Source organism: Abramis brama, assembly GCF_963993115.1.
Source record: "Abramis brama genome assembly, chromosome: 1".
NCBI lineage: Eukaryota > Metazoa > Chordata > Actinopteri > Cypriniformes > Leuciscidae > Abramis > Abramis brama.
The window spans coordinates 66,755,218-66,827,306 of record NC_139963.1 but is presented as its reverse complement, the minus strand read 5'-3'; the positions used below and the strand labels follow the sequence as shown (position 1 = coordinate 66,827,306).

General features: G+C 40.2%; 2 protein-coding genes across 3 annotated transcripts; one reads left to right on the top strand and one right to left on the bottom strand.

The window, feature by feature from the left end:
• Positions 1–18,903: 18,903 nt before the first annotated feature.
• On the top strand, positions 18,904–39,501 carry LOC311079008 (uncharacterized protein). The gene is made up of 4 exons (XM_084108127.1): positions 18,904–19,043; positions 36,587–36,662; positions 36,751–36,859; positions 37,193–39,501. The coding sequence occupies exon 4, from the start codon at positions 37,370–37,372 to the stop codon at positions 38,027–38,029; it is 660 nt and encodes a 219-aa protein (XP_083964253.1). The 5' UTR covers positions 18,904–19,043; positions 36,587–36,662; positions 36,751–36,859; positions 37,193–37,369; the 3' UTR covers positions 38,030–39,501.
• A 5,987-nt stretch (positions 39,502–45,488) lies between these two features.
• LOC311078975 (uncharacterized protein) lies at positions 45,489–60,912 on the bottom strand. Of its 2 annotated transcripts, none has more exons than XM_084108063.1 (3): positions 60,808–60,912; positions 59,404–59,687; positions 45,489–49,943 (listed from the first exon to the last, which is right to left on the bottom strand). In XM_084108063.1, exons 2-3 carry the CDS (start codon positions 59,459–59,461, stop codon positions 49,072–49,074), a joined length of 930 nt encoding a protein of 309 aa, XP_083964189.1. In that variant the 5' UTR covers positions 59,462–59,687; positions 60,808–60,912; the 3' UTR covers positions 45,489–49,071. The 2 variants fall into 2 exon arrangements, with proteins under 2 accessions (XP_083964189.1, XP_083964190.1); XM_084108064.1 differs by having other exon boundaries at positions 60,789–60,902.
• Between the last annotated feature and the right edge of the window lie 11,177 nt (positions 60,913–72,089).

Genomic DNA, 72,089 nt, shown 5'->3' with positions numbered 1-72,089 from the left:
ACAAATCTCAATTGCAATGTTTTTTTTTTCAATGGGAGAAATATTTTTTTTTTATAAATATTTTCTATCAATGAAAAGCTGGTTCAAACTCGTGCTGTGAGGACTATGTCACTCACTGAGTAAGGGAAAAAGAGAAAGAGGTTAAAACCAATTTCACTAAAACAAGAAAGAAAATTCTTAAGTGGGAGAAAATATTATTTTTCTCGTAAATGCTTCCTATCGGTGAGAATCTGTTTCCAGAAAGGTAAACAATATTATTGTTTATGTTTACAAGGAAAAATAATACAATAATAATGCTGATACCTTTTTCCGAGTTTTACAGGATTGACACCACACACCGTCAGTTGGACCGCTTACAGCTGGGATGCTATGAAGGCGACGGTTGCTCAACACTTGTCTCTGTTAATTGATCTTGGACAAGATGTTAAATTGTAAATTGTGTTTACAAAGACAGAGAGAGTATGGAGAACAAGAGAGAGTTTGATTACAAATCAAATACCTAATAATTGTTTTCTTTGGAAAAATTATCTTTCTCTTTCTTTAGACTCGATTGATGGTTCTTCCAGGTTTGTTTCCTACAAATGTGAAGGATGGGAAAGCAGGACAGAACAGGAAGGATGTAAGAAGGAAAGGAGGGAAGGAGATTGGATCCACAAATGGCTCTGGAGCCTTTGTCGAACTACAAGTATAGAATTGATAGTTGCCAACAACTAAACATTCAAAAATAAAACTTTGTAAGAGAGGGTTATCTCTGATTTATTTGAAACTTGTAGTGAGATGCCAATGTCTCCTATTGAGGCTCAGGTGTTTCACTCCCAAGCTAGGAATCAAAAGAAAGGAAAAGATAATAAAGATGAAAGAAAGTAATAATGTGATGGACAAAATAAGAAAAAGGGAAATTAAATACAGAGGTAAATAAGTAAAATAGAATGGTTAAGGTTATAACCACAACTTGAAAAGGAGGATATACCGCAATAATAAATGAGCAAGCATGAGTCTAACAATATTTGTAATAGGGAAATGTTGGTTGAATAAGTTTACTTAACTTTCAAAGTTTAAGACTTATTCACCTGAAGTGATTAAATCTAAAAGAGAAATTTAGAAATTATGAGAATTATGAAATTAGATTTATTAAAAATGAATCGAGAAATCGTTAGAAATTACCTGTTTAGAAAAATAAAACTTCAATCTTGATTTAATATTTCCTTTTTTAAATCAAATTAGAATTTGGCAATTAATAATCATAAACCAGTATTTTCTTTTAGTAAAATGCAGGTAAATGAAATTAATAATTGTGAACCGAAATTTCCTTTTCACAGAAAAATATGGGTAAAGTATGAGACAGGTAAAATAGGAAAGAAGAAAAGACCAACAGGTGTAACAGTCGAGGTGTTTAAATGGTTAAATCACTTTAACGTTGTTCAAACAGACACGGTATTTAACCACTGATGTTAATATTAATGATAACCGTAAATAATGCTTAAGGCTTTAGCATAGGTTAGGCCTCAATGTAAACAACTACTTAGCTTAGCTCTAGCTTAGCTTAGCTTAGCCACAAATGGGTTTTGTTTCAGTTTGTTTACACTGTGGCGTTGGTCAGAGTTCACCCGGAAGCGTTGGTTAAGACTTCCGTGTCACGATTGTAACTATGGCGACAAACAAACTCTAGTGGGCAAACAGTGAATTGCAGTTTGTAAACAGTAATGCATGTTACATGAAATGTCGGCGCATTTCAAACTGTACAAATGGGACACCACTCGTAGCTGTTTTTACGACGTGGGGCTTCACTCAGTTGGTTAGGAGTGAGATTAACTTTAAAGGACAGCTTTGTGCTGTAATAGATGGAACAATATCTCGGTGGATCGTCTCTGTGCAATTTTATCTGAGCACACGAAAACAACAGGGTTTTTAACTGTTGGTTGAGTTTCAACGTCAAGCTTTACTTGAACACAACTTTAAATAATTCCTATTCAACTACACTCGGACATACGCAGTGTTTACACGAGAATTAATTGAACAGACACAGATAAGCTTATAGTTTATCACGGGAATTGCCGTGGGACACGCACGGACAACCTGAGAAATAAAGACTAATCTGTGAGGAGAATATTCGTCCTTGCAGTGGAACACGCACTGAGTGACAATCAGATAAATAGGGACTAAGTTAACGTTAGACGAGGAACACGCTCGTCCGTCCTTTACATGGTTATTTTACTTACTGCAGTTTTAATTTCATTCAGCTCTCTGACTGATACAAACACACATTACAGATTTGAAAGACGCTGGAACACGCAGACGTCAGTAAACTATAATCAAAGTATTTCAGAGATTGAGGGACACGCTCAATCCTTACCTTATCATTGTGTGAGATTTTATATCTTGGGTTATTTTACTGCAGTTTAAAATAAAATAACACGGGAAGGAAGGCAGACTAGACTAGAGTAGACGGCTCGAGTAGCAGGCAGCATTCAAACAGAGCGCGCGGCGCATACGTCATACACACAGACTCGGAGGTTCGGATCCCTCATCCGCATACTATAAAAAGATAATTACTTCGTATATGCTTACAATTTTAGGTTAAACTGCCCGCATTCTCCACCAATATAATGTTGGATATTATATAATTTGTAGTGATTACAATTTAGCTCAAAGGAATTATTAATTAATTTATAGGGAATTCAAAAGAGTCACTTATTACAACCGAGCAAATGACTCGTTCGCGGTTCATTTGAACTGGCTGTAACTATCAACTCTGCATCGGATATAAATATCCGAACTATAGTGAAACACTATATAGTTAGCAAGGTAACTTAGATCAGAAGTTTAAGACATTAAATTTGTAAGCACAATAACACAAGTAATATTTCTCTTTAAAATACAAACAAGACTTTATTGATTATTCTAACACATAACTAATATCTAACACAGACACACACACATTCATACGCGTTGCAGAAAGAAAGAGAGTAAGGAAAGATTAAGTTTTAAGAGTGAGTTTAAGAGTGAGATGATGTAATCCCAAGTTTCTATGCACTTATAAAACACAGCGTGAATGAACCATCAATCATTAGTTTAACCCTTTTATCGTTTCCTAGGTTATTAAATCTGTATCAAATACACCAGTTCAGTTTAAGAGTCTGGAGGCAGTACTTGCTTGTCTTTGCTTTTGGGGATTCCCTTTTTGTTGCGTGAAAGGGGTTTTCCCGGTCCGTTCGTTGGCTGGTCTCCGCGTGCCTGATATCTGGGTCACGTGGTCAGTCACGTGGCGTGCTGGCGGAATGAAAGTCTTCGTTTGAAGCTGGCTTTGCAGAAGAAACGTGGCTCGAAATCTTGTCGCAAAACTTAACTTAGAACCGAGACTCACAACGGAAAAGAAAGGAAACTAAGAAAAGAAAGGAAATTGAGAGGAGTAGATGATGACTTGAATGAAGCTGTTTAACCCATGTTCTCCAGATCTTGATTTGGGTTGTTTCGTCTGCGCGTTTACATGGTTCCTAGTCTGAGAGCGAGAGCAGAGCTTTGTTTCTGTCTAAGATTTTTAAACCCAAAGTTTGTCCTACCTCCTGAAGAGATTGGACCAATTAGAAACTGTCTTTATTTAGGCGGTGGCGTTCCCTTCACTTCTTATCATAAGTCAAGCTTATCTGTGCTCTCCTTACTAGCAGAGAGAACAGAGGCTACAGTAAGACATTATTACTATTATAAGAATACAAACATTTTACACAGATTTCAATCAAGTCATCTTTTGAATCATGAGCATACGATCATATAGATATGAAACACAACACACTTTCATTCAAACATCTAGGCTAACAGTTATAACAATTACATGAATTGTATGGCATCTAAGCATATCAGATGCACCCATCTATTGTAGGAACAATATAGAATCATGTCGTTGCATGATGCTTGATCTATAAGTCCATTGAAAATTGTTCTTGAATGATTTTATGTATGTTATAGGTAAAATCTCAGTTCTGTGGTTTGAAACGATTTTACACCCTGAAGTCTATCAGAGGTCCTTAAGGAGGAGGGAGTCTGGAATGTTGTGGGCTCGAGCAGCTTCCGCTGTTATCTTGATCGGGCTGAATTGTTCCATCTCTGAGCCAATCATTATTTTCTAAGCTATCTCACGTTGACCAGTTCTTCCTTTAGTTGGGCTCATCTTCTTTGAAGCTTGCATAGCCATAAAGTTCTTAGCTGGGGGTTTTCGTTGGTCAGTGGAGACTGGCTGGCTGGAGCCTTCTTTTATGGCTCTGGGGTTGGTGATTTGGTGTCTGGAATGTTCAGTTCTGTGAGAAATTATGTTTGAACAATTCACCTGGAAGATTCATTTGTGTTTGTTTCGCACTCAATCCTACAACACCTTCCCGGAAAGGCGACCAGGAGGCATCCGGAAAAGATGCCTGAGCCACCACAGCTGGTCCCTCTCGATGTGGAGGAGCAGCGGCTCTACAGGTGTCCACAGGTGTAGAGAATCTGCTCCTAATAAGACACAAAATACACTTCCAACCACAAGAGGGCAGACAGACATTAGGAAACAGCAACCAGTCAAACTACATGCACATTTAACAATGACCATCTGATGCGGTTTTGGCAGGTCATTGAACCATCACTGAAATTCATGGTTCGGGTAACCAGAACAGGAATTGCAAATGTTGAATCTGAAAAGCAAAGTACTTCCATGGTGGTAGGCCTGTGCTATTATGACCAAACTCTCCGGCTACAGAAGGTATGCATCCAATCATATTGTAATGACCCAGCAGTCAGCGCTAGCAACTAGGTGCATTATGGGAAATTGTGCGTTGGGAGTTGATTTATGCGTTATTAAAGCAAGATAGTTGGGTATTTGTGTTAGTAAAGTTATGTGTTTATGTTAGTGGTGGGCCGTGCGTTAACGCGAGACTCTTATCGCGCGATAAAAAAAATATCGCCGTTAATCTATTCTCCAAATTGGGTTGGGAGCTGGCTCAAGCTACACAAGCTATGATGACGCAATCTACCCGCGGCCGCGAGGAACACCCGGCTGCAACGCATCATATTCGTCGTCATCTTAAGTAAACACGGCTGAAAGTGAAAGCTGGTGTAAAAGATCGGTGCAACATCCATTATTTGGACTTGGTTCGGATTTAAGCCGTCCGACGTAGACTGTGTGGTGTAACAGTTCGGTAAGTAAACACACGAATAATCCGTTCTACCACCTCAAATTCAAAACGAAACATATCACTGAATACCAGCGCGCGTATTATTCCCAATATATCTTAGTGAGTGGTGTAGCACATAATCTCTTTTTATTAAAAGCGCCCGATTTTAAGAATCGTTGTTGTGTTTCTTTTTAACTGAAAAGACATCAGTTAGACAATATTCTCATTTTAAATTTGGGGTTTCATAAGCTCCAAGCCATAATAAACATTAGACCTAAAAGTCTCTGCAGCTAGTGTACTTAAATTTTATTTATCTGCAAAATTATGTTGTATACTTACAGTTTTGCACAATATATGTTCTCAAAACTACATACACCCTTTCAAAAAAAAAAAAACAACAACAAAAAAAAAAAAAAAAAAAAAAAAAAACATTTAGCAGTTGTTTAGCAGGGTCTGTGTAACCTGTTCTGAAATGGTTTTATTATAATATATATATCGTTAACGCAAGAGGCTGCAATGTATATCACAATATGGATTTTAGGCCATATCGCCCATCCCTAATTGATAGCCTATAGTAGTTGATAATAACATAGGCCTACCTAATGTTGCCTACGTACGGTAACAGTACAGTAGTAACCTTTTACAGTCTATGAGTAGAACAGCTTTCTCAAGCAGTTTGTGATGCATTTTGGAAACAGGAGATGAGCCCCTGGTCTAATGCGCCACCTGGCTTGAGAAACCCGTTCTCAAAGACTTACTTTTATAGTCATTATTTGGGTAGCACACATATTCTGTATGCCTTCGGCAGAATTCAAATGAGCCATTTTAATCTAGATTAATCTAGATTAATTTCAAAATTAATCTAGATTAATCTAGATTAAAAAAATTAATCTATGCCCACCTCTAGTTTATGTTCAAGTTAGTTAGGGTGTTCTTGGATGTGTAAGGGAGGGACTTGGCGATGGGGCCTTGTCTGTGTTCTTATTCTGTGGAATAAAAAGGAGAAAGAACACAGTACTGCCTCCTGCTGGTTTGTTCTATGCTCGTATATCGTGATAGCAATTAGCCTATTAAAAGTGCATTAGCATAGCTTAGCTCCGGTTAGTCCACACATTTTACTGAATAACTGCTAGTTATTACATTGGTGTCAGAAGTGGGATTTAGGCTGTTTAGAAGACGCCATCATGGAGCGAAGTATTCTACATCATCAGCACCCCTTTGCTAAAGGACAGCGCCTACTCGGACATCACTAGCATCTACTGCAAGGCTGAATGGTCTTAAATGGTCTGGGGCGGCCAACACTGGTGCCGAAATCAACAACGATTTGATGTTCTCAAAAGCACACTGGCAGACACTCGACCATTGAAATGGTGTTCTCAGGCTTAACAAGTCGGTAAGAGGAAACACTACAGTCGCAAAATTTTTACAGAACATGCAATTGTAACCCACCATTCCTAAAAAGCATCGTAATTGTTTCCGGTCAGCTGGTGGCGTGAAATCACAAATGGCCCTAACCTTTACAGCAACTGGACGAACTGGTCCACTTCCAATAACCTTCCCCAAGTAAACTAAGGTGGTGGAGGTTACGGCCCTTGCTACGAAAAGGACTGTTGTCAGGAACAGCTGGTTCTCTTCCGGAGGACTGGACCCCCACCAATACCGAACTCCTCACCATCACGGGTGAAAGGACAGTAATGCCTGGAAAGAAGCTGTTGTCTGTGGTGGTGGGGATGAGCCATGAGTTCTGGCTTGCTGATATTAGAGATTTGTTGGCCCTCTGGGGAGCAGGTGTTGACGTGCCGGGGGGCCGCCCTATGCCTAGGTAACGAGACCGTGCTACTCCGATGGTGCCGGAGCCGTCATGGAGAATCTCCGGCCCACAACCGCCACACGAGAGCTGCAGACACGGGGGGAGCCCCAGGGGAGTATTGCAGCTCAGACCAGTGCATCTCAGCCACTACCACTGCACACTCCATCCGTATCAGCATGCTAACGCTGACGCCCTCTCCAGACGTCCATGCTTCGCTGACGAATGTCGGTACTGCAGTCGGCAGGAAGAATGAGATCTGGGGCCATCGTCGGCAGCAAGGCCGGGTGACAGTGGTGGAGATGGGGAGCCGTTCACCACCGAGCAGCTGAGGCAACAGCAGGCGAATGATCGAGTAGTGGTGAAGGTGAAGGGCTGGTTAGAGGCCCAAACACGTCCGGACTGGCCAGTCGTGTCCTCCCAGGGACCCGAGATCAAGACGCTTCATTATCTGTGGGGCAGCCAGGAGCTCCACGGAGGCATGATCTACAGGCGGTGGCAGGCGGCGGGGGGGAAATCGACCATCACCAACTCCTGGTTCCCCCCGCTCTGCGGCCTGAGGTCCTCCGTTGGGTTCATGGGGCAGCTAGAGCAGGCCATTTTGGGAACTCCAAGATGGTGCGGCGACTGCGGCTGCGGTTCTACTGGCCGGGATGTCGGCAGGATAAAGAGCTGTACGTCTATTGCTGCGATATTTGCACGGCACAGAAAGGACCCAGCCAACGCTGTCATGCACCGTTGCAGCAGTACCTAGTCGGAGCTCCTATGGATAGGATCGGGGTGGACATCTTGGGTCTGTTTCCCATCACAGAGGCTGGCAACCGTTTTGTCCTGGTCACGATGGACTATTTTACGAAGTGGCCAGAGGCATATGCGGTGCCAGATCAGAGTGCTTCCACGACGGCGCAGCAACTAGTGGATGAGATGTTATGCTCCTGTCTGCCTCGCTGCCTGCTGTGAGTGTGTTTGTTTGCTTCGGTGCTGTAAGCTCCGTCTATTTCTTTGTTTTGAACCATCATTTACTATCATTCTATCATTGTTTATACTACTACATTTTACCCAACATCTCAGATTAACCTGACATCACTAGCTTCTGTTATTAGTACTACTAGCACAACACGCTAGTAATTCGCTAGCCTGTCAACGCGCCACCCGTGCGCTCAGCTATTTTTATTTATTTTTCTCTCGCGCGTCCGCGCCTTTGAGTTCATAAAAGCTCAGGTGAGTAAGAATCAGTCAACAAACACGGTGAGTAATGTCTTGTCCTGTTATTGTCACCTGCACTTCATGTCACATGTTTAGTATAGCCTTCTCTGTCGGCAATATAGGATTTATATGTGATAAATGTAAGGAGACAGTTAGGTTGACAGAGAAGATTTCAGAATTAGAAACACGCATCCAAAATTTAATTGAGGATAGTAAGAGTGCTAGTGCTTTAGATGTTTTGGATGCGCATAGCATAGTGACCACTTTACATGAGTCGGTTCCGGCTGAAGTAGAGCCTGTGCAGCCGGGCAAATGGGTGACAGTGAGGGATCGCTCTAGTCGCGGATCTAAAAACCACTCTTCCGTTCCGATTACCATAGCAAATCGATTTGCCCCGCTCAGTGAAACACCCACTGAGAATGATTGTGCCTTAGTTATTGGCGATTCTATTACACGGAACGTGAAAATAGAGACACCAACCACCTTAGTCACATGTTTGCCGGGAGCCAGAGCGCCTGACATCAAAGCAAATTTAAAAGTGCTGGCTAATGCTAATCGTAAATTCTCTAAGATCATTATTCATGTCGGCACTAATGATGTTCGACTCCGCCAGTCGGAGATCACCAAAATTAATATTAAAGAGGTGTGTGAACTTGCAAGTACGATGTCAAGCACTGTAATTTGCTCTGGCCCTCTTCCTGTTTGCAGGAGTGATGAGATAGTTAGTAGATTGTGTTCTCTTAACGGTTGGCTGTCTAAGTGGTGTCCGCTTAATAATATAGAATTCATAGACAATTGGAAAAGTTTTTGGGGCAAACCTGACCTGTTGAAAAGAGATGGTATTCATCCCTCCTGGGATGGTGCTGCTCTTCTCTCTAGTAATATGGCACATAGTCTTAGAGCTCAAACATGACAATCTGGGGCTCAGGTCAGGAAGCAGACAGACTGGCTAAACCGACCGTCTGCTAGCGGCTCGCGTCACCAAGGTCAGATAAATCACATCACATAGAGCCTCTTTCACCTAGCAATCATCATTTAGAGACTGTGTCTGTTCCCCGAACTTGGAAATCCAAAAAACGTTTAAACCCATCTAAGGTTAAAAATATAATTGATGTTCAACAAATAAAAAACAGCTATAATACAGATGAGCAAATGCTAAAGCTTGGGTTGCTGAATATTCGATCGCTTACTTCAAAAGCACTCGTTGTTAATGATATGATTTCAGATAATAACCTAGATGTGCTGTGTTTGACAGAAACCTGGCTAAAACCAAACGATTACATTACTTTAAATGAATCAACCCCGCAAGATTACTGTTATAAACATGAGCCTCGTCTGAAACGCAAAGGGGGTGGAGTTGCTGTAATTTATAGTAATAGTTTCAAAACCACTAAGAAATCAAGTTTTAAATATAATTATTTTGAAGCATTGGTGCTTAATGTAAAAATATATAGTGTAAACGATAAATCACGTTTGAGATTTGTGCTGGCTACTGTATACAGGCCACCAGGGCACCATAAAGATTTTATCAAAGAATTTGCGGACTTTCTATCAGAATTAATATTGACTGCAGATAAAGTACTAATTGTTGGTGATTTTAATATACACATCGATAATGAAAAAGATGCATTGGGATTGGCATTTAAAGACATTGTAAATTCAATTGGAGTTAGACAACACGTGTCAGGACCTACTCATCGTCGTAATCATACTCTAGATCTAATATTATCACACGGAATAGATGTTGATGCCGTTGAAATTCTGCAGCAGAGCGATGACATCTCAGATCATTATCTAGTCTCGTGTAATTGCATTTAGCCAAGGCTGCAAAGCCGACGGCGTGTTTCAAATATGTGAGACCTATCACTTCTGCTACTAAAGATTGCTTTATTAATAATCTTCCTGATCAGTTTCATCATCTCAGCATCCCAGATAGCTTAGAAGAACTAGATATTACAACAGAAATGTTTAACTCTCTCTTTTCCAGCACTTTAGACACAGTTGCTCCGTTGCGCTTAAAGAAGATTAAAGAAAATAGTCCAACGCCGTGGTACAACGAGCACACTCGGGCCCTTAAGAGAGCAGCCAGAAAAATGGAGCGCAACTGGAAGAAAACAAAACTAGAGGTTTTTCGCATTTCATGGAAGGAGAGCTCAATTACTTACAGAGAGGCTTTAAAAGCTGCTAGATCTGCTTATTTTTCAACCCTATTAGAAGAAAATTAAACATAATCCTAGGTATTTATTTGAAACGGTGGCTAAACTAACGAAAAATAAAGCTTCAAGCCCAGAAGTTTTCAAGCAACACAGCAGTAATGACTTTATGAACTTCTTCACTTATAAGATTGATAATATCAGGGACAAAATTATAACTATGCAACCGTCTACTACAGTATCGCATCAGGCAGTGCATTGTAGTCTCCCTGAGGAAACATTTGATTCATTCGTTGCTATAGGAGAGGAAGAATTTACTAAACTCATTAAATCATCTAAATCAACAACATGTATGTTAGACCCTATACCAACTAAGCTACTGAAAGAGATGCTTCCAGAGGTCCTAGATCCTCTTCTTAATATCATTAATTCATCTTTGTCTCTAGGATCCGTACCAAAAACCTTTAAGCTGGCTATGATTAAACCGCTTCTTAAAAAAACGCAACTTGATCCTACAGAATTAGTCAATTACAGGCCGATCTCGAATCTACCTTTTCTGTCAAAGATATTAGAAAAGGCAGTATCTTCACAACTGTGTTCCTTTCTAGAAAGAAATGATATCTGCGAGGATTTCCAGTCAGGATTTAGACCATACCATAGTACCGAGACAGCTCTCGTTAGAGTCACAAATGATTTGCTCTTATCATCCGATCGTGGTTGTATCTCTCTATTAGTGTTACTCGATCTTAGTGCTGCATTTGACACCATCGACCACAACGTTCTTTTAAATAGATTAGAACATTATGTTGGCATTACGGGAAATGCACTAGCATGGTTTAAATCATACTTATCTGACCGTTATCAGTTTTTAGCAGTAAATGATGAGATGTCTCATCGATCACAAGTTCAGTATGGCGTACCACAAGGCTCAGTACTAGGACCGCTGCTGTTCACTCTGTACATGCTACCCTTAGGAGATATCAAAAACGTAATAATCTAGAATACTGTCTAACACTCGATGGCTGCTCTGTTAAGTCTTCGTCGTCGGTTAGGAACCTGGGTGTGCTCTTTGATACCAATCTTTCATTTGAAAGTCACGTGTCTAGTATCTGTAAAACTGCATTTTTCCATCTTAAAAATACATCTAAATTACGCCATATGCTCTCATTGACAAATGCGGAACAATTAGTTCATGCGTTCATGACCTCAAGGCTAGATTATTGTAATGCCCTACTGGGTGGTTGCCCTGCACGCTTAATAAACAAACTACAGCTGAACTACAGCAAAACGCAGCAGCTCGAGTTCTTACCAGAACCAGGAAGTATGACCATATTAGCCCGGTTCTGTCAAAACTGCATTGGCTCCCTATTAAACATCGCATAAATTTTAAAATATTGCTGATCACTTACAAAGCACTAAATGGTTTAGCTCCGCAGTACTTGAGCGAGCTCTTAACGCATTATAGTCCGTCACGTCTATTGCGATCTCAAAATTCCGGCCAGTTACTAATACCTAGAATATCAAAATCGACTGCTGGCGGTAGATCCTTTTCCTATTTAGCACCAAAACTCTGGAACAGTCTTCCTACCATTGTCCGGGAAGCAGACACACTCTGTCAGTTCAAAGCTAGACTAAAACACATCTCTTTGACCCAGCTTTCACATAATACATTATAGACTTCTATAATTTAATGTTAGGCTGCATAGATTAGGTCAGCCGGAACGGGGAACACTTCCCATAAATCCGGATGTACTCGTTACATCATGAGAAGAATGGCATCTATGCTAATTTTAGTGTCTGTGTTTATCCCGAGGTTTTCCTGCAGCCTGCCGGATCCAGGCCGTATCCAGATCTGACGAAGGACCTTCACCTGGACCCGATGACAACGCAGTGCTGAAGTGCCAACTAGTCTCTCCCTATGGAGGATCCCTCTACCACTATACAGATAAGGCGTTGTCGGGAAAATTCGTTTCGCGTTCCTACCCCAAAGCAACAAAATAAAATAAAATTCTTTATCAAAATTTATAAGGAAAGACAAGTACTTTGTTTAGGCTTGGCTTGTAGGGAATTCCAAACCTGCGTATATTCAAACGCACATAACTATAGAACCCATTCTAAATGTGCATGTGAACGCCATCAGTGTTTCTCACAGGTTCGCGTTTAAAGTCTGTGTAGAGGGAATGGTGTCGTCTTAGCGGCCCCTAATTTAATAACAAATGATCGTTGCGACGGAAGCAAATCAATCAAAACTAACTTTAGATGGAAAATAACTTAACTCTGCTATAAAGCCAAAACAATCTCTGTTACCTTAAATTATACGCTTATCTCTGTAAAGCTGCTTTGAAACAACCTACATTGTTAAAAGCGCTATATAAATGAAGATGACTTGACTTGACTTTACCCGATTCGGGGTGCCAGCATCTGCCCCTGGTCCTGTGGGCACATAGAACAGAGTGTGGGTGTTCTTGTGGGGACACTAACCCTCTTGGGCATTGTAATGACCAAGCAGTCAGCGCTAGCAGCTGGGTGCATTATGGGAAATTGTGTGTCGGGAGTTGATTTATGCGTTATTAAAGCAAGATGGTTGGGTTTTTGTGTTAGTAAAGTTATGCGTGTTTATGTTCAAGTTAGTTCGGGTGTTCTTGGTTCATTTACTGCCTTATGTAAAAATGTGTCTCTCACCGTCATGGAGAGAGATGTGTGAGGGAGGGACATGGGGATGGGACCTTGTCTGTGTTGCTATTCTGAGTTTGTAATAAAAAGGAGAAAGAACACAGTACTGCCCCCTGCTGGTTTGTTCTACGCAACTCGCAGAGTGTCCTGGTCGTGTGGTGTATGGGACACGTGTGCTCGCATGTTGTGATAGCAATTAGCCTATTAAAAGTACATTAGCATAGCTTAGCTCCGGTTAGTCCTCACATTTTACTGAATAACTGCTAGTTATTACAATATATTTGATCAATACATGGTTAGACTTTTACTTTCTGATGCATTGAACACTAGCACTTTTAGAATTGAATGCAGAGTAAATGCAGAAAGATTGGAAATAAATTCCACACCATCAGATGTCTGTTGTTGTGACTGCACTGTACACCTACTACCAGTATTGACAATTATACATATAATTGTGTTGTGATCTGTCAGTCCTTACAGGCAATAGATGAACTGTTCCTCTTCCTGAACTACCTTGCCCTCGGTCCTTGGAACCGATAGGCTATGTTGTTTTCAGTTGATGAATGAATGGAACATTGTAGCGCGAATCCCATCCTATAAATCGCAATAATCTTTGTGCTTTGTTACTATTGATATGAAACAAAGTCTCAGATTTCAAATTACGTCCATTTTCTTACGAAATTCAATAACATAAATAGCATTTTGGCGCTGTGGCGTGAGATCGATCTGGCACAGCTCAAGAGAAGCACATGATCTTCTCTTCCGCATTAACCCTCTGAGGTCGGCAGACGCGCGGGCGCGTTTTGCTGGATTTTCTCCACACTGTAGCACTATAAACTTAAATTACTCCGTCATTTTGCTAAATATATGCTCCATATTACATATTATAATTTTTAATGTTCTTCAATATTTAATGTATGTTTGAATAAATCTGGCAAGTTTTTATAACAGCCACCATTTAAATGTTTATATTTCATTTAACTTTATTATTGTAAAAATAAATGTGTAATTTCAGTGTTCGTATACAAATCAGTTAATTTTTACTTTCAATATAGTAGGCTAATGAAGCCTAGTGGGCTACAACTGACTCCCATAGTTTACAGCATTAGTTCACAATCAATGAAGCGAATCGAATTACAAGCTTGTGAATAAAAATTGAATCGAATTGAGAAATGTGTGCCAATACCCAGTTCTAACTTGAACAATGTAAAAATGAACAGCATTTTATATATTTCTTATTAAAAAAAGATTTTTATTTTTATATACAGTATAATTGTGCTTCAAATAAAAAAAAATATTTACCTTCACTTTATTCTTGTTTAAAATCATTTACATACTATATATGAATGTATATGGACCGTGATAAAAAGGTACAGTGCCCTCCACAATTATTGAACCCCCTGGTAAATATGATCAAAATTGGCTGTAAAAAATAAATCTGCATCGATTATCCTTGTGATCTTTCATTCAAAAAATGTGCAAAATTCTAACCTTTCATTGAAGTAAAAGAATTGAAAGTGGGGGGAAAATCACATTATGAAATAAATGTTTTTCTCCAAAACACGTTGGCCACAATTATTGAAACCCTTTTATTAAATACTTTTTGCAATCTCCTTTTGCCAAGATAACAGCTCTGAGTCTTCTCCTATAATGCCTGATGAGTTTGGAGAATAACTGACAAGAGATCAGAGACCATTCCTCCATACAGAATCTCTCCAGATCCTTCAGATTCCCAGATCCATGTTGGTGCTTCTTCTCTTCAGTTCAGCCCACTCATCAGGTCAGGGGACTGGGACGGTCATGGCAGAAGCTTCATTTTGTGCTCCACAACAAATTTTTGTTTTGATTTTGATGTTTGTTTTGGATCGTTGTCCTGATGGAAGATCCAACCATGGCCCATTATAAGATTTCTAGCAGAAGGCGTCAGGTTTTGATTTTTTATCTGTTGATATTTGATAGAATCCACAATGCCATGTATCTGAACAAGAAGTCCAGGACCTCCAGCAGAAAAATATGCCCACAACATTAAAGATCCAAAGGTATATTAAATTGTACACATGGGGTACTCTTTATCCTTGTGTTCACCAAACCCATCTAGTGTGTTTGCTGCCAAAAAGCTCTGTTTTAGTCTCATCTGACCACAGAACCCTGTGTTGTTTGAAGATCCAGTCGTGTCTGACAATTAAATTTGCTGGAATTTGTTTTTGGATGAGCGAGGAGTTTTTTTTTTAAACCCTCCCAAACAACATGTGGGGATGTAGGGGTTGTTTGATAATTTTTTTTTTTTAAGCTTTCTGACCCCAAGACTCAAATAATCTCTGCAATTCTCCATCTGTGATCCTTGGAGAGTCTTTGGCCACTCAAACTTTCATACTCGCCGTGCATTAAGACAGTATAGACACACGTCCTTTTCCTGGCAGATTCATAACATCTTTAGTTGGTTATAACTTCTTAATTATTGCCCTGATGGTCAAAATGGGGATTTTCAATTCTTTAGCTATTGTCTTACAGCCACTTTCTATTTTGTGATGCTCAACAATCTTTTGCTGCACATCAGAACTATATTCTTGGGTTTTATTTATTGTGATGGATGATTAAGGGGATTTGGCCTTTGTGTTTCCTCATATTTAAACTCCTGTGAAACACAAAGTCATAGCTGGACAGTTTCATGTTCCTAGTCCCCCTGGTGTACTAAAAAAGGTAAATATTAATGGGAATATACTTCAGAGATATTTTACTCGTAAAAAATTCTAGGGGTTTCAATAATTGTGGCCAACATGTTTTGGAGAAAAACATTTATTTCATAATGTGATTTCCCCCCACTTTCAATTCTTTTACTTCAATGAAAGGTTAGAATTTTGCACATTTTTTGAATGAAAGATCACAAGGATAATCGATGCAGATTTATTTTTTACAGCCAATTTTGATCATATTTACCAGGGGGTTCAATAATTGTGGAGGGCACTGTAACCTTGAAATTGTGGCATTAAAGGCAATGCGAGCAGAGGAAAAATTTGGGTGCACCTACATATTGTGCTGGTGCTCACAAATAAAAAAGTTAGGCGCACCAGTGCAACCAAGGCAAAAAGTTAGTCTGGAGCCCTGAGCATGTTCAAATTGTCACTTTTTAATGGTGAGCAAAAACGTTTTTTTTTGTGTGTGTCCCTTTAAATGTAAATGAACTGCTGGCACAGGGGGCGCAGCTTTCTTCATTACCTCACACAGACACACTAAAAATTTCAAAAACTTTTAGCCTTTTCAAACTGAAGTCAGAGAATGATGGATAGACTCAAGAAGTGACCACATGTAGAATGCAACAGGACATTTCTCAATGGTTAGTTGATGAATTTTGGTGGCTTATGTTATGTGTAGTTATCAAGTCAGTTATCTTCTCCTGTAGCTCAAACAGTATAGTGTTGGCGCTTGCAACGCTAAGGTCGTGGGTATTGCAAAACAAATTCAACGCACATGAGTGACCTGCCCCATAACAAATACAACAATACAAATGGCTGTTTGAAGAGATGAAAATAGTGTTTGATGTTCTTTCTGGCCCGGTACACAATGTAGGATTTTGGACAGTACAGTAATCACTGTACAGTCTACATTTATGTCCATTATGTCCATGTCCATATTACATTACATCCAAAATGTCATACCAAGTTTGTTAGACACATATCGTACAGTATGATTTATAATCTTACAGAAATGCCAAAAATTGCAGTCTGTAACAAGCATGACAAGTGGGAGTCAGAAACAGAAAGTTGCGCAGCGCTGTTGTCGCCACCTACTGTCAGAGACTGACACTGCATTTACTGACATTTTTTTGCATTGGTCTGAACAGACAAATCTCATGTGAATTTGGTGCCAAACATTCGTGTTAATGTGAAAATGTCCTGTCGCTCATGGTGGCTGTTGGGAAACTAACTTAGAAAAAACATGTTTCTCCGTACATAAAGATGAGCTACTGTGATCTCAGACTGTGTTGATGTGGTTTCTCCACTGCATGGATCTTCATGTGTCGCGTCAGGTCACTTTTAAAAGAGAAACTCTTTCCACACTGATCACACGTGTGCAGCTTCTCTCCGCTGTGGATCATCTCATGGGTTTTCAGAGATGATGATCGACTGAATCTCTTGTCACAGTGTGAACACTTGTAAGGTTTTTCTCCAGTGTGGATCCTCTCATGTCTTTTCAGATGTCCCGACCGACTGAATCTCTTGTCACAGTGTGAACACATGTAAGGTTTTTCTCCAGTGTGAATTCTCTGGTGCCGTTTTAACTTGGCCGCTGTAATAAAAGTCTTCTCACACTCAAAGCACATGTACTCTCTCACACCAGTGTGAGTTTTCTCATGTCCATGTAAATATTGCAGCAGTGAAAAACTCTTTCCACACACAGAACATGAATGTGGCTTCTCCTTCATATGAACTGTCAGGTGTGACTTCAGCTCTGATGACCTAAGAAATGTTTTGCTGCATTGATCACATGTGAACGGCTTCTCTCCGGTGTGGATTTTCATGTGTTCTTTAAGGTGTGATGATACGTCAACAGACATGAAATGCGTCGACACGTCATTCATTAGTACGTTTAAATATCGAGTAATGGCAGCTTCTGCTCCCGCTCATGCTGAAAATGACAGACCACGATCATCCAAAGTTTGGGAATACTTTAAACTACGGCCGAACAGAAAGGTGCTTTGTTTACTATGCAAACTATGCCCCATTCGGCGACAATAAAATGGACTTTAATTTATAACTTCAACGATTTATAAATCTGTCAACGATTCAGTGCATTTGCCAGTTTTTAAAAGTTGTGTAACATTATTCTCTCAACAGACATTTACATCGGTAGTCTGGCGTTATAATTGATTTGCTTTTGGTGTACTGTGGAGTGGGTAAAACTGTTTTAATGGCAGGCTAACGCATCTACCGTTGACTCGCGCTAGCCTAGCACCGGCGAACTATCCAAAAGTAAGGACTGGATGAATTTTTTTTGAAAACTGTCTCCACTGATGAATGACAAACAGGCTCACTTGAAAATGAGGTCCGATGTTGAAAATCCTGAACCACCCCTTTAAGGGAGAAATCCGTCCCTCGCAGGTCTCTAATGTAGACTTTAAAAACAAACGACAAACATTATATTTACATTAACAGTCGCCTATGCTGCAATCTAGTGGATGTGAACCTTTTTGCAGATAAACACAAGTGCATTTTCAGACAAGTTAATCAACAAGTTAATTTAGTAAATCAGATAGATTAATCGACAACAAAAATAATCGTTAGATGGAGCCCTAGTTTACATACATATTTTTTTCCTGAGTGCAATATTGTACAAATCTGATTATCGTTATCGGCAAAATCCCCAAAAATATTGATCTAACATTTTTTGTCAATATCGCACACCGCTACATTGATCACATTCATCAACCCTGTTACCAAGGTTATTATAAGAAGAAGAATCTATTCTCTATAATTATGAATAACTTGTATGATATTTGACAAATACAACTTCATCAGTAACTTAGTGTTTACTGATTATTCCTAAAAAAATAATTTAGTAAACTATATTGAAAATGACTAAAATTCTGGTAACATTGTTGCAAATTTGGAACCAGATATAAAATAAATGTAAAATAAAACAGTTAAAATAGTATTTAGCCTGATCTGATGTTGACAATCAATATACAAATGTCTCAAACCTCCCTTTACTGACCATTTGTTGAAGAAAACCCAGAATATTCTGTACCATTTCATAGTTGAACTGTTTATCTAAATGTGATGAAGTGCTTGAATGTTTCTAACATGAATGTTCTTCAGCATCATGAATGAATGAAGAATAAACACCAACCTCTTTGTTCTTCAGGATCTTCAGTGTGTTTCATTCTGCAGGGTTCTGGATCACTCATGTTCTCACTGTCCTCTTTAATAAACTCAGTCTTTGCAGATTTCAGCTCTTCCTGATGCTCTGATGCTCGTCTTCACTTGTTTTCCAGCATTTAATGGAGAATTGCAGTGGGAGGAGCTTCACTGATGACGAATTTCAGGAGATCCAATAAATGAGGTGAAAACAGGAACTATTGTCATGAAATAAAGAGTGTTTTCAGCAGATCTGTTAATATTGATGAGCCTCAGACTATCAAACACTCATTCAACAAGCCATTCAGGATCATCAGCAGATCATCTCACTTTATTCTGAGTGTTTGCTGTTAGAAACACATTATTTGAGTCAGGATACATGACTAAAGCCTGTAAAACTGCTCTACAGATAAATAATTACATAAGCATAATATGTACATTTGAATCTAAATATATTGTTAGATTTCATGACAATCACTAAGTACTTTTATGTGCGCTGAAACTGATCATAAAACGTTTAAAAATAAAGAGCATCACAAAGCAATATTGTTCCAATAGTAAAACACTATTCATTTATTAATATTAACATTTAAGAGTTGATTTTAAATGTCTGACGTTGCTCATTATAGGCTCAACGTAAAGTAAGAGATCGTTTCCCATCAATTCCCCTCACAGATCTCACACTTTAACTCTTGACATTCAGTAACAGTTCTCACACAAACATCGAGACAATCACACAAACGAACACAAACTCGCTCAGGTCTGAATGAACTCCACATATTCTCCTCATGCTCGCTGCTGCTGCACTAAATGTTTATTTCAGAAGGAAGACGCCAGAAAAGACGCACAAGTATCGCTGTGATCGATGAAAACAATACAGAAATGAGTCTGTCGCTTAATCAAACTGTATAAAGTGTGTGTGATGGTTGTGTAAATATGAGAAATATCGTGAACTGCTCTCCTCACCTCAGAAGACTCGACGCTGAAACTCAATGAGGGAAACAGTGTTGCAAACTATTTCCAATGGGAAAGTAGCAAACGCATTCTTCTTCTTCTTCTTCTTCTTCTTCTTTGTTACGTTTTATGGCGGGTGGCACTAGCATTATGGTGCATTACCGCCACCTACTATGTTGGAGCTTCTATGCATATAACTATGTTACCATTTTCCTACTCTTTAATAAAAAAGAGAGAGGGAAAAAAATACAATTATTTAATAAAAACATAATACATATATCTATATTCCCTGCTCCCGAAATTCTATTGATCAATCCAGTTTATTTCAAATAATGGAATAATTTCCATACCTCAATGTCAAATACATTTTTTAGACTTAATTCTTCCTGTCCAAGCTTTCTGCTTTCCCTCCTTATTAATTCCTTATTAATGTTTCTTTCTCTCGAGAGTATTTTTGACCATACCTGTCAACATTTGGATACCAAAATACGAATGGCAGGCTAAATAGACATTAATTGCGCAGATATTAACATAAATAAATACATACTATTCAATTAAAATAAACATAAATAAGACTTATTCATGTTTCTTTATTTATTTTTATCAATTGCAACAATTAACTACATTAATTAATCACGATTAATTGCCATTAAAAAAAAACTTACTTTTTAACATATTTTATAATGTAATAATTTCACAATTAATCTCCAAATTAAGGTAGAAAAACATTAGAGCCCGACCGATATGGATTTTTGGGCGCCGATGCCGATACCGATAAAAAAAAAGCCAGATACCGATATATCGGCCGATATTATTTATGTGTATATTATAATACAGTAGCAATATTATTTATGTGTATTATAGTACAGTAAGTTTGGACACACTTTACAATTGGTGTGTACAAACTTTTGATGGGTACTAGAGCCCGACCGATAAAGGATTTTGAAGGCCGATACCGGTACAAATATTTGTTGGTTTTAATTTTTTTTATTTTTTTTCAGAAACGCGCAACAAAACATTAACAAATTTCCCTAACATTAGTTATTTGTAGTTATTTATGAGTTTTAACTAAAATAATATGATAATGCATTTTAAAAAGAAACTTGTTTCTTTTATTGTCACAACAGAACAGAGGAACATCAAAATATATTAAAGTTCTGATAAATAAAATGTATAAAAATACAAACTTAAGATTTTTTTTTTAAGACTAAACGTTTAGTCCTTTGAACAAAAACAACAATTTCACATTCAAATTGACAACAAATTCAAATTGTCATAATTTACTCTCTCAAGTTGTTTTTTTGTTTGTAACAAAACAGTTGATGTACCCCAGTGACTTCCATAGTATATTTTTCTCCTTTGGAAGTCAATGGGGACCAGCTACTGTTTGGTTACCCACATTCTTCAAACTATTAATATTAGAAAAATATTAGAAGGAAATTAATACAGTTGGAACAACATTAGAGTGCCTGTAAATAATGAGATCATTTTTATTATTGGGTGAACTATCCCTTTAAGGACAAGCGGCAATGTGTTTACAATTGCTACTGTCTCTTTAAGAGCTGAGCACGACACGTCCAATGTACACGCATTTGACAAGCAGATTTTCTCTCAATTTTTGCCTTTACTTTAGACAACCGACTTTGTTTATGTAAATCTTGTGTGTATTTAACAGTATTAGCACAATAATACTCGAAAGATAACTTAGTCCAGTATCCAGGCGCTGGTAGAAAGGCTTTTAGTGCATATGAGCTTCACATGTACGGCCTGAGAAACGCACACTTTAGAACAGCACATCAGCATTTAAAATTAAATGTTTAACCGACAAAGCATTAAAGCACATGCACATTATGAACTTTTGTGAACTGCAGTGTTAACATTTTATGTGAATATAGCCTACGTCGCGTTGTTCCGCTTCACTCTCGGTTTATTTAACCGCAGCAAAACTGGACATGAGTCACAAATTTTGTCATCCTTATTTGAGTTAAGAGAACTGATAGGGATGTTCTTTTAATTGTTATTCAAGCAATGTATGTCTCCAGGGTTCGAATTATGATTTCATCTTTGTGGGGGTCTCTTTAAAAAAAAGAAGAAAAAAAGTAGCCTATGAGCAGGCGCGGTAGCTTAATAATGTAATATAAAAATTTGTAAATATAATACACATTTAATAAAAAAGCGTTGGTAACACAATTCAATTATTCATTAAATAGATCCGACATATTTGACCGTGTAATTAAGTGGTCCAGTGGTAGAACGTTTGCCAAACGCGCCAGAGGTGCTGGGTTCGAATCCGCACTCATATTATTATTATTATTATTTTTTTTTTTCATCAAATCCGATTATGTTTATAAGTGGTTCTATATCAGGCAGAGACACGTTTGTGTGCATTTTGTTTTGTAATTTTACTGGAACGAATAGAGAGTCTCCACAACGGATTGAAGCGCGCCCGAGTGAAGACTGTGCGCGAGCCACAAACAAACACAGTATCCGCGCCAATGATCGCAGCGGCACTTTTATCACTTGATTTAAGCATAAGGATGTACCGTAGTGTGATGACGATCCGAGATCCCGCGAGATCCATGTGTTTGGCATCTTGTCCTATCTTTTAAGTCATGCTACAGTAGTCTGAAGGAAAAAGTGCTTTATTTGTAATTTAAAATAATGGTGCTGATGATTTTTAGAGACCCCCACAGGTGTATGATTTTACTGCTTTCATGGGAGCTCATCCTCTCTCTATGGGAGCTCAGCTCCCACTGGCTCCCACGTAATTCGAACCATGTATGTCTCGTGAGTCGTGACCAACTCACCATGAACACACTTCATGATGATCTCACTCGCGGTTCTCTCTGCCCGACTCTGCAGAATGTGTGGCGCGTTATACACGAGTGTTGCCAACAGGGACGGTGTAGAGTGCCCTCTGGTGGACAAACTATACAACACCAACACTCATAACATGGTTGAAGGGTGTTTCGTCCGTTTTTATTTTATTTTTGAAATATTCATTTATCGGCCGTTATAAATGCCGATACCGATAGTTTTGAAAGTGCCTAATATCGGCCGATAATATCGGCTTGCCGATATATCGGTCGGGCTCTAAAAAACATAAAACTATATTTTAAATATTTGTCTAACAGGTAGGAAAAATATACAGAAATTGAAGTTATCAAACAGTTTGCACTGCATACAATTTAAATTGTACATAGATTAATCCTTATTAAAGTAAAAAAAGATCTTTAGTCAAGAGCAATGAGTGCTTTTCTCTGTTACCTTTGTTCTTTGATTAACTAAACGGGATGATAGCGGGATAGCAATGTAAAATACGGGAGAATCCCGGGAAAAACGGGAGGGTTGACAGGTATGTTTTTGACAGTGAAGAATCACATGTTCTACTGATTCCTCTATTTGACAGTGTTCACATAATCCTGAAGGGTGCTTATTTATTAAGTGCAATGTTTTATTAAAACATATAAAAACGAATGAAAACGTACTCGGTTACCTAACGTAACCTCTGTTCTCTCTAGAGAGGGAACGAGTATTGCGTAAGAAGCTTACGCTACGGGTAAAGTCATCTTTTCTCGAGATATGAAGCCAAAAAATTATCCTTAATTTAATATCTTGTCAACGCAGTGCGGCAGCAAGCAGACCTAGAGCAAGCGAAGTCGCGTGCTCATTGGCTGCTCTGCGGCAACTGCAGCAGCCTATCGCTGAAACCTTAGCGTGACGTCACGCCCAATGAGCGCGCTGGGCGCGCTCACGCGTCACAGCCCATGTGAGGAGGCGTGGCTTAGCTTATAAAAGAAGGTTCAGAGGCTGCTATTCTCTGGTTTTTGTCGCTGAAGCGAGTGAGCTCGTGGCGCGAGCACGGCGGGTTACGCAATACTCGTTCCCTCTCTAGAGAGAACAGAGGTTACGTTAGGTAACCGAGTACGTTCTCTTACGAGAGGTTCTCTCGTATTGCGTAAGAAGCTTACGCTACGGGAACTTCCCTTGTCAACGCCGTGCGCGCCCCGCATCCACTGAATGAGTCCTAGGGAGAAACCCGGGGAACACTATAACAGGGAACCGGGCGGCCAAGAATGGCTAGCGCAGTACATAAGCACACACATAAGGGGCTCAGAGCGGCGTGGCCGGTCTGACTAACAGCCCCAGAATTGAGCTCAACCAGGAGAGCTAAATCACACAGCAGTAGTCTGCACACAGAGTGGGCTGGCTACGCTGGACTTCGACAGATAAGAGTTTAGCCTGCAGGGCAGGAACTTCCAGATTGTAAAATCTCACAAATGTAGAGGGGGAGGCCCAGCCTGCCGCTGTACAAATGTCATGAATGGAAATTCCGCTAGACCAAGCCCATGAAGAGGCCATGCCTCTGGTGGAGTGGGCTCTGATACCCAGCGGGCACTGCAGATTTTTAGACGCATAAGCGGCTGCAATCGCGTCCACTATCCACCTGGACAGGCTGTGTTTCGAGGCGGCGAGACCTTTGGTGCGCCCACCAAACGAAACGAAAAGCTGCTCCGAGCGCCTGACAGCGGCGGAGCGTGTAGTATAATTCCTAAGCGCTCTGACAGGGCAAAGGAGTTTACCATCGATCTCGCTGCCGGATGACGGCAAAGCGGAGAGAGAAATGACCTGCGCTCTGAACGGTGTGCCCAGACTTTTGGGGACATAACCGTGTCTCGGTTTGAGGATGACTTTAGAGTCATTAGGTCCAAACTCGAGGCATGCAGTGTTAACTGACAGCGCGTGAAGGTCACCCACGCGTTTAACTGACGACAGTGCTATCAGAAAAACGGTTTTTAGCGTGAGATATTTCATATCCACTGTTTCCATGGGTTCAAAGGGATGCGCTTTCATGGCCTCTAAGACCAGGGAAAGATCCCAAATAGGAACCGACGGGGGTCGCGGCGGGTTCAATCTCCTCGCTCCCCTGAGGAAGCGGATGATGAACTCGTTCCTCCCTAATGCGCGGCCCAGCGCCGAGTCGGCAAAAGCTGAGATGGCCGCAACATAAACGTTGAGCGTGGAGGGGGACCTGCCCGCGTCCAACAGCTCTTGGAGGAAGCACAGCACCTGCGATACCCCACATGTTAGTGGATCCAGCCCTTTGGCGGTGCACCATTTACTAAACACAGACCATTTTGAAGCATAGAGCCGCCTCGTAGAGGGGGCTCTAGACTGTGTGATCGTGTTCACAACCCCTGTTGGCAGGTCAACGGGTAACCGTTGATGACCCACGCATGCAGAGACCAGCGCTCTGGATGGAGGTGCAAAATCGAGCCGTGGGCTTGAGAGAGAAGGTCTCTCCTCACCGGTAACGGCCAGGGGGCTGTGTCCGCCAGCCGTATTAGATCCGGGAACCATGTTTGATTCTCCCAATACGGGGCTATGAGGAGCACCGTGTGGCGCGCTTCCCTGAATCTCTCGATAACCTGCGGCAGCAGGGAGACCGGGGGAAAAGCGTAAAGCGGGCCGCTGGGCCAGTTCTGGGCCAGCGCGTCCTCGTTCTTTGAAAAGAACTTTGGGCATTGCGCGTTGTCTTGTGACGCAAAGAGGTCGACTTTCGCTCTGCCGAAACGGCGCCACAGTAACTGGACTGTTTGGGGATGCAAGGACCACTCTCCCGGGGGAACATTGTCCCTGGACAGTCTGTCTGGACCATCGTTCAGGCGACCCGGCACGTGCGCGGCTCTCAGTGAGCGCAGTGAGTGCTGAGCCCACACTAGGAGGCGTTCCGCCAGGGTGCAGAGCATTTTGGATCTGAGACCGCCCTGGCGGTTCACATAGGCTACCACTGACATGTTGTCTGTGCGGACCAGTACATGGTGGCCTTGCAGGTATGGGAGGAAGTGCTTGAGCGCATTCTCGACCGCCAGCATCTCTAGACAGTTTATATGAAGGCGACACTCCTGGTCTGACCAGCGGCCATAGACCGGTCTGCCCTCGAAAAGCGCTCCCCAACCTCCGTTGGACGCGTCTGTCGAGATAACTTTCCGGCGTGAGACAACTCCCATCGTCACCCCAGTGCGATACCATTCGGCTGCCAGCCAGGGTCGAAGGGCTGAGACACAGCCCTGACTCACTCTGACTCGTAAGCTGCCGGCCGTCCAGGCTCGGTGAGGCACTCGCGCTCTTAGCCAGCGTTGAAGCGGGCGCATGCGCAGTAAGCCCAGCTGAAGCACTGCAGCCGCTGAGGCCATGTGCCCCAAAACTCGCTGGAATGTTCTCAGCGGAGTCTGGTTGCCCGTCTGGAAAGATGCGGCTAGGTGTCGAATGCGGCGCGCGCGCTGCTCTGACAGTCTGGCCGTCATAGCCACCGAATCCAGTTCTATTCCGAGGAACGAGATAAACTGGTGGGGCAGTAATGAGCTCTTGGCCCAATTGACCGAGAGACCCAAATTTTCCAGATGGCCGAGGAGCGCTGTCCTGTGAGACAAAAGCTCTGACTCTGAATGCGCTAGAATTAGCCAGTCATCCAGATAGTTCAGTACCCGTATCCCCTGAGTTCTCAGGGGAACGAGAGCCGCGTCCATGCACTTCGTGAATGTACGGGGTGCCAAAGATAGACCGAACGGCAGGACGGTGTACTGATATACCCGGCCGTCGAAGGCGAATCTCAAGAATGGCCTGTGACGGGGAATTATCTGGATCTGGAAGTATGCATCCTTCAGATCGAGAGAGATAAACCAGTCTCCCTGGCGAATTAGCGCGAGGATTTGTCTGGTTGTAATCATTTTGAACGGCCGTCTCATGAGGGCTTTGTTCAAGTGTCTCAGATCTAAAATGGGTCTCAGCGTCCCGTCCTTCTTGGGTACGAGGAAATAACGGCTGTAGAAGCCCGACTCGCTCAGAGAAGGATGCACTTGTTCTATAGCCCCCTTGTGCAACAGCTTTGCTATTTCTGCCCGAAGCAGATGAGCCACTTCTGTGTTCACACTCGTCTCGGTTCGCGCTAGAAAGCGAGGCGGACGGCGAGCGAATTGAAGCGAGTAGCCGTGCTTTATAGTATTCAGCACCCATTCTGACACGCCCTGGATAGCTTGCCATGCGCTGGCACATCTCGCTAGGGGTCGAATGGTCTCTGGGTTCAGATCGCCGCGCTGTGCGGGATGGGGAACCTGTATCAGAGAAGATAGGGGGACGCGCGCATTGCTCGAATACGGGGGCTCGCAGACAGCGGAGACTGGCTGTGCAGCATTCAATGGCTCGATCACTGTGGACGGGGCACATTTTGAAGCTGGGAGCCCGTGGCGCGAGAGCGGCATGGGGATAAACGTGTCTGATTGTAAGTGCGCGTGCTCGTGAGCGGGCGCGGGGCTTACATACACAACACGGCCAGTGCTGGGGAGCTTTAGAAGATCTGCATCCCGGGATAACTGAGTGACAGAGCGTGCAGCGTGTAGGTGTGGGCACAGATTCGTGGGCACATTTTCTACACTTAGCACTCGAGCGGCGCTTGCCCGCTTTATGAGAGTGCGCTCTGTGAGCGTTACCGGGGAAACTGTGTTTGTGTGTAGTGGTGAGCACGTGGGTGTGGGCACATTTTCTACACTCATGACACCTTCGGCGTGAGCCGGAAAACCCGAAACCAAACTCTTTATGAGATATCTCTGGGTCGCCGTAAAAACGGCGTTTGTGTGCAGGCGAGCGAGTTGTGTTACTGGCTCGTTGGCTGCGATGTGAACCACTGCAGTAGCCTTTTTTAAGGGGACTGACAGGGCTGAGCGCTTTGATGGCGGTCCGGCCGAAGCGGGACTCAGCCATCTTTTCCTCCCTGCGGCTGCTAGGAGGACTTCGCAGGCTCAGGTTTCAGCGCTATCCTAGGCCGGGGTCCCCGGGGGGGAGGCGGTCTGCGACGGCTGACTGAGCGCTGTCTAGGGCGGCCGCCCTGGCGTCGCGAAGATGGAGGCTGAGCAGAGCGCTGTGTCGAGCTGCGTGCAGGAGGCTGATCCTGAGAGCGGCCTGCAGCGGAGCTCGAGCGGCGGGGCAGAAAGAGGTTCATAGCCTGTGAGGCTTTCTGCACCTCTGAGAATCGATCCACAATCCCGCTGACCGCTGGGCCGAACAGGCCGGTGGGGGAAAGCGGGGCGTTGAGGAAAACTGCGCGCTCCCTTTCGCTCATATCCGCCAGCGTCAACCAAAGGTGCCTTTCGGTGACGGTGAGCGAAGCCATGGACCTTCCGATGGCTTGTGCCGCTGACTTGGTGGCGCGAAGCGAGAGGTCCGTCGCGCTGCGCAGGTCAGTCAGAGTGTCCTGATCCGGGCCTCTCTCGTCCAGATCACGGAGGAGATCGGCTTGGAGGATCTGGAGCACAGCCATGGAGTGCAGGACGGAAGCGGCCTGGCCGGCGGCAGCGAAAGCGCGGCCGACGAGGGCTGAGGTGGTCCTGCAGGCTTTTGACGGCAGGGCAGACTTTGAGCGCCATCTAGCGGATGGCGGGCAAAGGTGCGTTGCCACGGCTTCTTCGACCGGAGGGATCTGTGTATATCCCTTCTCGGCGGCCCCGTCCACTTGGGAGAGGGTCGCGGAGGCCGGTGAGCGGAGTCTCGCGGAGAATGGGGCGTTCCACGACTTAGCGAGCTCAGAGTGGAGCTCAGGCAGGAAGGGTGCTGACCTAGAGGCGGGCGCTTGGCGGCGGCTAGGCAGAAAACACCCGTCGAGCCTGTTAGGCGCGGGGGCCTTGGGTGGGGACCAGTCCAGTCCCAGCTGGTCGACCGCTTTGGTGAGGAGGCGGAGGAGTTCCGCGTCGACACTGGCGCGGGACTTGCTAGACTCCTGTGTCGAGGAGGCGGAGCGGCGAGACCCCGACCATGCCTCGCTGTCCGAAGCCATAAGAGAACAGCTGTCTGATAAAGCGGCGTCGTCCGCTTCATCCCCTAGGGCGACGGCAGTGCGGGCGAAGGCCGGCCGCTGCACGTCGGGAAGGGGAGAGGGAGATAGCGAGGCTCGAGGGAGGGGCTCCGGCGAGCACTCAGCAGCTGCCGCGGGTTCCGGTGGCCTCTGAGAGCGGCGCTTCTTCTTGCGCGGCCCGGTGGAGGCAGACGGTGAGACAGCGAGAGCGTCGAACGAGGCGAGTCGAGCCCGCAGGGTCGACATCGGCAGTTCTTCGCATAATTCACAGCCGCCCGCGGAGAGAGCGAGGGCTGCGTGGTCACGACCCAGGCAGAGAACGCAGATCACATGGCGGTCTCTTTCGCTGAGCGGAGCTTTGCAGGAAATGCAGTTAGGCATGATGCAATGAAAAAGGATATAATCGCCGGATAGCGAAGCAGGCAGGGATAGCTGAAGGCGGCGAAGACGACCGGCTTCCTCAGGTAATCCTCGGCTTGCAAGGCGCTTGTTTCAACGGCGGCTTCCTCAGAGTCCAGCGATGCGTAGTGCGTCGCTGAAGAGACAAAAATCAGAGAATAGCAGCCTCTGAACCTTCTTTTATAAGCTAAGCCACGCCTCCTCACATGGGCTGTGTGTTTCCCAAAAACATTTCCCAAAAACGCCCAGCGCGCTCATTGGGCGTGACGTCACGCTAAGGTTTCAGCGATAGGCTGCTGCAGTTGCCGCAGAGCGGCCAATGAGCACGCGACTTCGCTTGCTCTAGGTCTGCTTGCTGCCGCACTGCGTTGACAAGATATTAAATTAAGGATAATTTTTTGGCTTCATATCTCGAGAAAAGATGACTTTACCCGTAGCGTAAGCTTCTTACGCAATACGAGAGAACCTCTCGTAAGAGAACTGACTAACTGCAAAGCATTTCAATGGACGTGGAAGCAGAGAATGTCCGAGTGTATGGGTTAGTTATGCGCACTGTGATTGGCTCATCGCTTTTGGGGGCGTGGCTTAGCCATAGGTTAATTAGCATACAGGCGCAGGGAAAAATAAATGTAGAAATGTGGAAATACAGAAATAAATAAATGTAGAAATGTGGAAATACAGAAATAAATAAATGTAGAAATGTGAAAATACAGAAATAAATATATGTAGAAATAAATACATATATAAATAAATATAAAAATAAATTATAAATAAATACATATAGAAATGCATAAATAAATAAAAATACATGTAAAAATACAGAAATAGCCATTTATATTACCAAAATGTATTTATTTTCACTATTATTTCTAAATTTATTTATTTATTTATTTTTCCTTCTGTAATTTTTAGTCCTTCATATGTCACCATTGTCAATATTCATATGTTATTTTTGATGTCTGTGTGGGATAAGATTCGTGTATTATTATACTTTATGATGCTGAAAACTATATCACCTGATCATCTTTGTTCCTGGCTTTCTTTGCAAAAAGTTACGTGTTTTAGTAAAAAACTGTTACAAACTCACATAAAAAGCCAAGAGTCAAACTGTCCAACTAAACGAAACACTGATCACCATAATGGTGGCCAAACTTTTCAATAAATCATCAATATCTAAACCTCTGTTAATTCTCAATAAGAGCTTCTGTAAAAGGATTAAAGAAATAAAGTCAGTCTGGTTAGTAATAAGTGAAGCTGGTAATGCTGTTTGTGGAGTTGTTTAATCCTCCTCTGCTGAGATGGTGGATGTTTTTGGGAAATTTAGTTATTAAAAGTTTGACATTTAAAGCTACTTAAATGAATGAAATGACTTGAATAAAGATTTGTTAATTTTGATGAACGAGATCGAACGAGAGAGTCAATTAAAATGATCCGAACTTCCCATCACTAATCTTCAGAGATTGAGGCCTAGTCCACACGTACACAGGTATATTTATACACCGTTTTTCCTCCTTCGTTTAAAAAAAAAAATGTGTCCACATGAAAACGCAAAAACGCGCTATGAAGCGCTGTCAAGAGCATGCCAAACAAACAGGTGGCGATATAACCCTAACCCTAAAGCCCTTTTGGCCAATCAGAAACCTGGAAAAAAGGTTATTACCGGTTCCAGTTCCAATGTCAAAAGCCTGTATATATATATATATATACACTCTAAAAACTGCTGGGTTGTGTTAACCCAATTTTGGGTCAAATATGGTCTCACCCAACGTTGGGTTAAAAAATGCAATTTAAAAATGGACAAATTGCATTTTGGACAAAATCAAAAATGGACAAAAATGCAATTTAAAAATGGACAAATTGCATTGGTTACATTAAAAATGTAAACCAACGCCTTGGTTTGTCCATTTTTAAATTGAATTTTTAACCTAACGTTGGGTGAGACCATATTTGACCCAAAATTGGGTTAACACAACCCAGCAGTTTTTAGAGTGTATATATATATATATATATATATATATATATATATATATATATATATATAATATAGGGATAGTATCTGGCAGTTTTGTATGTCCATCTAGTGTTGGTGTCATCAGAAGTCTTCACAAGTGAGGCTAATTCCAAACTGCAACTGGCATAATATCTCATAACCTTGGGATGGGCTGGGCATACCGAGATAAAAACAGGAAATCAAGAGAAGAAAGATTAGCATAGCTGGAGAACTACATAATTAATCATTAAAAGATCACAGTCTTGATTCACACACCCACGCGATCTTATTCTTAAATGACAATGATTCAGTTAAGTCTATTACACCGGTTGCACATCACAAATGTCAGTGGAGCATGAACATTGGTATGTTGCACCATAGGTGGTAGTCCCTATTTTTGCTTACTTAGGTTTATGTGGTATACAATTACAATCAGATTTTTTTCTAGATCCCTTAGTAAATGTATTATTTGTCCTCATTACTCGGAGAATATACACAGTTTCATATGCTACAGTATCTTTAAAGTGAGAAGAACATAAGCCATCATAACATAATAATTTACCACCATAATAAAAGTTAGGGGTCAGTAAGGTTTTTCCTCTTTGAAAGAAGTCTCTAATGTTTGCCAAGAAGACTGCATTTATTTAATCTAAAATAAAGTAAAAACAGTAATATTGTGAAATATTATTACACTTTAAAATAACTTTTTTTTCTATGTGAATATATTGTAAAATGTAATGTATTCCTGTTTTGGTAAAGCTGCTGAATTTTCAGCATCATTTCAGCATCAAGGATCATGTGACACTGAAGACTGGAGTAATGATGCTGAAAATTCAGCTTTGATCACAAGAATAAATTGCTTTTTGAAATATATTCACATGGAAAATATTTTTTTAAAAAAATGCATTTACTGGTTTACTGTATTTTTAAATAAATGCAGCCGTGGTGGGCATTAGAGACTTTCAAAAATATTTTTACCAACATAAAACTTTTGAATGGTTGTGAGGTTTTACTTACTTTTTACACCAGTGGCGTGCACAGACCTCCTCAGGGGCAGGGACGGAAGGACCAAAAAGGTCCGAAAAAAAAAGAGGAGTTCCTTGCTTTTTTGTTGTTGTTTTTTTTATCCTTTATTTCCTTGGCATTCTATTAAAAGACGTTGATACAATTAGTATGCATAACACATCAAACGAAAATAGGGAAATTATGATAATATTACTCAGGTTCAGGTTCAAGCATGGCGGCGGCCATCTCTGCTGAGGGCTTAGGTTCAGGCGTGGCGGCGGCCATCTTGTCTGAAGACATAGGTACCACAGACATGTCGTGAACCATAGATATCATATATAAACGCTAGATGTCTTATGGCGCAGTCACTTCCGGCATCATCGTTCGGCCATCTTGTGACAGTGCTCTGTGCATTAAGGTGAATGATCAGCACGCACACAAATCCTCTTATCTCGCTGAAATCTTGACGGATTTACAAACGGTTTGGTTTCTTACAAACGTTATTAACGTGGCTATAATTCCAAATGCTTGAAAATGTATGTTATAATTTTTCATATGTATGCAGTGTATGTATGCAGTGTCATAACTACATCTCTGACGTTTATAACAAACCAAACCGTTTGAAAATCGGTAGAAAAATGAGCAAGTTATGGTTATTTAAAAGTACATTGTTACAACCTCTAGGGGTCAGCCGCAACAGGAAAAGGATGAGGAACTTTAACTACAGTGAGATCAATGCCCTGCACTAGCACACTGGAACCACAGTTTGAATGTTCAGAAAAAGGCAACACACTCTCTAAAATAAAGGATTGCGCAGCGCCAGTATCACGGAGCATACAAACGCGTTTTATTTCAGAGTCTGCTTCGTTAAACGACACAACACCATCAAAAATGAACGGCTTAAAAGCAGATTCAGCGGCTGTATCCAGAGATACCGGCTCGGGGGAAAAGACATGTCGCTCAACTAACGCAATGCTTTTGGAAGTGTTTGCTTTCTTGCCAGCTTTACGTTTCAGAACGGGGCAGGCGGAAATGAGATGTCCCACCTCATGACAGTAAAAACATTCACGGTTTTCAGTAGAATCTGCTCTCAAAACATTCTTAGGTGCCACTGGAGCATCCTTAGAACTGCGAACACGATCAGGGAAATAACGTTTTGTGGGTGAAAACACTACTCTGTGTGTAAGTACGAACTCATCTGAAAAAACACTTTCTGCTCACAGAGGACACTTTCTGCTCATTTAAGTAAACCACGATTTTCTCTGGTAAACAATTCTTAAACTCCTCTAAAAGTATTAAGCTGCTCAAACGTGACTATTTTATTTGCGGCGCACCACTTCTCAAACAAACCTGCTTTGTCTCTAGCGAACTCAACATATGTTTGACTAGGGGTTTTCACATGATTACGGAACTTTTGCCGATATGCTTCGGGGACTAATTCATACGCACGCAAAACGGCACTTTTCATTACTTCATAGTCCAAGCTTTGTTCAAGCGTTAACGCTGAACAGACTTCTTGGGCTTTACCTACGAGTTTACATTGTAACAACAGCGGCCAAACATTCCGCGGCCATTTCAACGTGCCGGCGATTCTCTCAAACACAGTGAAATAAGTGTCAACCTCGGTCTCTCGAAAAAGTGGGACAAGTGATATTTGACGACTAATATGAAATTCAGGTTGACTTACTTGTGGGTTGCGTCGAGGTGCAGGAATAGGACTCGGAGTGGAAGCAATCATGGATGACGGCACATTCACGTTCATCCCAGGCGCATCAACAGCTGAGAGGTGAACAGGTGATTTAGTTTTGAGCTCCAGCTCCAGCTCCTTGAGCTTGATATCTCGCTTGGTTTCAAGCTCAACTGTGCGTACATGCAACAGCTGACTCTCATAACGCTGTCTGCCCAGCTCCACCTCTAACTCCTTCAATCTGATCGCCAGTAAAGGATCTCGCGGAGAAACTAGGTCGACGGGATCTATGCTGGCCAGCTCCTCAAGTTTGGGTTGCTCACCCTCACCCGCGAAAACCGGTAACTGAAATGCAACACCCGCCGACTCACTCCGTTCTGGCAAAACTCCGTGCTCCATCAAGTGTCTATGAATTACCTCCTTAATCTCCTGTTTCACTGCACCACGAGGAACTGTGATTTGATAAAAATCCGCAATCATGAACAGATCATCTTTACGGCAAATATCTAACTGTTCAGACGTAGGCTGAATCGCAAATTTTTCTAGTGCAAACTTTAAAGACATTCCGAATTCCCTCCCCCTCAAAGTGAAAACCACTAGCCAAACAACAATATACAAAGCAAATTTCATGAGTTTTTATTTCTCTTCTTTCTCTAACACGCAATGACGAAACTCCAATTAGTTTTTACAATAAAATTATTTGTTTAAGACGAGCCCCCAATTTCTGTTACGACCTCTAGGGGTCAGCCGCAACAGGAAAAGGATGAGAGTCACACTACCAGAGAGATGACGTGTAATATGGATTTTATTGACCATGAAGGGTTAGCGTCAGGGGCAGACAAGGCCAAAATAACAAACAAAACAATCTTCTTTTTATAATCTAAATGACCTTAAACAAAAGAAAGAAATGAAAATACAGTTTAACTTACCTAACTCCCTTACCCATAACCAACGTGAAAAAGCAATACAAATAAAATGGCGTCTAACCCCCTACATCCCTTAATATGGTCACATCATATACAAGAATAATTACACGCTTATTTAAGAAGTATCAGGTTGACAAGTTAGAATCGTAATCCAAGGAGTAGTTAAACAGGCAATAGTCAGATATAGGAGATAACCAGAAGTAGTTACATTCAACAAACACTCAAAGTTTCACTAAACACTATCTCTAAACACTATCTCTTTGGGGACAACACTTCAATCACATTTTCACTAAACACTATCTCTCTGGCATGACACTCTTAATTAAATAATGGTGAAACGAACAAAGCTGAAGAGAAGCACAATTAAAAAGGTACGACCGCAAAGTACAAAGGCATAAAGCACAAAGTCAGCGAGGCTCAAAGGCAACCATGGTGTGTCAGGGGCGGTCCTTATATCCAGGTCAGGTGCATAGCTGGTCCAATCACAGTCTTCCACAGATTAACAAAGGCAATGCCCATCTGAAACACACGCTTGTGTACACACAGAGAGAAGACAAGCAGGACACACCCACACACAAGGACAATTGATACAAACACACAAAATATCTCAGGATCCTAACAACATGCACCATTGAAGTAGTGAGCGAGTACACTGTCGCAAGATGGCCGCCACGTGCGGACGTCGACCTCCATTGGCCAGCAGTGCGCACGAGACATCTAGCCTTTATATATGATATCTATGGCGTGAACAGTCTCTGACTGGGCAGGCATGATGTGAAGAAGCTCAGGCTTGGCAGACCTGACGTGAGGAGGCTCAGGCTTGGAGGGTACTTTGGTTGGAAACAAAAACATGACGAGGCATGGAAACTCTAAACTAAAACAGGAACACAAACAAAGACTAGGAAAACAAGATACCAGATCTGAAGCATAGAACAAACAATACTCGACAAGGACACAGGGTTAGGGTCATTGCCGAATAGGCTACACTCAAATGAAATCGACTCAGAAAAGACGTCAATAAATGTACGCGTGTCACCTGTACATCTTCTTTGTTGCATGCGCAAATTCTGATCACTCATACAAAATAAAACATTTTATTCACAAAAATGCAAATTACTGCACATTTAAACACCTCGACTTTTACACCTGTTGGTCTTTCCTTCTTTCTTATTTGACCTTTCTCATATTTTACTTTACCCATATTTTTCTGTGAAAAGGAAGTCGGTTTGCAATTATTAATTACTTTACCTGCATTTTACTTGAAAAAGAAAATACTGGTTTATGATTGCTAATTGTCAAATTCGGATTTGATTTTAAAAGGAAATATTAAATTAAAATTAAAATCTTATTTTCCTAAACAGGTAATTTCTAATGATTTCTAGATTTATTTTTAATAAGTCTAATTTCAGAATTTTCTAATTTCTATTTTTTTTTCTTTTAGATCTAATCACTTCAGGGAATAAGTCTTGAACTGTAAAAGTTAAGAACTTATTCCACCAACATTTCCCTATTACAAATATTGTTAGACTCATACTTGCTCATTTATTGTTATTGTATTATATCCTCCTTTTCAAGTTGTGGTTATAAACTTAACCGTACTATTTTACTTATTTACCTCTTTATTTAATTTCCCTTTTCTTATTTTGTCCACTATCGTTACTACTTACTTTCATTTTATTCTAGCTTGGGAGTGAGACACCTGATCCTCTATAGGAGAGATTGTTATCTCACTACGAGTTTCAAATAAATCAGAGATAACGCTCTTACAAAGCTTTATTTTTGGGTGTTTAGTTGTTCGTTAACTATCAATTCTATACTCGTAGTTCGACACAAAGGCTTCAGAGCCATTTGTGGATCCAATCTCCTTCCTTTCCTTTCTTCTTCACACGTCTATCCTGTTCTGTCCAGCTTTATTCCATCCCATTCTTCACATTTGTAGGGAACAGACCTGGGAGAACCATCAATCGAGTCTAAAGAAAGAGAAAGATAATCTTTCCAAAGAAACAAATCTTTAGGTATTTGATTTTTAATCAAACCCTCTCTTGTTCTCCATACTCTCCCTGCATCTGTAAATGCAATTTACAATTTGACATCTTATCCCAGATCAGTTAACAGAGACAAGTGTTGAGCAACCGTCGCCTTCAAAGCATCCCAGCTGTAAGCGGTCCAACTGACGGTGTGTGGTGTCAATCCTGTAAAACTCAGAAAAGAGGTATCAGCATTATTATTGTATTATTTTTCCTTGTAAACAAACAATAATATTGTTTACCTTTCTGGAAACAGATTCTCATTGATAGGAAGCATTTACGAGAAAAATAATATTTCTCCTAGTTAAGAATTTTCTTTCTTGTTTTTATTGAAATTGGTTTTAACCTCTCTCTCTTTTTCCCTTACTCAGTTGAGTGACATAGTCCTCATATCACGAGTTGAAACCAGCTTTTCATTGATAGAAAATATTTCTAAAAAAATATTTCTCCAATTGAAAAAACTTTTCCTTTCAATTGAGATTTGTTTGAACCTTTTTCTCTCTCTTTCCCTCACTTAGTTGAGTGACGAAGTGTCCACATCACTAGCCTACCTGTCTACACTGAGACCAACACTTAGACATTACAACGCTTCACTATTGTTGTACAGTCACTGAAACGACACTTAGCTGTTCAACCACATATAGGCTTACACCCCACACAGATCTGTGTCAGTCTCTTCACCCCAGCGTGCCAACATGTCGTGGACGACAAACCCCACTGCCCCAAGGGACGACGTGGACGCCTGTTTCAGAGGCATTACAGACTGCCTCACACCAAAGACAATTGAACTGTTATTATTTTTAATAATAATCATAATTCTGAGAAGGTTCCTGACACATGATTCAAGCCAGAACCACATCCATGTGGAACTAACCAAGATCACCTGTTCCCTAAGCAATGCCTTCACAGCCCAGCTGAAGCTAAGCGACAAGCACATCACCCATCTTCAGGAGGAGCTGACACGTGCCCAGAGCCGCATAGACAAGCTGGAAGTGAAAGTCCAGGACGACTTCAAGCGTCAGACCACTGAGTTCCTGAGAGAGCTGATGCACACTCAACGCTGCACAGACCAGCTCAAAGCGAAAGCTCAAGTGCCTGATGAAATGGAGCAAGAAACAAAGAAACAAGTTGACAAGCTCCAAGAAGCCCTTGCAGTCACTGAACGTGACAAACAAGAATTAAAGACTGTCCAGAAACACCTGGTAAACCAACTCCAATCTACTGAACATCAGCTAGAGAAAGCCAAAGCTGACATCGAAGATAAGAACTCTGAAATTAATGCTCTGAAAGACCACCTGGAAAGGTGCAGTCCTGAAATCGACCATCTGACCCAACAGCGAAATAAACATGAATGAGCATCGAAAGTGTGTTAAAGATAGAGTACAACTTATCGAAATCCATATCATGTTACATGTAATCGCTCAATCACTGTTTCAACCGTGGAAAGACGTCAGTAAAGCACATGTAAACAATGTTATGTAACGTCACATTTACCTCAGAAAAACCATACCCAATGACCATAAACTTGTGAGTCTAGAAAAATTTACTTTAGAGAGGAGCATTTTGCCAATATATATGCACCATATTACATATTATAATTTTTAATGTTCTTCAATATTTAATGTATGTTTGAATAAATCTGGCAAGTTTTTATAACAGCCACCATTTAAATGTTTATATTTCATTTAACTTTATTATTGTAAAAATAAATGTGTAATTTCAGTGTTCGTATACAAATCAGTTCATTTTTACTTTCAATATAGTAGGCTAATGAAGCCTAGTGGGCTACAACTGACTCCCATAGTTTACAGCATTAGTTGATTTGTTTTCCTTGAGAAATTTTGCCATGTATTGTACCTGATATCCAAAATAATCAATGAATCAAATCGAATCGAATTGCAAGCTTGTGAATCAAAATTGAATCGAATTGTGACATTTGTGCCAATACCCAGCTCTAACTTGAACAATGTAAAAATGAACAGCACTCTAAACATTTCTTAAACAAAGATTTTTATTTTTATATACAGTATAATTGTGCTTCAAATTAAAAAAGTATTTACCTTCACCTTATTCTTGTTTGAAATCATTTACATAATATATATGAATGTATATGAAGCGTGAAAAAATGGTAACCTTGAAATCGTGGTGTTAAAGGCGACACGAGCCGAGGAAAAATTTGGGTGCACCTACATTTTGTGCTGGTGCTCCTAAATAAAAAAGTTAGGCGCACCAGTGCAACCAAGGCAACCTGAGCGTGTTAAAATTGTCACTTTTTAATGGTGAGCAAAAAGGTTTTTGTGTGTGTCCCTTTAAATGTAAATGACCTGCTGCTCAGGCATGGGCTGTCTCAGTGAAGGATTTTCCCTTGCAGTAATTTTGAGTGGCTCAATAGCGCGATATGCGGTTTTATCGCCATTTTTATTTATTTATCCATGAACAAAAACGAGTACATTTTCAGTAACCAATGTAACCGAAACTAAACAGCATCTATCTGCGCATTGAAAGGCTGTCGATCAGCGCAGTTACAGTGGGAACAGACTGTCTTTCAATGAGTCATTATAACCGTTCATTCAACACACACGTTCAAAAACGCTGATTCATTAAAAGATAGTAATGAAATAAGGTGTTAATTATTTTTAACTTTGAGCTCCACTTTTCAAGGCTCAGCTGACCAGCAATGCGTCGCATGGGTAACGCTGAAGCTGATGCGATTCAATGCATGACTCTCTGATTTTTGTTTCTCGCGGCTGTCTCGAGCTGTGGAATGCTGACCAGCGCTGTCGCTGATGCCATTCATGGTAAATGCCCTTAAATTTTAAAAGGATGACACAACATATTTCGCTTTCCTTGGACACAGCAACCTTTTCACAAATCTATATGACTTGACCTCAATGACAGATGCAGGTAATCGCACACGCTTAGTTGATCACTCTCATTCACGGTTGAGGGCGAAGCAGAGGAGCAAAGCAGAGGAGGTCGTTCAAGAGTGCGGGCAGGGTCCGAGTGTCATGATAGAAACACGGAAGCAAATGCAAGTTAACTCTTTTCTCTTTATTGTACACAAGTTGATGATAGATATAGTCCAGAGTGAAACTGGGTAGTGGCGCAGGGACTTCGATGGTCAGATGTGTGCCGTGATGAAGGGTGGTGACGTGACGTGATAAATCCAGGGTGAACATCCACGGGGACACGAACAGGAACAAGGAGACACCGAGACTGGAACGAAGACGAGATCACACACCGGGAACCACATACAACGATCTGACAAAGGAGATGAGAATTGAGTGAGTATATATAGGTGCTGAGATGAGCTGCAGCTGGTGACGGAGTGATGAACTTGATTGCTGATGAGTGATAATCAGCCGGCACGCCCACACAATCAGCACGCAACACACAACAACAGAAACACGAGACAAGAAAGAGACATAGGATTTATGAACCGTGACACCGAGGAAGTAGTTTTTGCCTTGTTTGCCTTCGCTGACTGCATATGCAGGTGCTTTGAGCTGAATATTTCCGGGAACGGTGACATGTGATGAGTGCACGCAGGGCAGCGCGCGCAGTGGGGCTCGGGCACGAGACATGAAGGCATCTGATTGGTTCTTTACATTCGCACCGAATGGCAGTGATTGGTCAGAGTTTTTACTGTCCTGCAGCTGCTACAGAGGTCTGATTGTTTTCATTCCTTTTTCTGAACACATAATGTATTGACTACTCTCAGGATGGAAGGACCATTTCACCCAGTATAAAAAAAGTGTTTCTGAACAGGATTACCTACCCTACCTTTAATGTATTTTCATCATGTTGAAAAAGTTTGGTGGGGATAAAATAAACCACTTAAGAGGAGTGGGTAAAAATTCAGAGGTAGGCCTGTCACGATAACAAATTTTGCTGGACGATAAATTGTCCAAGAAATTATTGCGATAAACGTTCTATTCACATTGTCGTTCTGAGACCATTTTCATCTAATATAATAATGCAGGTACACCTTTTCAGAGATCTATAAACTTTTATTTCTAAAGAATATTAAACATTGAAAACAGAAAACATTTTAAATATCCACAAAAAATGAACAAAACAACCAAAAACAATAAAAGCAATGGACTCTCCGTGTCTGTTAACAAAAAAATTCACTTGAATAAATACCAAAAACAATAAATAAAATGGATGTAAACAAAATTGCACTTCAAAAAATATTAAACATTAGGCTCAGACATAAATAGTGATACATTCCATAACAGGGAAAACTGCCAGTTAGGACCTTTGTAAACAAATAAAAAAGCCTCAACAGGCCATATCACACCATTTTGCACTGTCCTTCTGTTACTTTGTCGACTAAACGCCCGAGTGATTGTGTACTGTCGGGAAGACGGAGACGCATTTTATTGCGTGTATATGCTACGCACTGAAAATACTTGGTTAGGATTAGGGGTGAGGAGTATGTACGTATTACACGCCTTAAAGTGCGTATCATATGCACGCAAAAACTATTTTTGGTGTATAAATGGAACGAGAAATAACATTCGTGGTATAGATACACATTTTCATGAGATCGGGCTCGCTGTCGCGTTTAGCTTTGAAACCAATTCTATCTTTTTCTTTTTTTTCCCTCCAACTCACAACTAGCGTCTTCTCTCTCTCCCGGCAGTCGCCGCAAGCAGTCCCGCTTTCCCATACAAAGACCATGTGACTGACAAGCGCCGCGGCGCCGCCTCCCCACACAAAGACCATGCAACTGACAAGAGGGTTCACTCCTCCTATATGCTAAGGAACCGAGAGTGGTCATCCAGTCTCTTTGATAGAGAGAGAGAGAGACGAGGAAAACAAACAAGTATGCAAATGGAACTATCGCGGCCGGAAAAATTATCGAGCTAATTTTTTTTTATCGTGCGATTAATTGATTTATTGACTATCGCGACAGGCCTATTCAGAGGCCGATTTTGCAAAGAAATCCACATTCAAACCAAAATATCTGACTTCTGTTGGTCGGAGCTAATGATTGTAAATTAGAAAGTTGTCCGGCTCGATGAGACCAATATACAAACTGATTTTGTATATTTTGTAACTGTGGGTAAAACTAACCCCCCACTTTTGTCAAAAGCATTTTGAAAGTGACACACTTCCTGCTACCAGTTGGTGGCGCTATAACTTTGACTCACAATAGTTACATACATCTGATCGGCCTCTTACCACGAACACACTGCTGAAGTTTCATCAAGATCAGTTAATGTGTGCAGAAGTTATAACACTTCGTGTTTCTCTTTTCAAAATGCCAAAAGTGGCAAAAAGGCACTATGTCCTCTAGTTTGAGAACCACTGACTTACATGAAAGTGAGTTTTGCATGTCTCTGAACCTTATTTAGAGAACAAAATAATAGACAGATAGATACATAGATGATAAACCAACCATGTAGTGTTCCGGGACTTCTTACAACCACTTGCCCCACCTGCTACAGCTGTTGCATCCTCAGGAACAGCCCAACCAGCAGCCCCAGAAGCTACAGCCCCCCCAACCTCAGCCCTGCCAAATACAGCCCCACCAAAACCACCTGCCCAACCACAACCAGCAGCCTTTCCAGCCACAGGTCCACCAGCAACAGCCCCACCAAAACCACCTGCCCAACCACAACCAGCAGCCTTTCCAGCCACAGGTCCACCAGCAACAGCCCTGCCAAATACAGCCCCACCAAAACCACCTGCCCCACCACAACCAGAAGTCTTTCCAGCCACAGGTCCACCAGCAACAGCCCCACCAAAACCACCTGCCCAACCACAACCAGCAGCCTTTCCAGCCACAGGTCCACCAGCAACAGCCCCACCAAAACCACCTGCCCAACCACAACCAGCAGCCTTTCCAGCCACAGGTCCACCAGCAACAGCCCCACCAAAACCACCTGCCCCACCACAACCAGCAGTCTTTCCAGCCACAGGTCCACCAGCAACAGCCCCACCAAAACCACCTGCCCAACCACAACCAGCAGTCTTTCCAGCCACAGGTCCACCAGCAACAGCCACACCAAAACCACCTGCCCAACCACAACCAGCAGTCTTTCCAGCCACAGGTCCACCAGCAACAGCCCCACCAAAACCACCTGCCCAACCACAACCAGCAGGCTTTCCAGCCACAGTTCCACCAGCAACAGCCCCACCAAAACCACCTGCCCAACCACAACCAGCAGGCTTTCCAGCCACAGTTCCACCAGCAACAGCCCTGCCACCGACTCATGGACATACTCTAGCTGTTGCAGAGAAATGTAAGATTTATTTTTAATTTTAATGGAAGAGATGTTAATACCCAAGCACACTAGTTTCATAATTATGTCTCAATCACCCTTAATGATTTACATGAGACTGTGACTGCTGTACTAAATTTATGGACAATGTGGTTACAATAATGTATGTAGTGATGCATTAGGAGCTTCGATTGCATTTTAATTGCTTGCTACTTACATTTTCCACATCGATTTATTAGATATTTTTATTATTATTTTACTTCTTTATTCATTATTTTCGGCAGATGTACGGGATGCCTGGGTAGGAAAGAATGCCCATGTCCTCCTCTCTAGAGTAGGGGCTTACAAATAATTTTTACTGGGATATTCAATTACTTGGTCCGAACATGGAGCTGGAAAGTGAGGTATGTACAGTTTTAACTGTTCTGTAAATCAACTGTAGCTCTCAATGTATTTGTTTTATAATTCTATCATAATCTCTTGTTTAAAATTTCTCAACAGTCAATTAATGCATATCTAGCGGTCTTGGTGCGTAAGTTCAATGCCCAGAATACTACAAAGGCAGCATTCATTGATTCATTTGCAATGACATCAATTTGGAAAAGAAGGACTCTAAGACTCAAGGTCTGTATTGGTATAAAGGATCTCATTGATGTACTATTCAGATTAATTACAAATTCCCATTGTAATAAAGCTAAATAATATAAATAAAATGTCATGCTTTAAAATAATTTAAAAACATTTAAAGGGATAGTTCCCACAAAAATGAAAATTCTGTCATCATTTACTCACCCTCAAGTTTTTCTAAACCATATTTTATGGACAATTCAAATACCACAATAATTTTTGTTAAATTTTAGATGAAACCCCTGGAGTACGATATCATTGTGGGAATTATAAATGATCATCACCACTGGACACTAGCGGTAAAATTTACTATACGCATATTATAAAAGTAAATTACGTCACAGAAGAAAAATGCACTGCCATAATATGTTGATTTATGCTTGATTTAGTAAAGAACTAACGTGTCATTTGTTTTCATGAAAAAAGGTGATCTACCCACAACAAAGGAAGTCCCTGTTCCTGGATCCACTGGGAGAGTCTAAGCAAGACATCAAAACATGTCTTGAAACAACAAGGTAAGGATAGCTGTAAAAATTAAACTTCAGCATTATTAACATTTCAACATTTAATTTAGTATGTCCACTGTCAATAAGAAAACTTAATTATAACATTTTAACAAAATAATCATAAAAGAGAAAAGGAGTAGTTGGCAGCACAGGATTTTAGCCACCATTAGAGCTTGTCATTCTTTACACAGCCCACAAGTTATCACCTATCCACCGAGGAGCTCTATAAAGATGTGAAAAGCTATGAATCTAACAAAAAAACAAATGTGACAACATAAATGTGAATCTTTAGTAGTTTTTATTAGTCTTTTGTTTTTGTACGGTTTAAAAATCCATGGTGGCATTGACCCCTACTGTGTGTGACAAAATTGCAAATCATAATATTTTTTATATTGTTATTTTCTTTCTTCAGGGCATTCATGCGAAACAAGGGATGCAATGTCTCAAGGTGGACATGCGACACAGTCCCACATCCCAAACAATCGGACGGTACCTCGTGTGGAGTCTTTGCCTTGAAAGTATGTTTACTATTCAGAGCAGTGTCCTCACCCTCACATTATAATATGACCATTGTTTAGTTAAGACTAGTTAAGTTATTCACTGACAGTAGATTTATATCTCTGTAACATGATTTTTTTTATGTAGTCAAAACATTTATTTTTCAGTTTGCAGAAGAACTTTTGAAAAATGAGACAGTAGATTTTCCTGCTACGAAAGAGGCTATCATCAAACACAGGCTGCAAATCGCTGTCACTCTTCTCCTAGAGACTGGTGAGTAATAAGATATCAGGGGATGTTTTAGCAATACAAATAAATTGTCCTTATAATTGCTGTAAAACATCTTATGCAGCTATCAGAATTATTCCATACTTACCTAAAAAGTATTAGTGTGAAAAATGAAGAATTATAGATGCATGCTCTGTGATTTTTGTTTTGTTTCGAAGATGACCTGACAAACATATGTCACTTCTGTGGGTCAGAAGGGCCTGAGACAGACTTGAGTTGGGTAAATCAAACTTAAGAAATGTGAAATGAAATACGTTTTGTTATAAAGTTATCAAGAATTTTCTTGTATTGTTATGTTGGATTTTTCTATTCTATTTCTTCTATTTTACCCATGACTAACAAACATTCTATTATTCTTTTATCTCCACATGAATTACTGTATATTAAAAATATACCTTCAATTGCACAAGAATGAAAATTTGCAGCCTCTTACCCAAAAATCCAAATAATTTGTTTTCCAGATTCAGTGTGACATTTGTTTGCGGTGGTTCCACCATATGTGCGTTCAAGGCCCACCAACAGATGCCGCCTTCCTGTGTACTGCTTGTACTCCTTAGTTTTCTGTACACATTATTGTTCTGGAGGAATTTATTCATTACATCTTGTTGTATTACATCACACCTTCCAAGTTTGTGTCTTCTTATCTTTTTTATTTTGCTTGAAAAATAGCTTACAATATATTGATTAATAATACAATAATTGCAGATTAAAATAATTGATTGATTAATAAAATAAAACTTGGTATGTAAACAGCATGTCAAAAACAGTGGCCAAAGTTATTGTCTTACTGTATATTTTGTACATTCAAGTGATGAAGAAAGTGGATACAGGATCCACTGTGTGTTTCCTATTATACATTAAAACTGAAAGTGTACTGGAGACTCACTTCAAGTTAAGGCCTAAGCTTTAAGAATTCCTAGATGCAAAAGGGGGGGTATAAGTGTTCTGGTGTGTGGAAGTGTTTGATGTTCATTTTGCAGGAGTGTTGAGAATAAACTGAAACTGTTTCATAATCTGGTGATGGCAGCGCGGATGCTCTGGTATTTCCTGCCAGAGGGTAGAAGGGTGAAGTGGGTGTGTGGAGTCCTTCATGATGCTGACGGCCCTCCAAATACACTGAGCATTGTAGATGTCATAGATTGGTGGGAGTGCAGTTACTATGATCTTACTAGCTGTCTTCACTATCCGCTGCGGTCGGAGGCCGTACAATTCCCACACCAGAAAGTGATGCAGCTGACTGAAACACTCTCTATAGTATCTCTGTAGAATGTGGTGAGGATGGGTGGTGGGGGGCTTTCCTTGCTTTCTTCAGGCGCCAATGGAAGTGGAGACGTTGATAGGTCATCATCTGTGCATTATGGAGAGGGGATATTTTTATAGCAGGATTAAAAACGGTCTGAAAAAAATCCCACTATAACTTAACTATAACTAAGAAACTTATCCATATTCACTGCTGTTATTAGACATGATGTACAGTATTCACACAATAAAACACTTGATGATAGGTCATCATCTGTAGATTTTGGAGGGGGGATACGTATTTTGGTAGGTCGAAAATACAGTCTGAAAAAAATCTGTATCTCACAATAACTTTTGTCAGGAAACAAGAAACTTATCCATATTCACTGCTGTTATTAGACATAATGTACAGTATTCACACAATAAAACACTTGATGATAGGCCATCATCTGTAGATTCTGGAGGGGGGATACGTATTTTGGCAGGTCAAAAATACAGTATGAAAAAATCTGTATCCCACTATAACTTTTGTCAGGAAACAAGAAACTTGTCCATATTCACTGCTGTTATTAGCCGCTAACTTCTATTGTTATGAAATGTTTTGAGAGGATAATGGTGTCATTTCTTAAACAAGATGTTGGTGCATTTTTGGATCCGTTTCAGTTTGCTTATAGGCCGGGGCGCGGCACAGACGATGCTATCAATAGCATTTCACATCTGGTCAGTAAACACCTCGAAGACCCTAAAGCCCTTTTATTTGTTGATTTTAGTTCGGCTTTTAACACTCTACAGCCTTATATGCTTATTCAGAAACTGAAACACATGAATGTTAATTCTTTTATTCTTAACTGGTATTTTTTCATTTTTAACAAACCGTACTCAACAGGTTAAAGTGAATAATGCTCTTACGGAGCCCAGGCCGATCAGCACTGGTGTCCCGCAGGGCTGTGTCAGTTCGCCAGCCCTTTTTACATTATATACTAACGATTGCCTTAGACTTCATACCGAAAATTACATTATTAAATTCTCCGATGATACAGCAATCCTTGGCCTCATGCATAAAGATAAAAGTCCAACCGCGTATCATACAGAAATTGAGGAATTTGTTCAGTGGTGCGATGATAATTATCTTGTGCTAAATGTAACTAAGACTCAGGAGATGGTGTTTGACCCAAAAGCCATTGGCGATACCAGACCTGTAGTAATTAATGTACCCATTACTCAGGTTAGCTCTTACAAGTACCTGGGTGTACATATTGATAATGCACTGACCTGGAAGGACCATGTAAACACGGTCTGTTCCAGACTCCAGCAGAGGATGCATTTTTTTACGGAGACTTCGATTGTATGGAGTAGAACAAAAATGTATGTTGTTGTTCTATCATGCAATATTAGAGAGTATTTTAAAGTATGGTATTACAAGCTGGTATGGTAACCTGACAGTACAATCAAAATCACAGATCGCTTGTCAAGTAAAGACAGCTATGAAGATTATGGGGGTCAAAAACTATTTGCCCCCCCAGAAAATCTATGAGCAGTCGGTTATCAGACAGGCACAAAAAATAGTTTCTGACCCGACCCACATTCTTCATCCAGAATTTCAGCTTTTACCATCTGGTAGAAGATTTAGAGTTCCTAAATGTAGGCTAAACCGTTATAAAAACTCTTTTTTTTTTTACCTATGTCTATTAAGCTCATTAACTCTAATATGTAGGTGTGTGTAATGTGTTCTTCTTGCAATCTGTAGGCTTTTGGGGTGTGCAATATGTTGGTTGTTGAGGTGTGTGATATGTCATTTGTGCGATTTTTAGGCCATAGAGAATGTGAAATATGTCAATTGTGGATTTTTGTAGGCCAGATAGAGTGTGCAATACATAAGTTGTGAATCTTAGGGGTACTATGAGTGTGCAGTATGCCAATTGTGTATTATATAGGCCTTGTGGAATATATCAGTTATGTATTTATTGGTACTATGGAGTGTGTAGCATGCCAATTGTGTATTTTATGGGCCTTAGGGAGAGTGCAATATGTTAGTTGTGTATTTTAATGGGTGCTATGGAGTATGCAATATGTCAGTTTTGTATTTTGTAGGCCATATGGAGAGTGTGCAATATATCAGTTGTGTGTTTTTGTGTGCAATATGCCAGTTTTTAATTAAGTAACAGTTTTAAAGTTTTATAAGTGCCAATGGAAGGCGTTAATGTGTCTACTACTATACATACGTAAACGTATATGAAATGCTCATTCTTTTTGTACTGTGTCTTTTTTTTGTGTTGTCTCTGTAAAGCTATGGAATGGACAGAGTCCAAAACAAATTTCCCTTCGGGGACAATAAAGTATATCTCATCTCATATCTCATCATTATGGAGATTCTCACTTCCGAAAACATTTGAGCACATTTTCGATTCGCCATAAATTTTCGTGAAAATGCCAATATTTGAAATCTACACAGTTGATTTCTCGCATCAAATGTTCTCAGAAGTGAATTTAGTGATGAAATAGCGTGGGAAATTGTAGAAAAACGCCTGCCTCTCTTTCCTCGAATGCCAAAATGAATGCTGGAATATTTCTGCCGTCAAGTTCACACAAGTTACCAACCGATGCATCCTCTGTATCCTCTGTAAAATGGGCGTGTCAAGAACACTTCCGGGATTTTTACCCGTTCTTGCCAAAATGCAAAACTTGTGTATTGGGACAGTACTTGGGCAGCGACTGATGACGTTTCACAAGTCCACAAGAACACAAGTACAGAGAAGAACGCATATTGAGAAACGGCCAGAAAGTTGCGCAGCGCTGTTGTTTTTTCCGTTTTTCCATGAGCGCCACCTACTGTCAGAGATTGACACTGCATTTACTGACATTTTTCTTTTGCATTGGACTGAACAGACAAACCTCATGTGAATTTGGTGCCGAACATTCGTGTTAATGTGAAAATGTCCTGTCGATCGTCATGGCTGTTGGGAAACTAACTTAGAAAAAACATGTTTCTCGGCACATAAAGATGAGCTACTGTGATCTCAGACTGAGGTGATGTGGTTTCTCCACTGCATGGATCTTCATGTGTAGCTTCAGGCCACTTTTAAAAGAGAAACTCTTTCCACATTGATCACACGTGTGCGGCTTCTCTCCGCTGTGGATCCTCTCATGTGATCTCAGAGCTGATGAGTGACTGAATCTCTTGTCACAGTGTGAACATTTGTAAGGTTTCTCTCCAGTGTGGATCCTCTCATGTGATCTCAGATGTGATGACTGACTGAATCTCTTGTCACAGTGTGAACACTTGTAAGGTTTCTCTCCAGTGTGGATCCTCTGGTGCCGTTTTAACTTGGCCGCTGTAGTAAAAGTCTTCTCACACTCAAAGCACATGTACTCTCTCACATCAGTATGTATTTTCTCATGTGTATGTAAATATAGCAGCAGTGAAAAACTCTTTCCACACACAGAACATGAATGCGGCTTCTTCTTCATATGAACTGCCAGGTGTTTCTTCAGGTTTGATGAACTAAAAAAATTTTTGCCGCATTGATCACATGAGAACGGCTTCTCTCCGGTGTGGATCCTCATGTGAACATCAAGACCATATTTGCGTGCGAAACTGTTTCCACACTGAGTGCAGGTGAAAGATTTCTTGGCTCTTCTTTTCTTTAAAAATGTCTTTTTAGTCTTTGAGCGACTCAAAGGTTTTCCTCCAGGTTTGACATGATGTTCCTCTTCCACTTCACTCAGTTCTTCACTCTCCTCCTTCACTTCACTCAGTTCTTCACTCTCCTCCTTCACTTCACTCAGTTCTTCACTCTCCTCCTTCACTTCACTCAGTTCTTCACTCTCCTCCTTCACTTCACTCAGTTCTTCACTCTCCTCTCTCTCTTCCATCGGATCTGACATGAAAGAAAAAAAATATTAAATTTCATTTCATTCATTACCACTTCATTCACCATGAATTTGTTTGTTTCTTTTATTATTTTATGCAATCAGAAACCCTCAAACCGGTCACGCTTTGTATCTCTCTGTGCAAATCCTTCCTTCCCGCTCTGCCAGAAAGCAGCTGTCATTTACTGACGGAAAGCATGACAATAACCGCAATAAAGCCGCATATTGCCGAAAAGCGCATGTTGTCTTTTTTAGGAGCAATTTGAATGGTTTTGATAGGACCCGATGTCAAAGCAGTGCTGAAGTGCCAACTAGTCTCTCCCTATGGAGGATCCCTTTACCGCTCTACAGATAAAGCGTTTGTTTAGGCTTGGTTTGAAGGGAATTAAAAACCTGTGCACATATATTCAAGCGCACATAACTATAGAAACAATTATTAATGCGGATGTGAACGCCATCAGCGTTTCTCACAGGATCGCGTTTAAAGTTTGTGTAGAGAGAATGGTGTCGTCTTGGCGGCCCCTAATTTAAAGGAGAAGTTCACTTTTAAAATGAAAATTCTGTCATCATATACTCACCCTCATGTTGTTTCAAACCTGTATGAATTTCTTTCTTCTGCTGAACAGAAAGGAAGATATTTAGAAGAATATCAGTAACCAGACAGTTTTAGATACCATTGACTTCCATAGAAAGAAAAAAATATACTATGGAAGTCAATGGGACCCAAAAACTGTCTGGTTACTGATATTCTTCTAAATATCTTCCTATGATGACAGTATATGATGACAGAATTTTCATTTTAAAAGTGAACTTCTCCTTTAATAACAAATGATCGTTGCGACGGAAGCGAATCGATCAAAACTAACTTTAGCTGGAAAATAACTTTATTAAAGAACCGCTATAAAGCCAAAACATTCTCTGTTACCTTAATTTATACGCTTATCTCTGTAAAGCTGCTTTGAAACAATCTACATTATTAAAAGCGCTATATAAATGAAGATGACTTGACTTGTAACATGTCACCGTGCAGCTCTCAAGCCAGATGCTGTGGACAGGCTGGTGTTTTTATCACACACCTTGAAACGCATGTAGATCCAAAGAAACGCAGTTAATGGCAAAAAATGTTCAAGCTGCTGAAAGCCTGTTTCCTCTGTTCTAGTGACTTTTATATTATAAAGGCTATTTTACCTTTTAGTCTTTAAATCGTAGACTTTGTTTACATTAGGGCCGCAACGACGCGTCGACGTCATCGATTACGTCGACTATGAAAATACATCAACAGACATGAAATGCGTCGACACGTCATTCATTAGTACGTTTAAATATCGAGTAATGGCAGCTTCTGCTCCCGCTCATGCTGAAAATGACAGACCACGATCATCCAAAGTATGGGAATACTTTAAACTACGGCCGAACAGAAAGGTGCTTTGTTTACTATGCAAACTATGCCCCATTCGGCGACAATAAAATGGACTTTAATTTATAACTTCAACTTAAATCTGTCAACGAAGCTTTCAGTGCATTTGCCAGTTTTTAAAAGTTGTGTATGCACATGTAGACTAGAGACCTGCACTCCCGCGGATCTGATGGCTATTTTTTTTTTTTTTGCAGGGTGGTAGGGGAAGACTCATGAATATTCATTAGGGAACTCATCCCTGATAGGCTCGCCGATACTCCAATGTTCTGAGACGCCATGGTAACCCCAAACAATGAGATATCAGATCACTGCGTGTCACCAGTGGTGGGGACATTCCGTGAGGGATTGTGATTGACCTACACGATTAATGTTATGATTTAAGTGGATTAGCGGTGAAAATCACAAACACAAATGGTTATAGGAATATAGTATAGGCCTAATTGCATGGGATGCAGTTCTAATGTTGTGCTACTTGCATGGGATCACGGTCAAAATCCCCAATACAGGCTATCACACCAGAAATCATGTAATTGTAGCAAACCATGAATAATTATTATATTATGGTAGTCTTTTCTCTCTGTTTTGCATGTGTCATCATCATCATTATTATTATAATTTATTTATTTTTGGCTCGTCACAGTGTATAGGCTACTTAGCCTGAATTAGCACTGTTCATAGAGGTACGGTAGGCAACACCATTAGGATCATGTAACACAAAATAAATGTTTTTTTTTTTTTTTCTTCTTCTTTATGATACAGGGAATAATCTTAGTTTCATATTTATTTTGTTACCATAAGATCTGCGGACATCACTGGGTTTTAATTTGAGGTATAAGAACCTGACGATACATATCGTGACATAGCCTACACATATTGAAACAATATTATATTTATTCATATTACATAAATTGCACCATTTTCTTAATTTCAAATGTCAATAAAGTGTAGGCTAAATTAATAAATGTAGTGTAAATGTAGTAATGAAACAAACTTCCATTCAAAAGTTTGGGGTCAGTAGTTTTTCAAAATAAATGAATACTTTCATACAGCAAGGAAGCATTAAATTGATAAAAAATTGACAGTAAAACTTTAACATTGTTAAAAAAAAAATCTATTTAAAAAATCTATATGAATATGAACTTTCTGTTCAAAGAATCCTTTAAAAAAAACACAGTTTCCCAAAAAATAAAGCACCACAACTGATTTCAACATTGATAATAATAATAGGCCTAATAATAATAATAATAATAATAATAATAATAATAATTGTTATGCTAAAATTTGTCTTTGCATCACAGAAAAAAGAAAAGAAAAAAAAAAACTTTTAATACGTGTCCAAATAGAAACTGTCCTTTAAAATCGATTCGTGGGACTCGCGCAAAATAGAATTATCTATAAATTGAACATCTAAAAACGAATAAATTATCATTCATCTGTTGCACAAAAGCAACAAGAACAACTAAAACAAAATAGAAACGATTTACAGGCGAGAGTCTCTATCCATTTATAACATGTTTGCAGCGTTGAACAATGTAGCCAATCACAGACATACGTGTTGATTTCTTTAACGCCAATCAGATGCAGTTAAAGGAGACATATCATGTTAAATCCACTTTTTTAGCCCTTAAATGCATTTTGTTGTATATTTGGAGTGTTTAGAAGTGCAGAAAAGTTGAAATTATTCTCTTCAGGTGCTTCGTTGATATCTTTATATTCTGTTTTGGTCATATTTTTCAACCTGTTCCGATTTTTCTGTTCTCTATGACGTTTTTTGAATAATAACGTCACAGTATTTGCAGCGGAACTGCCAAATAAGGACATTGACTTCCGGCCCAACACTTCCAGCAATCCGCCATTTTTATTTCTCGCTGCAATTTTGTAGTCCAAGCTAAAGGATGAAGAAGTTACGAGAGGGCAAGTTAAAATGTTCGGTTGTTGGATGTAGTAACCCACACGCTTCATTACACCGTCTAATGTAGATAAACTGCCGCGCTTGTGACAGGGCGCATGTTTAACTGAAAGAACGAGCAGAGAGAGAGAGACCCCGGTCGCGCGCACACACTCTCTCTCTCTCTTCGGAGCCAGGCGAAAGTGTAAACAAGACATCACCGTCTCCAAACTAGACGCTGTCTTGCTCTCTCTCCCTCGCACATATTAATCAAAATAAATCGACACGGTGGTAAAAGGTCGGAAGACCAAAGTTTCATGTGTAAATACAGTAACACACCATTGCGATACATCCATATGAAGACGTTGTTCTGCAGGATCGTCGTCTTCATTTTCATCTCGCTCCGGCTCCGACTCTGGATCGAACATGTAAGGCTGGCTGGACAAGTCTTCCGTTGTTGACATTTTATTAATAACGTGTGAATAAAACGTTTCTGTGCCGCTAGATAATCGTATCTCTGCTATCAAACTACAAAAATGGCCGAACGGGGTGGAGTTGAACCTCTGCAACCTGGAGAGGGGGCGGGGTATGAAGTGTCTCAATTGTATTTAAAGAGACCGCACCAAAACGAGTTGCTCTCAGACGCACATCAGGAAAGGGGCCCGTGGAGCTATAATAATGAGGAATTCAGACCCAAGCATTGCAGTTCCGCTTTATCTAGACTACAAATGTATGATTTATATGTAAAAAGGAACGATTTAAAAGCATGATATGTCTCCTGAAGAGTTACAAATTTACCAATTTATTTCAGATATGCTTCCATGCATAACATCACAGTGAAAAATACTGATTTTAGCTTTTAAGGTTAAGATCTCAGCAAAGTTGCAATTCCTGTTTTCTCCTTATTGTCTTTAATAGCTCTTCGAGCCCCAGTTTCACTCAGACTGATGGGATTAGCACACGAATGATTCACCTTTTGTTCTGCAAATGGCTTTCGGACCCAAATGGCTCTTGGAGCCTTATGCTGATTTAATTAGGATTGGCCAGACCCTCATAGTTTAGGGTGTTACCTTAACCTGTATACTCCTTTACATGCTTTGTTTGAATTTGTCTCCACCCCCAAAAGTCCCTCCTCCTAAAAAGCCTATAAGATACCATGTAAAGTTATGTTAGATTAGATCATGTTGGAAGTACTACAGCAACGTACAGCGGAGTTCTCAATAAAGAATAACTTCCGTTGAACGGAATCCCAACTGTCTCCTGGTCTTGCGTTGATGAAAGAAAACTTTCCAACACTCCTTTAAGATAGAATTCCCTCACCTCTCAAAATGGACTTTTTGTTCAGTGCTGAATTCTGCATACTGGCAAATCATCTGATTATAGCAAACAAAGTGTAGATATTATGAAAGATTCATTGTGCAGCCTGATTCATTGATAATAACAGATTTGTGAGATTGCGATGAACTGAGATGTCAGTTTTTTAGGAATTATTAAGGGAGAAATCCATCCCTCGCAGGTCTCTAATGTAGACTTTAAAAACAAATGACTAACATTATATTTACATTAACAGTAGCCTAGGCTGCAATCTAGTGGATGTGAACCTTTTTGCAGATAAACAAGTGCATTTTCAGAGAAGTTAATGGACACGTTAACCTATTTAATCCCAAATTTTTCCCAGACACAAAAATATCCAAATCATGTGTCATTAGTATCCATTTGAAACAATCAATCATAATTTTTAGAAATTTTCATGGAAAAATGTGTGAAAGTGTGTTTTATGATCGGTCACAATTGTGACCGGTGGGATACTGCGTTGTATCAACCATTGTACAGATTTAATATAGGTCTATTTGACCTGTGCAGTGTGTTTGTGTGTGTGTGTGTGTGTGTTTTTGTGTGTGTGTGTGTGTGTGTGTGTGGAGATCAGACATCAGAAGAGACGTGACCATGTGTGTGGCCTGGTAAACCCTACATTGTGGGGACATTTTTTGGTCCCCATGAGGAAAACGGCTTATAAATCCAAAAAGTGATGTTTTTTTGAAAATGTGAAATTGCAGAAAGTTTTCTGTGATGGGTAGGTTTAGGGATAGGGTTAGTGTAGGGGAACAGAATCTACAGTTTGTACAGTATAAAAATCATTATGTCTATGGAAAGTCCCCATAAAACATGAAAACACTACGTGTGTGTGTGTGTGTGTGTGTGTGTGTGTGTGTGTGTGGAAATCAGACATCAGAAGAGACGTGACTAGAGCTGAAACAACTAATCGATTTAATCGATTAAAATCGATTATTAAAATAGTTGTCAACTAATTTAGTCATCGATTAGTTGCTAAATAACTTTTATTTGCCGTAAGCGGCTCATTTTATTTGCCGTAAGCGGCTCATTTCGTGCATATTTAAATCTACGGTGACCAAAGTGTGGCAGTAATGAGCCACCGGAGGTTTTACTCAGCCAGTACAGCAGGAGAAGTAGCGAATAGCCAATAGCTGGCCTTGTTTTGTGTCACATGCTTCCCGCACAGCGTCTGTGCAGCATTCAGCGAGATGGCGGAGGCAGGCGGCAGTGGAGCTCGAGAAAGAAAAAAGCAGAAGATAAAACTAATCGAACGAAGCAGCATTCGGCAGTTTAGGATATCGCACAAGATTTGTCAACAAAGAAAACATTTCATCACTGGAGAGTTTTTTTTTCGACACCATCGTATCAATTGATTTTGATTAATATGCGCGAGGGAGAGAGAGAGCAAGACAGAGCTCGGGTGAGTGCGCGCGCGCGGCCGGGGCTCTCTCTGCTCGTTCTTATGCCCTGTCAAGCTGACAGGACTTAAAAACACATGCAAATGATACACTTTGTTTCACTCTATGGTGGTTAAACTCTGCAATTAATTACTTTTTTCTCGGAACTAATGTTTTGGTAGGAACGAAAGTTTACATCGTATATGTTTCTCCGGAATCAGCCAGCGCGAAGGACGTCTATATTCTGATTGGTTGCTGGCGTTTGCCGCTGAACCGCGTCATAGCTTATTACCATAAAGTTGAGCTACTTTCAACTTTCTAATTGATTTCACAGCATAAGCTATAAAGCTGTTTCCCAGGTATAAGCTGTGTGTTTACAGGAAATAAATAAATAAAATGCAATTTACTGCAACTGTATTCTGTTTTATTCTTATTCTTCGTGAAAATATGTTCTGCAAGATTCATTAATAAGCTTTGTTCGGGATGTTAAACTACTTTAGGAGCCCAAAGGACTGCCATGGTGAAAACATTATTTGAAATCTCCTTGTGAAATTTGCTAGAGTACGTATGGGTCAGTGTTTTGATTGCAGAAGAGTTCGACAAAGGATTACTAACACATAATAAAACAACTCCAGGTATGTTTTTGATGAGGATATGACAATGCAAAATGGTTAAAATCTCTAAAAAGTCTATGTTGAATGATAAAGACCCTTTGTTAATAATTTACTTGGGGGAAAAATGGGTAAAACTAAAATATAAGTACATAAACCGATTAATCGATTAATCGTAAAAATAATCGTCCGATTAATCGATTATCAAAATAATCGTTAGTTGCAGCCCTAGACGTGACCGTGTGTGTGTGTGTAAAATTAGGTAGAAAGTAAGGTAGAACAGTTAGCCTATGTGTATTAGTATGTAGATACAATGGGTTATCCCACCGGTCACTATTGTTGCCGTTGACATGTTTGTGAGTGCTATGACCACATTAAACAAAGTTGAGTAATTGCAAATGCATATATCAATACTAGACACCTTAAACATGATGTGTACCAAAAATCTATATCCTATCGTTATGTTAACATACTTTACCACAGCTTTCTTGCTGCCATCCTCTTCTCTTGGCGCAAACAGGAAATAAACAGCTCTGGTCATGTGAAAATTTACAGTAAACATGCGACACTGCACATATTTCATTGAGACCCCTTTATTATGACCGCCGCTAGCGTAGCTAGCGAAAGCGGTCATATAGGGATTGTCAAAGGTTTTTTTTTTTTTTTTTTTTTGTCAATCTACTGAATTTTCCGTCAACGATACCAGGGACACCGAAACACCGGGGAACATGAAATTTGGTGAGCATGTAGCCCCACTAGACTTTTACGGAAAAATTTTGTTTGGTCCCCGAGGGCCACTCCCCCCCCGCGCTGGGCCCCCCCAGAACCAAAAAATTCAGTTTTTCCTAAATAACTACCTGAACCGTGGAACCGAGGATAACGACATTTTTATGGTATGTTGCTCTTAAGGGCCCACATCAACCTAGCCCATAATCACTCATTTGTGATTTGCGCCCCTCCCATAAAAAATGAAAATGCAATATTATTCTGCTTTAATCGCCCCTATCTTCAGTGGAGATGTTCAGAACTGCACCATATTTCATGTGTATGATTAACTTGACATCCTCTGGGGGTATGCTAAGTTTCGTAGAATTTCATCCATGGGGGGGTATAAAATAAATTCATTTATGTGCACATTTAGTGACTGTACACTCATCGGCCTGTAGATGGTGGTGTTGAGCGAAGGGTTGCTGGTTTAGGATGACACTGTCACACACACACACACATGCAGGAATAAAAACAAACGCAAGCATGCACACACACTGACATCCACACGCACAGACACACACCCATACAAATCCACATGCACAGACACACACACACACAAACACACATGCGCACACACAAACACACACACATACAGACAGACATGCACATACTACTACTTTTTTTAGGTATATACATAAACACGCAATACAGCCAAATTGCTCCACGTCATTTATTTTTGTGGAAAGCCAGTGCAGGCCTGAGCGGCGGTCATATTTTGTACCGCCATGCGGTACATCTAGTTCTTTCAATATCTGCTGGAAATCCATTGATAGATCATTCAGTAACATTTTTATAGCCTTAGGAATTAAACATTTTTTTACGGTCACTATTGTGACCGGTGGGATTAAATGTTTAATTAAGTAAATCAGATAGATTAATCGACAACAAAAATAATCGTTAGATGCAGCCCTAGTTTACATACATATTTTTTTCCTGAGTGCAATATTTTACAAATCTGATTATCGTTATCGGCAAAATCCCCAAAAATATTGAGCTGACATTTTTTGTCAATATCGCACACCGCTACGTTGATCACATTCATCAACCCTGTTACCTAGGTTATTATAAGAAGAAGAATCTCTATAATTATGAATAACTTGTATGATATTTGACAAATACAACTTCATCAGTAACTTAGTGTTTACTGATTATTCCTAAAAAAATAATTTAGTAAACTATACTGAAAATGACTAAAATGCTGGTAACATTGTTGCAAATTGGGAACCAGATATAAAATAAATGTAAAATAAAACAGTTAAAATAGTATTTAGCTTGATCTGATGTTGACAATCAATATAAACATGTCTCAAACCTCCCTTTACTGACCATTTGTTAAAAATAAACCCCAGAACATTCTGTACCGTTTCATAGTTGAACTGTTTATCTACCGTATTTTCCGGACTATAAGTCGCACTTTTTTTCATAGTTTGGCCGGTCCTGCGACTTATATTCAGGTGCGACTTATATATCAAAATTAATTCAGACTGAGATGAACCAAGAGAAAACATTACCGTCTACAGCCGCGAGAGGGCGCCCTAGTTGGAGGAGTTATTCAGAAGCGACACCATATGAAGAAAATTCAATGGATTCAGTGATGTGGAGTGAGATCGCGGGAGCTTAGTGAACTTGTTTACTGGTAACTTGCTTGTTGGACTCACTGGCTTATGTTAATTTAGCCTATTCAGCCCAGGTATATGTTCTTTATGCTATTGTGTAGCTGAATAACTGTTAATGTATTGCGTTAACATACCGGACACCTACTCAGCCTGTTGTTCTGTGTGCTACTGTGTAGTTAAATAACTTGCCTTTCCAGATTAAATGTCTGTTCTTGGTCTTGGGTTTTGTGAAATAAATTTCTAAATAAATGCGACTTATACTCAAGTGCGACTTATATATGTTTTTTTCCTCTTCATGACGCATTTTTTGACTGATGCGACTTATACTCCGGAGCGACTTATAGTCAGGAAAATACGGTAAATGTGATGAAGTGCTTGAATGTTTCTAACATGAATGTTCTTCAGCATCATGAATGAATGAAGAGTAAACACCAACCTCTTTGTTCTTCAGGATCTTCAGTGTGTTTCATTCTGCAGGGTTCTGGATCACTCATGTTCTCACTGTCCTCTTTAATAAACTCAGTCTTTGCAGATTTCAGCTCTTCCTGATGCTCTGATGCTCGTCTTCACTTGCAGCTGATGGGAATTTACAGCATTTATTGGAGAATCGCAGTGGGAGGAGCTTCACTGATGATGTATTCCATTGGGAGGAGCTTCACTGATGATGTATTCCATTGAGAGGAGCTTCACTGATGATGTATTCCATTGGGAGGAGCTGATCTGCCAAAAAAATCAATAATAAATAATAATTATTTTATTTTTCAATAATAAATGACACTTCTAAGCATTTATGTCTGTCTATCTATTCATCGTACAGTAATTGAAGCCAGTTCATTAATTATTTTTAATTATTTTTATTGATAATCCTAACATTATTCTGCTTCTTCGTTAAAATACAAGTAGAAATAAAGAAAAGAATAAATAATTTTAATTATTCCTAATATAAATACATGTTAAGAAAAACAGTTAAAATCATAAACAGAAATAAAGGTATAAATAAAGCTTTAAGTGTCAATTTACAGGAGATCTGAAGACATCAGCATAATAAATGAGGTGAAAACAGGAACTATTGTCATGAAATAAAGAGTGTTTTCAGCAGATCTGTTAATATTGATGAGCCTCAGACTATCAACACTCATTCAACAAGCCGTTCAGGATCATCAGCAGATCATCTCACTTTATTCTGAGTGTTTGCTTTTAAAAAAACACATTATTTGAGTCAGTATAGATGATAAAAGCCTGTAAAACTGCTCTACAGATAAATAACTACATTTAGCATAATATGTACATTTGAATCTAAATATAGCCTATTACTTAAATCATTAAAATATTACATTTTATGTGCGCTGAAACTGACAATGATCATAAAACGTTTAAAAATAAATAGCATCACAAAGCAATATTGTTCCAAGAGTAAAACACTATTCATTTATTAATATTAACATTTAAGAGTTGATTTTAAATGTCTGACGTTGCTCATTATAGGCTCAACGTAAAGTAACTTATCAGTATAACACTTGAGATCGTTTCCCATCAATTCCCCTCACAGATCTCAAACTTAAACTCTTGACATTCAGTAACAGTTCTCACTGCAAACATCGAGACAATCACACACACGAACACAAACTCGCTCAGGTCTGAATGAACTCAACATATCCTCCTCATGCTCGCTGCTGCTGCACTAAATGTTTATTTCAGAAGGAAGACGCCAGAAAAGACGCACAAGTATCGCTGTGATCGATGAAAACAATACAGAAATGAGCCTGTCGCTTAATCAAACTGTATAAAGTGTGTGTGATTGAGTGTAAATATGAGAAATACCGTGAACTGCTCTCCTCACCTCAGAAGACTCGTCGCTGAAACTCTCAATGAGGGAAACAGTGTTGCCAACTATTTCCAATGGGAAAGTAGCAAACGCATTCTTCTTCTTCTTCTTCTTCTTTGTTACGTTTTATGGCGGGTGGCACTAGCATTATGGTGCATTACCACCACCTACTATGTTGGAGCTTCTATGCATATAACTATGTTACTATTTTCCTACTCTTAATAAAAAAGAGAGGAAAAAAAAAATACAATTATTTAATAAAAAAATAATACATATATATATATATTCCCTGCTCCCTAAACTCTATTGATCAATCCAGTTTCTTTCAAATAATGTCCATACCTCAATGTCAAATGTTAATGTTTCTTGCTCTCGAGAGTATTTTTGACAGTGAAGAATCACATGTTCTACTGATTCCTCTATTTGACAGTGTTCACATAATCCTGAAGGGTGCTTATTTATTAAGAGCAATGTTTTATTAAAACATAAAAACGAATGAAAACTGACTAACTGCAATGCATTTCGATTACCATTGAGAAATCTCAGATTTTATTGTAGGTTTTGCAAGTTCAACATGGTGGAAGGGACTGGTGTAGTCTTGTATGCCTCCTTGAGAATCAAGTCTGAGTAAGCAAAAGCAAAAATAGAAATCACAAAATGTATAAATGTATTGAATACTGAGAGAACAAACAGTACCAACATAACACAGGTTATGGCTAATTTAAAATAAGCACCCATGTATTGATTTTACAGCCTAGTCCTGACATGTTAATGTAAAATTATATAACATATCTTTAATCATGGCAGACACAGCCTCCTTGGTATTTTCAGGGACCAAGACATCATGGGTCAACCACATGGTGCCAAATGAAGGATCCAGCAGAGCAGCTTTTAGGTATAAAGGATCAGAGAAGGGCAATAATGGCCCATCACTCTCTCCATCTGCCATCTTCACATTAACAAAGATCCCACTGAATCTTCTTTTGAGGGATGTTTGCAGGCTACAGATCAAACCAATCCGGTTTTGGCAATGGCCGGATTGATTAATTTTGTCTCTTTAAGGCCATCTCCTATGACCAACTAAAGCGTGTGAGCAAAACACTGGAGCCTTGTCTGGGATTTGGTGCTAAAAGATTTTTCAACCATCTCTTGCTCCTCAACTATGAGGTTGTTCCAAATATCAGAATCATCAAGGTCATCTTCTCCATCTCCCTGTCCTGGAAAACATGTGCTGAATGCTTTTTTCATGTTTGCTGCGTTATCACAGATGATGTGTTCAACCTTTCTTCTGATTTGATACTCTTCACATATTTGCTCAAACTCTTCGCAAATCCTCTCTCCAGTATGAGAACCTTTGAAGCGGTTGCATGCAAGCAACTGTGATTTCAACTGCAGACTGAGATTTTCAGTACTGAGCCAGTGTGCTGTGACTCCTAGAAAGCCTCTCATCCTACGATCTGACCATATATCCACGGTCACTGATACATTATCTGCCTTTGCTAGATCATTTTTTAACTTCAACTGTCTTTCTGCCACTAGATCATCTAGCTTTTAAGTAATTGTTCTTCGACTAACAGGGGAGTATTTGTTGTCTATTATTGATAAAAAGTGAAGAAAACTTTCATGCTCAATGATAGATAAAGGCATGTTGCAGTTTATAATTAGGTCTGAGAGTATGACTGTGTAATGGCTCTCTGCTGGGGATGGTTGCAGCTGTACTTTTGTGTCCTTGATTCAATGAATTGGGTATTTGGAGGCTGATCGGAGTCAAATGTGGCCTTGATGTGGAGGTATTCTTCATACCTAAACAGAGGGAAGAGAAACAAAAATGACTTGGGAATATTTAATTTATTCATTGCATAATTTAAACTTTATCATTACATAAAAAGCTGTAATTTGCGTTTCATTTAACAGGTATACTAGGTTAATTGGTTGGCTTGCTGTAGGAAACGTGACAATTTTAGACATTTTCACATGTTTAAGAGGGGGCAGGTGGAGTCTGCTTACTTTAAAGCCATTAAAGAGTCATGCTATTTATTAAATTGTATCTTGTTTCATTCTGCATTTTGAAATGTCTTCATGATGCCACTGAACTTATGAAAATTACAGTTATATTTCTTTTAACATTCAAGTCAACCCTGGGATAGCAAACTATATTGGTAGCAAATAACTAGACAAAGGGATGCATGCAGGTAAGATAATATAATATTTTTTCTCTGTGATTTTGTATGTAAGGGATTATTCAGATCATAAAAAAATCATTAATCCAAGGCACTCTAATATTATAAAAAATATACAGAAAGCATGGCATTAATATTTTTAAATCAGGTGACAAGTACTTGCACACCTAACATTACGCGTTGCGGGCAGCTAATGAGCCTTCGTCAGGGTGTGTGACCAAGTTACAACATGGAGTTCGGAGTTCTCTTGACTGAGAGCAATTAAATACTCTTATAACAATCACCTGGTCACTGTACAGGAGGGAAAATTCAAAATAATACAAAAAAAAATGTATCTCACCCAATACAGAAATAAATCGAACAACTAGATAAATAAATACAAATCAAAATTAACAATCTACAAAATCACGAATGAACATATACAAATCAAGATCCACACATCAAAAAAGCATATCATATTGGGTGAGATACTTCTCCTTGTATTATTTTAATTTTCTCTTTCCTAGCTGCTTGGCCTAACCCAACGTGAAAAGCTGCACAGTAGCGTTAGTCGCAACAAGTAGGCCTACATTATGTGCTTGTAACCTGTTGTTAAAATATTAAAGCCATCATGATGAAATAAAGGATTTTTTAAATTTTTTCCCCCAATATTCGACTGCCTTGTACAAAACGTCAAGTCTATCACACAACTATTAAAGTAACCTTTTACTAGCCAATACATTAGCAACAGCTGAAAACTATGACTGACTTTGTCACTTACATTTGTTTGTGGGATTTGAAGTGTCGAATGAAATTCGACGTGGTGGTTGCTGCATCACAAATTTTCGTGTTGCAGGTCTTGCATACAGCTGTTTGTCTCTTCTTGTCACCATCTTCTTGCACATAGTCCTTGTAGCCGAAATTAATTATTTTTGGCGTGGCGCCTTCCATGTTCGCTCACTCACTCACTGCTTGCTCGTAAGTGCTCTCTGCTTCCCTGCTGTGTCACGTGATTGTTGCGGTGCGTTCAAATACAGATATTTATTTTAAAAAAGAAGTTATTTCGAGTCATTTACCTCAAGTCCGAGTCAAGTCTCAAGTCATGAATGTCAAGTCAAAGTCAAGTCAAGTCTTTTATTAATATTTGTCAAGCAAGTCTCAAGTCCTAAAATTTGCGACTTAAGTCTGACTCGAGTCAAGTCATATGACTCGAGTCCCCCACCACAGGTATTGGGACAGTACTTGGGCAGCGACTGATGACGTTTCACAAGTCCACAAGAAGACAAGTACAGACAAGAACGCATATTGAGAAACAGCCAGAAAGTTGCGCAGCGCTGTTGTTTTTCCGTTTTTCCATAAGCGCCACCTACTGTCAGAGATTGACACAGCATTTACTGACATTTTTTGCATTGGTCTGAACAGACAAATCTCATGTGAATTTGGTGCCAAACATTCGTGTTAATGTGAAAATGTCCTGTCGATCATCGTGGCTGTTGGGAAACTAACTTAGAAAAAACATGTTTCTCAGCACATAAAGATGAGCTACTGTGATCTCACACTGAGGTGATGTGGTTTCTCCACTGCATGGATCTTCAGGTGTAGCGTCAGGTCACTTTTAAAAGAGAAACTCTTTCCGCACTGATCACACGTGTGTGGCTTCTCTCTGCTGTGGATCCTCTCATGTGATCTCAGATGTTGTGATCGACTGAATCTCTTGTCACAGTGTGAACACATGTAAGGTTTCTCTCCAGTGTGGATCCTCTGGTGCTGTTTTAAACAGTTTGCTTTAGTAAAAGTCTTCTCACACTCAAAGCACATGTACTCTCTCACACCAGTGTGAGTTTTCTGATGTTTATGTAAAGATTGCCGCTGTGAAAAACTCTTTCCACACACAGAACATGAATGCGGCTTCTCCTTCGTTTGAACTGTCAGGTGTTTCTTCAGGTCTGATGACCTAAGAAATGTTTTGCCGCATTGATGACATGAGAACAGCTTCACTCCGGTGTGGATCCTCATGTGAATCTCAAGACCTCGTTTGGTTGTGAAACTCTTTCCACACTGACCACACGTGTGTGGCTTCTCTCCGGTGTGGATCATCATGTGAATCTCAAGACCTCGTTTGGTTGTGAAACTCTTTCCACACTGACCACACGTGTGCGGCTTCTCTCCGGTGTGGATCATCATGTGAATCTCAAGACCTCGTTTGGTTGTGAAACTCTTTCCACACTGACCACACGTGTGCGGCTTCTCTCCAGTGTGGATCCTCTCATGTGATCTCAGAGATGATGAGTGACTGAATCTCTTGTCACAGTGTGAACACTTGTAAGGTTTTTCTCCAGTGTGAATTCTCTGGTGCAGTTTTAACTTGTCCGCTGTAATAAAAGTCTTCTCACACTCAAAGCACATGTACTCTCTCACACCAGAGTGAGTTTTCTCATGTGTATGTAAAGATTGCCGCAGTGAAAAACTCTTTCCACACACAGAACATGAATGCGGCTTCTCCTTCATATGAACTGTCAGGTGTGTCTTCAGGTTTGATGACCTAAGAAATGTTTTGCCGCATTGATCACATGTGAACGGCTTCACTCCGGTGTGGATCCTCATGTGAGCATTAAGATTACTTTCGCATAAGAATCTCTTTCCACATTGATCACATGTGTACGGCTTCTCTCCGGTGTGGATCCTCATGTGAATCTCAAGACCATATTTGCGTGTGAAACTCTTTCCACACTGAGTGCAGGTGAAAGATTTCTTGGCTCTTCTTTTCTTTAAAAATGTCTGTTTAGTCTTTGAGCGACTCAAAGGTTTTTCTCCAGGTTGGACATGATGTTCCTCCTTCACTTCACTCAGTTCTTCACTCTCCTCGCTCTCTTCCATCAGGTCTGACATGAAAAAAAAAAAAAAAATTCATTTCATTCATTACCACTTCATTCACCATGAACTTGTTTGTTTCTTTTATTATTTTAAGCAATCAGAAACCCTCAAACCGGTCACGCTTTGTATCTCTCTGTGCAAATCCTTCCTTCCCGCTCTGCCAGAAAGCAGCTGTCATTTACTGACGGAAAGCATGACAATAACCGCAATAAAGTCGTATATTGCCGAAAAGCGCATGTTGTCTTTTTTAGGAGCAATTTGAATGGTTTTGATAGGACCCGATGTCAAAGCAGTGCTGAAGTGCCAACTAGTCTCTCCCTATGGAGGATCCCTTTACCACTCTACAGATAAAGCATTTCTGGGAAAATTCGTTTCGCGTACCTACCCCGAAGTGACAAAATAAAATAAAGGAAAAAATAAAGGAAAGACCAGTACTTTGTTTAGGCTTGGTTTGTAGGGAATTACAACCCTGTGCACATATATTCAAGCGCACATAACTATAGAACCAATTCTTATTGCGCATGTGAACACCATCAGCGTTTCTCACAGGATCAAATCAAATCAAATCCAATCAAGTATATTTGTATAGCGCTTTTTACAATACAGATTGTATCAAAGCTGCTTCACAGTATTAAAATAAAATAATACAACAAAGTTTGTTTCTAGTGGAATTTATTGATTGATAGAATAAAATTAAATATCCCCAAAATATCCCCAAAATATCCCCAACTGAGCAAGCCAAAGGCAACAGTGGCAAGGAACTGAAAAAACTCCATCAAGTGACCTAATGGTGTCCTAAAACTCCATCAGGTGACCTAATGGAGAAAAAAAAAAACCTTGGGAGAACCCAGGCTCAGTCGGGGGCCAGTTCTCCTCTGGCATTTATGAACTAGAGGCCGAATTGTAGTTTGAAACTGTGAGATTAACAATATTATATGAATGCCTGGCTGAAAAGATGCGTCTTTAATCTAGTTTTAAACTGGGAGAGTGAGTCCGAGCAACGAACAGTATCAGGAAGACTATTCCAGAGTTTTGGAGCCAAATGTGAAAATGCTCTCCCTCCTTTGGTTGATCTGGATATCCTAGGTATGACCAAAAGCCTCGAATTTATTGATCTTAAAGAGCGCGATGGATTATAGGGTGATAGAAGATCCGTTAAATAGACTGGAGCTAAGCCGTTTAGGGCTTTATAAATCAGTAGCAATACCTTATAATTAATACGGAACTTTATAGGTAGCCAATGTAGTGATGATAAAATCGGTGTTATATGATCATATTTTCTTGATCTAGTAAGAACTCTAGCAGCGGCATTTTGAACTAACTGTAGCTTGTTTATTGAGGATGCAGGACAACCGGCTAATAAAGCATTACAGTAATCTAGTCTCGAGGTCATGAATGCATGAACTAACTTTTCTGCATCAGAAACTGATAGCATATTACGTAGCTTAGCAATGTTTCTAAGGTGGAAAAAGGCTGTTTTTGTAACATACGAAATATGATTTCAAAAGACAGGTTACAATCGAGTATAACACCCAGGTCTTTTACTGTAGAGGATAAAGTAACAGGACATCCTACGATGTTAAAGTTGTATTGTGAGAGGTTCTGTGGGCGGTTTTTTGAACCGATAAGTATTACCTCTGTCTTGTCTGGATTTAATAAAAGAAAATTACGCGTCATCCAATCTTTTATATCTTTAACACACTCTGTCAATTTGGATAATTTAGCGTTTTCATCCGGTCATGATGAAATATATATTTGAGTGTCATCAGCATAACAATGGAAACTAATTCCATGTTTCCTTATAATATTTCCAAGTGGCATCATATATATTGAGAATAACAGAGGGCCCAACACAGATCCCTGCGGCACTCCATAGTTTACTGGAATTATGATCGATTTTTCTCCATTTAAATAGACAAAATGGTAGCGGTCAGATAAGTATGATCTAAACCAGCTTAATGCTTGTCCTTGAACACCAGTATAATTTTGTAGTCGATCTAAGAGTATTGTATGATCTATAGTATCGAACGCAGCACTAAGATCAAGTAAAACTAGTATTGAGATGCAGCCTTGGTCAGAAGCTAAGAGTAAATCATTTGTGATTTTAACGAGCGCAGTTTCAGTGCTATGATGCGGTCTGAATCCTGACTGAAACTTTTCATAGATATCATTTTCTTGCAAGAAAGAGCCCAGTTGAGTGGACACAACTTTTTCTAGTATTTTAGACATAAAAGGTAGATTTGAAATGGGTCTATAATTTGCTAGATTATTATGATCTAATTGTGGTTTCTTAATGAGAGGTTTTATAACTGCCAGTTTAAATGTTCTTGGAACATGACCTAAAGATAAAGACGAGTTAATAATATTGAGGAGAGGCTCTTCCACTACAGGTAACACTTCCGTCAGTAGTTTAGTTGGTATAGGATCTAATAAACATGTTGTTGTTTTAGATGAAGTGATAAGTTTATTTAACTCTTTTTGTTCTATAGTTGTAAAGCACTGTAATTGTTCTTGCGGGGTGATATTTGAGGCTGAATTATAAGGTGCGATTGAGGATTGAACGTTTACAATTGTGGTTCTGATGTTTTCTATTTTCTCAGTGAAGAAGTTCATGAAATCATTACTACTAAACTGTAACGGGATATTTTGTTCGGGTGACGTCTGTTTATTTGTTAGTCTAGCCACAGTGTTAAATAAAAACCTAGGATTGTTTTGGTTGTTTTCTATTAGTTTGCGGAGGTGCTCAGCCCTGGCCGCTTTTATGGCCTTTTTATAACGTGACATACTGTCTTTCCACGCGATTCTAAAGACCTCTAAATTAGTTTGTTTCCATTTACGCTCTAAATTACGGGTTTCTCTCTTTAGAACATGCGTAGGATTATTGTACCATGGTGCTTTAATTTTCTCTCTGACCTTTTTTAATCTAATGGGTGCAACAACATCCAATGTTCTAGAGAGAATGGTGCTCATAGTGCTAGTTAGTTCTTCTAGTTCATCTGTTTGTTTGGGTTCAGGCAGCAGCTGAGACAGATTAGATAAGCAAGTTGAGAAATTATCTATGGTGGATGGAAGGATTGTTCTGCCTGGTCGATAACGCGGCGCCGCATGACATATTACAGCAGTACGTAATATGCAAGTTACCAAGTAATGGTCAGTGACATCATCACTTTGTGGAATGATATCTATATCGGTTGGATCGGTTCCATATGATATAATTAAATCGAGTGTGTGATTAAGACGATGAATTGGTCCGGTGACGTTTTGCTTGACCCCAAATGAATTTAATAAATCTATAAACGCAGCCCCTAACACATCATTTGAATTATCTACGTGTATGTTAAAATCTCCAACAATTAATGCTTTATCTACATTGACCAATAGATCTGAGAGAAAATCTGCAAACTCTTTTAGGAAATCAGCGTAAGGCCCAGGCGGTCTATATACGGTAGCCAAGGCTAGAGATAATATGGATTTTTTTCTAACATCTAAGAGCGTAACATTTAGTACAAGTATTTCAAACGAAATAAACTTATAACCCGTTTTCTGAGTAACATTGAGAATATCTCTATAGACCGCTGCAACACCGCCGCCACGACCAATCAGACGGGGTTTGTGCTTATAGGAGTATCCTGATGGAGTAGACTCATTTAGACCGAAATAATCATTAGGTTTAAGCCAAGTTTCAGTAAGGCAAAGTACATTGAAGCTATTATCTGTGACTATTTTATTTACAATAACTTCCTTAGGTGTGAGTGATCTAATGTTTAGAAGACCTAGCTTTAGAAATTGTTTTTGATTACTAATAGCAACATTTTCTGGTTTAATAACAATTAGATTTTTTCTAGATCCTGCAGTAGATTTATTATTTGATCTCACTAAACGAGGAATAGACACAGTTTCTATGCAATGTTCTACACCAGTGGTTCCCAAACCTGTCCTGAAGGCCCCCCAACACTGCAAGTTTTCTTTGTCTCCCTAATCAAACACACCTGATTCAACTCATCAGCTCAATTAACCCATGTGATAATGAGCTGATGAGTTGAATCAGGTGTGTTTGAGTAGGGAGACAAAGAAAATGTGCAGTGTTGGGGGTCCTTCAGGACAGGTTTGGGAACCACTGTTCTACACTATTTATATCAGTTAATTTGGTGCAGCAGAGACTATGATTTGGACTTTTGGTTACTAGTCAAAAGGTATTTAACATTTTGGAGATGTTATCTGACAGAAGATCCGATCCGAATCTGCTTGGGTGTAAGCCATCAGCACGGTAAAGCCTAGGACGCTCCCAAAACAGATTCCAATTATTTACAAAGAGCAGTTTCTGCTCATTGCACCATGATATTAACCATTCATTTAGCGCGAATAATCTACTAAACTTTTCATGACCTAGTCGGTACGTGGGAAGCGGTCCTGACACAATGATCGTTATATCAGGCGATGTGCTGCGTACCGTATCGATCAGATTCCTGAAGTCTTTCTTCAGAACCTCTGTCTGGCGCAGCCTGATGTCGGCCCCTCCCGCGTGCAGGACCACAGTTCCGACGCGCTCGTTCAGAATCTCGGGAACGTGATCGTGTTTAAAGTCTGTGTAGAGAGAATGGTGTCGTCTTAGCGGCCCCTAATTTAATAACAAATGATCGTTTCGACGTAAGCGAATCAATCAAAACTAACTTTAGCTGGAAAATAACTTTATTAAAGAACCGCTATAAAGCCAAAACATTCTCTGTTACCTTAAATTATACATTTATCTCTGTAAAGCTCCTTTGAAACAATCTACATTGTTAAAAGCGCTATATAAATAAGGATGACTTGACTTGTAACATGTCACCGTGCAGCTCTCAAGCCAGATGCTGTGGACAGGCTGGTGTTTTTATCACACACCTTGAAACGCATGTAGATCCAAAGAAACGCAGTTAATAGTTCAAGCTGCTGAAAGCCTGTTTCCTCTGTTCTAGTGACTTTTATATTATAAAGGTTATTTTACCTTTTAGTCTTTAAATCGTAGACTTTGTTTACATTAGGTCCGCAACGACGCGTCGTATGAAAATACGTCAACACACATGAAATGCGTCGACATATCATTCATTAGTACGTTTAAATATCGAGTAATGGCAGCTTCTGCTCCCTCTCATGCTGAAAATGACAGACCACGATCATCCAAAGTATGGGAATACTTTAAACTATGGCCGAACAGAAAGGTGCTTTGTTTACTATGCAAACTATGCCCCATTCGGCGACAATAAAATGGACTTTAATTTATAACTTCAACTTAAATCTGTCAACGAAGCTTTCAGTGCATTTGCCAGTTAAACAAAAAAATGTGTATGCACATGTAGACTAGAGACCTGCACTCCCGCGGGACCCAACGCAACAGAGTGCGGCGCGGAAATAGATCTGATGGCTATTTTTTTTTTTTGTAGGGTGGTAGGGGAAGACTCATGAATATTCATTAGCGAACTCATCCCTGATAGGCTCGCCGATACTCCAATGTTCTGAGAAGCCATGGTAACCCCAAACAATGAGATATCAGATCGCTGTGTCACCAGATGTGGGGACATTCCGTGAGGGATTGTGATTGACCTACACGATTAATGTTATGATTTAAGTGGATTAGCGGTGAAAATCACGAACCCAAATGGTTATAGGAATATAGTATAGTAGGCCTAATTGCATGGGATGCAGTTCTAATGTTGTGCTAATTAGGGCTGGGACGGTTACCGCATTACCACGGTCACGTGACACCTACCACGGGTCTGAGCTAGTCACCGTCATCACTGCAAAAAATTTTTTTTAAATAAACACTGGCCTTCACATGTGTTCACATTGCGTCTAATGACATGGATTCATTATGACGTGTCTAATAACATTGTGTCTTACATGGATTCAAGGTTTTCTAAACAAAACTTATCAAAAGATGGAGCAAATCCGACCTTTAACAAGTTGGGGAGCGCAATGTTCCATGACACAATAACATTCCATTCGTAGGCTATTGACTATAACCCCTTATTTACACTCTCTGTGGCGCGTTACGGCTGCGACGCGGCTACCGGAGCTGATCGTGCCCACTCTAGTCAATGCTTGTGTTTACAACAGCCACGACGCGGCGCGTTTCAGAAGCGTCTCTTCGCTAAAGATAGGCGCCTAGTCTATTTTCGACAGACGCCACGTCCAAGCCAAGGTAAAAAAAAAAAAAAAAAAAAAAAAAAATCTATTTCAAAATAAACACTGTGCAGACTCCCAATTATATTGCAAATGTATTATAGC

Bases quoted from the DNA above. Each gene is read 5' to 3' on its own strand.
- LOC311078975 (XM_084108063.1), bottom strand. From the start codon at position 59,461: ATGAGTGATCCAGAACCCTGCAGAATGAAACACACTGAAGATCCTGAA. The intron at 49,944-59,403 runs GTTGGTGTTTAC...CTTTCATGTCAG, and splicing joins AGATCCTGAAGAACAAAGAG to ATCCGATGGAAGAGAGAGAG.
- LOC311079008 (XM_084108127.1), top strand. From the start codon at position 37,370: ATGTCGTGGACGACAAACCCCACTGCCCCAAGGGACGACGTGGACGCC.